Source organism: Papaver somniferum, unplaced genomic scaffold (genome assembly GCF_003573695.1).
Source record: "Papaver somniferum cultivar HN1 unplaced genomic scaffold, ASM357369v1 unplaced-scaffold_0, whole genome shotgun sequence".
NCBI classification, from domain to species: domain Eukaryota; kingdom Viridiplantae; phylum Streptophyta; class Magnoliopsida; order Ranunculales; family Papaveraceae; genus Papaver; species Papaver somniferum.
The window spans coordinates 365,137-426,084 of NW_020618823.1; the positions used below are offsets into that span (position 1 = coordinate 365,137).

Sequence of the window (60,948 nt, forward strand, 5' to 3'; positions counted from 1 at the left end):
TTTAAATTCTAAATTTGTTTGGAAGATGATTTTTGCAGTATTAATCTTTATGGTTTTATATATTGAAATTTGTTATGGGATATGTGTGTTTGCGTCCGTGAACTATGATTGTCCCATATTTTGTCAAAAGTTAAATCTTTCGAATGTCGATATGGATGTATTGATAAAAGAATGAATGAACTTTTGACATTACAAAAGTTTGAAGCCTATTATGTAATTATGCAAATATTGATGGAAGATAGGATGAAATTTTGTTTACGAGGATTATGTCTATTGCATGTCATTATGCAAATGCTGATGGAAAATAGAATGAATCCTTGTTTATTCTGCAGTATTGATCTTCCCTGATCCATATCTTATGTATATATTGTGCGGCTCCGTAAGTTCTATTATGTTGAGCATTTCCGATTAGATTAATCATGGGTTCTCTTGTGGTTAATCTAATTGAGTATTTTTGGGTTCGAATTCAAATTCGTATGTGATTTTTTATGTCCAAAGAAATCCTTCTTTTCTTAAGAAATTAAGGTCGCTCTTGTTGTTCTTTCGGGATGACATTTTATGGGGGAGAGTTCTTAATTAAACTTGTATTTTATTGCCAAATCTTTGTGGGGAGTGCGGTTATATAATATTATAGGAGTTATCTTGTATCTTTATAAACTCCTTGATGAAAGCATTTAGCTTCGGCTATATGATTCCATCTAAATAAGTTTATATGTGCTTACTTTTGGTCATGAAATGTTTCTATGGAAATTTTCATTAGGATCTCGTTTTCGTACCTTTGCCAATTTTATTGACAAAAAGGGGGAGAATTAATGTGTAGTTCACACTACAAATACATATGGTTTTAGGATCATTATGTAAGGGGGAGTGGTTTCCATGTGAGATGGAGTATTGACTAAGGGAGGAGTGATACATATCACCATAGTATTGTTGTCGAAGTTGTGATACAATTTAACTTTGATGTTGTATAATAATACTATGACACTGTATAAGAATGATTGAGAATTTTTGTTTTCTCATTGTTATAGCTACATATTTTCAACAACGATGTGCTAAACTTACAACCTTTGGAATCATTGGAGTACTTGGAAGTGACGAATTTATCGAGTAACGATGAAGATTAGGCATGTAGAAGAAGAGTTACAAAAGTTTATTTATCTATTTTTGTATTCCATATGTATTGATAGTTTTGTCACTAAAATTGACAAAGGGGGAGATTGTTATAGCACTGCTCGGTCGAACTCGCATGCGTTGTTATCTCAAGCATGTTTGTCAATGTTAGTGATCAAAACTATAAGTCTTGATTTCTAGTCTACTATAGCTAAGTCTCGGACTAGGATAGAAAGTGTAGTTGAGCTCAAGAACTCCATGGCGATCATCATATAAGACGAAGAGCTACTCAAGGAACTGGTGGAACTTCATTGACTAAAAGGTATGTGCAGACTTGAACTTATCTATCACTCAAAATTCTATCTACTCTATCTCCTATATTGAGACAAAAGTCGTTTTGTTATATAGACTTTGATTATACACATTTGCTATTTCGAGCCGAGTTTATCTCGCTTATCTATTTCTCGAAATATGTGTTGGTAAGTTTTCGCTTTGGTCAAGTTCATCTTTACCTAGTGACGAAAGTCATGTTATGTTTCAATCACTTGAAAATGGATTTGACGAAAAATGGTTTGTGAATAACAACTATATAACGTCCTCTAAGAATGTTTCAATGATTGAAATGAGATTTTAGATTATATAACGAATGTTGGATATAAGCATTGTGTGGTAACACATACATGTATAAGTCCTTATTCCTTGAACCAAAGTCTGTGTACTATGCTGCTTAGGAAACCGAAACAGAGTCCGCGACCCAGTCCGCGTACTGTCGGAGGTTCTCTTCCTGAGAAAATCTGCTGGAGTTTTTGAACTATTTACAAACTTATTCAGGGTACTTAAGTCCGCATACCTGGTTCGCGTACTTAGGTTGATTATATTCTAAAAACGATTATTCGTGAACTTATATTAACTAAAGAATGCAAGTTTTCAAACCGTGGCTATAAAGTTCATGAATCGATTCGAGTAAATCAAATCATTTTTGCTTCGATTGTGTCTTGTATACTTCTATAAGATCTAAGCAATTGAACAACTCTCTAACTAGTTCATTTGAGTCATTTGAACTAGTTATGGTGAAGAAGTATATGGTTGATATGAAAGTGCTCATATGGCTAACCATTTGCTTAACTACTGTTGAACCAACAAATGTACATGTTTGGGTACAGTTACACAAACCTAAATCGTGCATTTCATTTGTGTGTAACAAGCTAAGTTTTCGATCTAACGGTTGAAATATATTAGCTTGAATCTAATCAGGTTTTCATCTAATGGTGAATATTGAATGCTTTGTTACTAAGCTAACATTGATTGCAAACCATGATTTGAAAGACTATATAAAGGAGAACTTTAGAAACTGGGAAACCTAATCCCCACACCTCCTGTGTGATACTAGTTGTATAAGCTAGAGTCAATTCTCCTTTAACCTTAGGTTTCTACCGAGACCCTATAGGTTAACGAATTGAATACTTCATTGGGATTATGAAGCCATGCCGATACTACTTTCTTGTAGTTGTGTGATCTGATCTTGTTGTTTCTATCGTATTGAGTATAATCGTAACATTGGCTTGAGAATTTTATCTCCGATAGGCAAGATATAAAAGTAATCACAAACATCTTCGTCTCATCGTTTGTGATTCCACAATATCTTCTTTAGCCGCGCCGATTAAGATTATTGTGAGGTAATACTAGGCTGTTCTTCGGGAATATAAGTCCAGGTTATCGATTGGTTCCTGTTCACCTTGATTTACGAAAAGACGGAACAAAACTCGTAGGTATTTCTGTGGAAGACAGATTTATCTATTACCGCAGACTTTTATGCGTGATGCAGATTTGTTTATTAAAGTCTTCAACTTTGGGTCGTAGAAACTCTTAGTTGTGGGTGAGATCAACTAAGGGAATCAAGTACGTAGTATCCTGCTGGGATCAGAGACGTAGGAGCGTAACTGTAGCTTGGATTAGTGTGAGATTGATTGGGATTCAACTATAATCCAGACCGAAGTTAGTTTGTAGTAGGCTAGTGTCTGTAGCGGCTTAATACTGTGTGTGTTCAATCTGGACTAGGTCCCGGGGTTTTTCTGCATTTGCGGTTTCCTCGTTAACAAAACTTCTGGTGTCTCTGTTATTTTTTTTCCGCATTATATTGTTTATCTTTATAATTGAAATATCACAGGTTGTGCGTTTGAATAAATCAATTGGGAAATCTAATCTTTGGTTATTGATTGAAACTGATTGATACTTGAACATTAGTCTTTGGTACCGTTCAAGTGATTTCTCTTGTATTCAATTAGACTCGCGGATTTCTATTTTCTTGAGTAAGTATTGAATCGAGAAAGAAAGATATAACTCTTTGATATACTATATTAAGATTGAGTCTAGATGATTCTCTTGAAAGTATATTGGAGTTAGTCCATAGAGATTGCTAATCGAAATATTGGGTGTGGTTGTTGTACCCCCGCTTTTTCAATTTAACTCTAGGAAATATAGTTATGCGCCAAAAGAGAAGATAAAGCAGGAGATATTATATCAAAATTAGTTATAATAGATAAACTAAGCAGTGTTTGGTTATTAGCTCCTCCAGCCGATATTCTTGTTCAAATGCAATAGGATACAAACTTTTGTACTCATAGAAATCTAGTCTAATACAATCTCTTAGTTTCAGAAAATGCTTGACTAAAATTATTTCGAGTTTAATGACATTAGCTAGTGTGCGACAGGGAAAACTAAACTACATATGCAATGACAAATTCTTATTGGAAATTATTACCGAACTTTATTTTTCAGTTCCAGAATAACGATATTTTTGTCGTTTACCATATGACTGCTTTATCACTTACTGGTGAGAGGTTAGGCTATTATTTTTAGCCTTTTCGAATCACTACGTATAAATAAACCGAAAACTCCGACTAATTAAGCTCGGGTTTTAGTATTGATCGAATTTTATATAGTGGAAAGTAGAGTTGTCGTTCACTCGGACTTGATGAGAATGATTTTTAGATTTAAATTATAAAACTAGCAAATATATACAAAATAATAACGCTGTTTTGAGAGCTACTAGGACTATGATTCCACCAAATATTCAAATTCATGCGATTCACCTATTTATTCTAAACCATTATAGCTCATATAATAAGAATTTTGACTATATTTCTTTGTCGGTAGATTCTTAAAATATTAATTGTAAATATTAAGCATGGCATATTAAAACAAATAATCCTAGGCTAATTAACCATCAAACGAAATGACAACTAATTAAGAAAAATCTTTTTACAATTTTAATTTAATGCAAATAGTCATATAAAGAATTAAATGAATTTACCACATGATGAATTTTGGTTTTCTTCGTCATCCCAGAAAAAGGTTTAGCTCCACATAGTGAAAAACACGCTCAAAATATATTTTTATATCTCAAATGGTGTTTACAAAGAAGAAATTATATAACAGGGAATTTGTAACACTGTTTAGGAGTTACAGAATCCACTGTTACAAATAGATGTCACAAGCTGAAGATAAATGTTACCAACAGACCGTTACAATAATGTTTAATATAAGACACTGGAAACAACAGTTTTTGACGGCATTATGTTCTTCAGGTTCTTCTTCTCTGCAGCAGCAGAAAAATCTGCTCTGCAGCTTCCTATTCTTCTATGTAGCTTCCCCAATCACTCGATCTCTTCTACCCCCTAACTCTCCATCCCCTCTGTTGCTCCTCAACTGCTTTTATATGCACCACAGGACTAAGAATCTCTCGTAATTAAACCCCAATATCTCCCTAATCAATCAAGTATATTCAGTTTTATTACCATGCAGATACGACAATTATCTTTCCTTGTTTCTCTTCTTCGCGCGCCTGTTGCTGTCAACGCTCTCCCAACTCATTGAGAACACGTTCTAGATCACGCCTAACTCCCTGAGTACGCAGATTTTCCAAAACCAACCCAACAGAACTCCTTGTATTGCTCCAACCATTGTTTCATCAGATGTCCACGATGTAGCCCAAGTTTGTCGAAACAAAAGACTATACCAAACCTGTTTTGTAGAAACAAACTGGTTCCAATCCAAATCCGAGATTTAATCTCTCTCAAAACTCCCCATATTCCTTCACAGAAATCTCTGGTTTTTGTGACTTCCCTGTTTTCTTTGAATCCGAGTATTGAGCCCAACTGGATTGAATCCAACACCCATATAACTCAAATAGAGTAAACCCAAAGAGTTTCAGCGATTGAATCTCCTGAAAACACGTTCAATTCTCAATCCCTAATTTCTGCAGAAGAAAGCCAAGTTTCCCGTCAAAAACAGAATTTGAAATGAAGAAGAAGGTCACCCCTTATCCAGAGTGCTTGGGTGCCGATAGTAATTAGTGTACCCCTTATCAAATGAGGTACCCCTTACCCAAAATTGGGAGTCCGAATAACACGTGTACTCCGGGTGCGAAAATCAACTTTTCGAGCCGAATTTCCAAAAATGTTTATTTCCCAAAAATGCCTAAAAACACCTAAAATACCAAAATTAGTACAAAATCGAGTGCCAGCAATATATAGTATTGAGATCAAATTAGACACAAAAATGTGTCTATCAAATACCCCCAAACTTATTATTTGCTAGTCCTCGAGCAAAACTAATCTAGAAAATAAAATCCAAACTCACTAGGTGGCCCTAGTGACCGGGTTATAATATCGGGAGGGTTTACCAGAGGTGTACCCACAAAACCTTTTACTCCAAACCCTAGATATCTACGCAAAACCTTGGAAGGCACTAAAGAATCTCCTTGGTTGGTATACTCTCATTGATTACAAGAGGAAGTACCCTGATGAGAAATTCCAATTACTGTACTCGAGTTTGCACTCAAACATACTAAAATTCATATATGAGTGACAGAGCTCTACTCAGATAGTTTCTGGACATCATAACCGGAGTCAACCAATTACATGGAAAGATTAAGAAGATGGATGTAGAGAAAAACATAGATGGTTTTGATGTTGACTAAGGTGACCGGTGTTTCTCATATCTTTCTGAAGGCCACTACTAGGATGAACCTATCCTAATGGACTGAGATACCGGTCTGAATAATATCAACACAGCTGGCATATACCAGGGGACCAGCGGGTGATAATCCTAACTCTGGGTCAACACAACTGGCATATACAAGGGCACCAGTGGTCGACTTTATTGAATTTATTCAGGTTGGTCTGATGGTCTGGTCTCAATTTCTTTTCTTTATTTTTTTTTTTTGTATCTCAATCACTCTACTTCACCATAGAAATGGTAATAACTTGAATCGTCTGCCCCACCAAATCACTTAGAAACATATTTAAAAGAAAAGAAAATAAAAACAGAAGTGAAAAGGATTCAACGAGATATGGCGAAACTACCATGTTTTTTTTTCTAACACCTGAGCTCTGTGATTTTATGAATACACTCTATTTAGATGTTTCCATCCAACTCAGATTGGTTCATCAACTCCTACAACTAAGATGCTTCCATCCACTTAGATTGGTTAGTGCCATCCTTAATAAACATAAATTTCTAGGCTTTGGAGTTTATTTATTGCAACTAAAAAGTTTCTCCCATACCCCCAAACTTAAATCTAATATTGTCCTCAATGTTCTAAAGATAAAATTAAAAGCATGAACAAGGAGAAACTTTTACCACTTGAAGCAAAAGAGTTAAGGAAATATATTACCGTGTTGCATGAGCATGGGTTACCTCCTAAGAAGTGCTAAGTTTAAAGACTTCAGCCAGACTAAGAAAGGCTTAGTCACCTCGTAGAATCATAAAGAAGTAAATTGAACAATTGCGGGTCATCTGAATCAAAAAAAGTTACCCAAAAAAAGAGGAAATTGCAACAGACCATGGAGATATAGAACACACCCTTATTTAATTTTTTAATTAAGACAACTACATCTAGTTGTGGTTCAGGTTCAGGTTCAAGTTCTATAAAAGGGTCTTGATAAAATGTTTTCCTGGAATGGATTTCCTCAAAGGTAAGATCCTGAAGACAAAGTTGTGGAGTCTGAAAATACTCAACTAAGAACTTAGAAGCACATAACAATAACCTGAATAGTTGGGGATCCTCTAAGTCAATCAGATTTAACTCACACAGTTCACCACAGTGGTGGTTATTCTTAAGAAAATGTGTCGACCCTAATCTCCTAAAGTAATTAAGTTTAGTCTCAAAACTTAATAACTGACACCATATGTAACTCATATGTTCCCACAATTAAAAGAAAAGTTTTTGGTGGGAAAACAAAGTCATTTGGTATCATAGCCTGGGTTAACCATACAACCAGAGGATGGGTTTCTAACAACTGAGATTCATTCTGGATATCATGAGGTTCGGGAAAACGTGCATGAAGATAATATTGTAAGATGGTTGTGGCACATATGTCAAGTCCCAAGTGAGGCACCTTTGTAAGAGTTAAAGCACATAGAGAATGATAATCACCCCTAAAGTTAGAGTTTTCAGTGTCTCTAGAAAGGCTAGTCACAACTTCCATAATTTCAAGGTCATCAGATTCCTGAAAATGGTTAATTGATTCTTCTAAGTCAGGTTCATCCTCACTCATCTCTACTAGTTCATTTTCTTTGTCTAAGACTATTCTTTCTAAATCGGTAGACTCAAAATAAACCCGTTCATCTAAACCATCATTGGCTTCGTAAAAAGGAAATACTACATCGTCTAAAACAGGGGTATTTCTAGTCAAATCCTCGTCCTTTTGAATAGGTGAATAATTATTAAAATTATTTGGATTTGTACTAGAAATAACAATATCAGTATAAAGCTCAATCGGAGTAACAAATTCCTGATCACTATGCCTACATATTTTAGATTCTTCATCAATACAATCCTCATCATAATCATCATTATAATAACATGGAAATGATCGAACCTCATCTAAACAAGTAGTGTTACCAATTCTAACCTCGTTATCTTGATTATGTGAATAACTATCTTCATTCTCAAGGGTGTTATTGGATACACTATATTGGCAATTCAAGTTATTTCGAGCAATATTGTTGTTCGTCTCTAACTCAAGTCTACGTGTCGACACATCTATCCTATTAAGGGTCTCTTACAAAGAAAGTTCCCTTAGTGTTGGATCTAAATTTTGAGTTAATCTATTGAGGATATTTTCTAAAGAAGATTCATTCGTTGTTGCAGTCCTTTCGTCCATAACTACGTTATTCACCTCAGCTAACTTATATGTCGATTCAGCTAAATTCCTGAGGTTATCTTCTAATGAAGGAGTAGGAACATGAGGATCATAAAAAGGACTACTTTTCAAAATTTTCATTGTATCCTCTAAATACGAAGAACTAGTATTATAATCTTCTTGATCATATGACTGATGCGCGTGTGGATAGTAATTGGGATCACCGTGGTATGAACCATAACCTTCAAAAGTTTGGCATTCCCAACCACTATTCACACTATGGTCATAATGTTGATGGTGGTTTTTAGCTCAGGGTTAAATCTGTAAAACCTTGCATCTGACGTGACGTCACTCTGCGAGGAAACAAAGCCATGAGTGTCAATCTCTCCACTAGCACATTTATTGAGCCGTTCAATATATTTACATTAAATTTATCCAGACTGGTGATGAGTGCCAAATATTGTATATATTTTCACCTTTTTATTGGCATTTAACTCATCATTTGTGCAATAACGCTCCATTTTATCCCATATTCTGTGTTTTCGTTGTTTTCAATAATAAATACTTTTCTCAATTAATTTTGCATTTTTAGGTACTAAATAAAGCCTGGTTAACTCACGGAGCGAAAAGAGCAAATAAACGGCAAAGACTCCCGCAGAAAGGCAGCGAAGATTGATGTTTGCAAGAGCCGGATCAATTAAAAGTGGGCTTGAAGAGGAAGAATTGTTCTTAAAGAAGATATGGGCTTGGAATACCCAAGGCCCAAAACCCTTACCCAAATCCATTTCCATTATCCATACCCATTTCCATGAGAGCCGTCAGATTGGATCCATCTCATCATCATTGTGCATCAAAATCCGAAGCTCCTGTCAAACACCATAGTACCTAACTCCATCTAAAGCCGTCAGTTTTGTTGTATCTCATAATCCAACAGTCGCTACATACCTCTCCATCGTAGCCGTTCGATTCAATCTATATGGGATCATCCAACGCTCTTTACTTGTTGTTCACCAAAGTTTGCTACTCCCGCTCAAAACCCAAACGCCAAACACCTACACCACAAACCAAACAGACCCTAACCCATTCTTCATCGACCTCTTCTCCCCAAATTCCTCTCTTCCATCACCTGCAACTTCCGCCACCACCATCTCCTGCCATAACTGCCACCACCAGACCTCGAACCACACCACCACCACAACCACCCGAAAACTCCACCATCTCTCTACCTAACTTAGTTGTTTCATAAAATTCACATCCCACTAACCTAGGGTGTGGAGTTGATGAAACGACTCGGGATAGGGTTCACAGTTCACAAAGAAGAGCAGCAAAAGCAGCAGAACAAGTGGGAAGAACAGAAGAAGGTATGGGTCGAGGTGAAATCGCAAGTGGGTACGTCAAATTGAAAATCCCCAAATCAAATTTTAGGTTTTCAAAAATTAGGGTTTAGAAATTTGGGGATTCTGCACTATAAATAGAACATGGTGTTTGTAATGTGTGGGTATGCCTGGGCTAGCCAGAGCACCAATAGTGTTAGTTTTAGGTTTTTACTTTTTTTGTTTCAATTCTAATTTTAATTCACAGTTCATGTTCTAAGTTGTTCTGCTAGGGTTAGATGAAACCCTAATTTGCTATTTGATGTTCATGTTCATGATAATAACCTTGTTATGCTTAATTGTTTAGGATGAAATTTAGTCTTAGGACTTCAACACTTAACTTTCACAGTGTATGTCATGCATCCATTGTAGTTAGATTTATTCTGTGTTGTAGAACTGCAACTCATACTTAACAGTATATATGAACCTTTTGATTAGTTGTACCTTGAAAAGACAGTTAATGCTTAGGAGGATTATCTTAGTTGTGATTGAATCATCCATATCAGAATGACCTTAGATATGTAGAGGATTGACATCCCTTTCATTATCAGTTATAAGGACAAGGTTAGTGTTAGGATCAGAACAAGTAATGTAAATTAGTGGTGGACTCAAAGGCCCTAGTATACTTCCCATTGTTTAGCTCTTGTCACTGAAGGTTAGAAATTAGTTAGGAAAATATTAGAAAAACAACATCAGTTCCCTCCTTGTCCCTGAGGACAAACCCATTCTTACCTCACTCACTACAACTGACCCTGTATACTTGCAGGTCTAAGTTGTAGGTTCTTTTAAAACCACACCAAGTTTTTGGCGCCGCTGCCGGGGACTCGGTGGCGGCGCTGTTGTTATATTACTTTGTTTTTCTTTCACTGCTCTTTGATGTTTGTTCATTCTCATGTTAGCTTGTTGTTACTTTTATCTCTCATTAACTATCCCTGCATTCTTGTATATATTGCACAGCATAGCATATCTTCTTAGCTTGCATCATCTTAGCTGTTCTTGCATACTTAGTTCTCTGTTCTGCATACTAACTTGTCTGCATATTGTTTTGCATTAACATGTTCATCTTAGCTTGTTCATCTTCATTGCTTTTCTGAGCTAGTTCTTGCTGTGTAACTTAGTTTAGATGTGTAACTTAGCTTGTATCTTAGTTTTTCTTAGTTGTTCTTGCACTTTCATCTTTGCATACATATTCTTTGCATAAATCTCTTAGCATTTAGTTCTTCCATAACTTACATAACTTGCATTCATCTTGCATCTTGCATATCTTAGTTTACATCTTAGCTTTTCTCACTTGCTTACTGTTAGTTGCATTCTCATTGCATTGCATTCTCTTTGCTGTTACTTGCATTTTCTTGGCATTCTCACTTGCAGGTGCAGCTGCAGCTGTTGCTGCTGTTGGAGGTGAAACTGCTAGGCTTGCAGCCTGCCTGGTGTTGTTGCCCTGGTACTATTGCTGCCAGGTCCTGTTGAACCAAGTTGTTGGTGTTGAACCTGCTGAGCCTGATGATCTGCTCCTGCTGCTGACCCTTGATTGTTGTTGTTGTAAAGCCCAAGTGGAGAAACAACTTAGCCTTGATGCTGCAAAGTTCAAGTACAACGCAGTTCACTGGGCTAGTGTGGTATTCTTCTGCCACTTAACTTTCTGGGCTTGTGCCCAAGCTTTCTTTTCAAAAATTTCTGTAAGCCCAGGCAAACATTGAAACTGAACTGTGGGCCTGACCCAACAAAAGTTGTAAAACGTTTTCAAAGCCCAGTTGGGCCTTATCTTTTGGCTAAAACTGATATCCCAAGACCCAACTGAACTCTGTGCTTGTTTCTAAACTCTGGGCTTAGACCCATACCAAAATTTGAAAACGTCTTCAAGCCCAAGTGGGCCTCGCCTGGTTACAAAATCAGCATTCCCAGAAACCCAGCTAAACCCAGCTGGGCCTCGTTCATTTCTGGGCTCGGCTAACTGAAATCGTTAGTTGGGCCGTATACTTGCAAATTCTAGGCTGTAAGAACAACAAGTAGGCTGTGTTTTCAGAATTCCAACTCACTAGTTGGGCTCTGTTTCACCAAAGTTATTCCAAAACCCAAAGAAACCAAAGTTTTCCTTCCCATTAAAACCAAAGGTTTTCAAAACCCAATAAACCAAAAGTTTTTCTTTCTCCCATTAAGAAACCAAATTTTCTCAAGCCCATCAAAAAAAAAACAAATTTCTTTTTCCCTAAAAACCAAAGTTTGCTCCCAATTAAACCAAAATTTTTGCTCCCATTTTAAAACCAAAAGGTTTGTTTTCAAAACCCATTAAAAACCAAATTTCTTTTTCAAACCTAATAAAACCAAATGTACCCCACCAAAACCAAATTTTTCCCAAAAATCCAAACCCATTAAAACCAAAGAGTGGGCTTTGTAATATTTCTACTTAGATCATGTCAGGCTTTTGGTCTGCAACTGGGGATTCGAACAAATCCCTTAGAGAACTTGCGTATGGACATACTTCACGTTATGAACCTCCCATAGACCATGATGTCAATAATCATAGGAATTATTATGGACATTTTCAAAGTCCTGAGCCTCAATACATGAACCCTAATGACTATTCGCACATGCATCATTCACCACAACGTGAAAATGAACATTTTTCTAATGCCTCACTCACACAATCATCTCTTGTGGATCAATTAGAAGCTTGAATCGCAGCTTTAGAAATGCAATCACATGAGGAATCTGTCACATCTAATTTTCTTAGACAACCTGAAATCTATGCATGTCCCGCATGTGGTAGTTTAGACCACCCTGTTGAGAATTGTCATATTTTGCATAATTTTAGGCAATCTAGAGAAAATCCAAGGTATGAAATGCCTATAGATTTTGATGCTAGTAGTCATTGGGACCATAATCAATCCTTTGAGGGTTGCGATCAATCTTTTATAAACCCTAATGATCATGCACACATGTACCATTCACCACAATTTGAACATGAAGAATTTTGTACTCCCATGAATTTAGACTCCACCACAGAAGCTTTCAGACCCAGTGAGAAAAACTTTTCTAGATCTACATCACGAATTCAGGCATATTTAGATCAGATTTTGCTTCACCTACAAAAGGAGGAAATTCATGAGGAAATGTATGTTGACCCTAATGAAGTGTCTAGTCTCATTCATGTAAATGATGTTGAATATGAACCTAATTTAGAGGAACATGAATCGACTAATGACACCACCACTGTTAATGAGGACCAATATGCATGTTACCATGATGATGATTATGAAGATTATGATGATAATGATGTTATGTTAGAAGAACATGAAAATATTGTGGAACCTTTTGGTTCAATAACATATGGCTTCTCGCCCTCGACCTTCATGAATGTTGTTTCTTCTAATACTCATAGCAAATCATATGATTTTGATATTGATATGGTACTTGTACAATTGTTCTTCGAAGATGAGCATGACATAGGAATAGTTGAATCTTCTGTAGACACTAATGTTAATATGCATGAAAAAAAAATTGATGTGTCTGATTCCTTGCCTAAGTCACAAAATTTTATTTCTTCCGATGTTGATTTGAGTACTACGGACAATCATGATACCGATTTAGGTCTTGATGTTTTGTTCGATGAATGTGAGCATGATTTACCAATTTCTGATTTAGGGGAAGTTTGCGTCGGTACTATTGATCTTATCCATGAAAATAACTTATAAGTACCAACTTTCTTACCTAAATCGCATATTGAGATTATTCCACCCAACCTAGATTTGGTTTGTAACAAAACTTTTAAACCAACCTTTCTGAAAATTCCCAACCTAGGATTGGAACTGTGTGCCTCCCAAGTCCTTTTGGACTATTTTGCATCAAAATACAACATTTTTAAAGAGCCACAGTTGGATTTAATTTCTCTGACCATCCCGAAAAAAGTCAATTTTGAATTAGACCTTTTGAATCCTGCACCCCTAAAATTGAAAGATTTTGTGCTAAAAAATAAACCTGTTGAAAAATATAGGTTTGGGGGTGATTCATCTGGTTTTTCACTCTCACTCGCATTTCAGTCCAACTATAGTTGTTTGAAACTGTCTATGTTTCAACACTTTGTCTTTTGGGTTGATCCTCAACTCTTTAGACTGTATGTATATAGTGAATTGTTTGTATATAATCTGGTAGGTAATGTTTAGTGGAATCATATTTTTCTTGTATATATTGTGCTAACCCAATGTGAATTCAGTTGAGTAACTGTTGGGTTTTGCCTTGAATAATGGAGTTCAAAACTTGCTTTCGCCAATATCCGGTAATCTCTTTCCTTTTTCTACACTTAGCATCGTTCTCATGGTATGTGTTATAATCATGTTTATCTTTTGAAACATTGAGGACAATGTTTAGTTTAGGTTTGGGGGTGAAAAGTAGATACTTTGATAACATGCTATAATCGAAAAATATAACTTTTTCTTTTTGGAAATTTTTTTTGAAAAGATCAAAATTAAAAATTAAAAAATTGAAAAAACATAAAAATAGAGCTCATTTACCTTGAAATGTTGACTCTTGTGCAAATATGTAATTTTTAGGATTCTTAGTCTAGATATTGAGGCACCCATTCTAGCACAATTCACATAGTGATAAGAAACTTTCACGCGCACGATCTACCAATACATGTATAGCCTCATCCTTGAGGTGTTCTATCGGAAGTCACGATTTCCAATCACTTTAGAATACTGAACGAAACTTGACTAGCTTGTTCTTTGGTTGGTTGGGATAGAAGGTGGAGGTTACATTAAGAAAGACAACCATCGAATTTAACTGGGTGCATCAAAAAGAGCTACCTTTTGCAAAGTGTCATGTAATTTTTTGTTTCTTTTTGCTTATGTATCAAAAGAGTTACCATGTTGTAAATAATTTTTTCAAAAAAAAAAAAATCAAGTATTTATCAATTTCATCCTCTCTTGTTCCAAAAATAAAAGAGAATAGTCAATGTAAATAAGAGTCATGTAAAGAGTCATCTTTTGTGTTTTTGTGTTATAAGCAAGGAAGGGTTTATGCCATTGATGTACAACGCGAGTAATTGTGAAATACCTCCAACTCATTCACAATTCTCGTAAAGTCCGGACAGCTAGCTAGATTTCGACCTCGGTTCTTAGCCTGAGAAACTATCTCTTGGTGATTAGTAGTCATAACATCTGATCTTTCTTTACACATGTGTAGATACACTTTACACTCTTATCACATGTCTTTATTTGTTATCAGTGCTAGGATTGTGCCTTTGATAGCTAGATTGACATCTCCATTTTGCTGTGAGCTTCTACTGTCTTGCACATGTCACATTTCATGGAATCTGAGCTTATATTTTGTCCTAGAACTTTGTAGGTACGTTCTAATAAAACCTTCACGAGACTTCAACTCGTCCACTAGGGACACTTAGTGGTTTAAAAGGCTTATTGCATTCGCTAAATGCAATCGAGAGACCAGCGACAGTGGTATAGGTAGGATTTCCTTAGTTTTGTTTTACTTGAGTACAAGTAAAATTCAGGTTTGGGGGTATTTGATGAGTGCCAAATATTGTGTATATTTGCACCTTTTTATTGGCATTTAACTCATCATTTGTGCACTAACGCTCCATTTTATCCCATATTCTGTGTTTTCGTTGTTTTCAAGAATAAATACTTTTCTCAATTAATTTTGCATTTTTAGGTACTAAATAAAGCCTGGTTAACTCACGGGGCGAAAAGAGCAAAGAAACGGCAAAGACTCCCGCAGAAAGGCAGCGAAGATTGATGTTTGCAAGAGACGGATCAATTAAAAGTGGGCTTGAAGAGGAAGAATTGTTCTTAAAGAAGATATGGGCTTAGAATACCCAAGGCCCAAAACCCTTACCAAATCCATTTCCATTATCCATACCCATTTCCATGAGAGCCGTCAGATTGGATCCATCTCATCATCATTGTGCATCAAAATCCGAAGCTCCTGTCAAACACCATAGTACCTAACTCCATCTAAAGCCGTCAGTTTTGTTGTATCTCATAATCCAACAGTTGCTACATACCTCTCCATCGTATCCATTCGATTCAATCTGTATGGGATCATCCAACGCTCTTTACTCGTTGTTCATCAAAGTTCGCTACTCCAGCTCAACACCCAAACGCCAAACACCTACACCACAAACCAAAGAGACCCTAACCCATTCTTCATCGACCTCTTCTCCTCTTTTCCCCAAATTCCTCTCTTCCATCACCTGCAACTTCCGCCACCACCATCTCCCGCCATCACTTCCACCACCAGACCTCGAACCACACCACCACCACAACCACCCGACAACTCCACCATCTCTCTACCTAGCTTAGATGTTTCATCAAATTCACATCCCACTGACCTAGGGTGTGGAGTTGATGAGACGACTCGAGCTAGGGTTCACAGTTCACAAAGAAGAGCAACAAAAGCAGCAGAACAAGTGGGAAGAACAGAAGAATGTATGGGTCGAGGTGAAATCGCAAGTGGGTACGTCAAATTGAAAATCCCCAAATCAAATTTTAGGTTTTCAAAAATTAGGGTTTAGAAATTTGGGGATTCTGCACTATAAATAGAACATGGTGTTTGTAATGTGTGGGTATGCCTGGGCTAGCCAGAGCACCAATAGTGTTAGTTTTAGGTTTTTACTTTTTTTGTTTCAATTCTAATTTTAATTCACAATTCATGTTCTAAGTTGTTCTGCTAGGGTTAGATGAAACCCTAATTTGCTATTTGCTGTTCATGTTCATGATAATAACCTTGTTATGCTTAATTGTTTAGGATGGAATTTAGTCTTAGGACTTCAACACTTAACTTTCACAGTGTATGTCATGCATCCATTGTTGTTAGATTTATTCTGTGTTGTAGAACTGCAACTCATACTTAACAGTATATATGAACCTTTTGATTAGTTATACCTTGAAAAGACAGTTAATGCTTAGGAGGATTATCTTAGTTGTAATTGAATCATCCATATCAGATTGACCTTAGATCTGTAGAGGATTGACATCCCTTTCATTATCAGTTATAAGGACAAGGTTAGTGTTAGGATCAGGAAAAGTAATGTAAATTAGTGGTGGACTCAAAGGCCCTAGTATACTTCCCATTGTTTAGATCTTGTCACTGAAGGTTAGAAATTAGTTAGGAAAATATTAGAAAAACAACATCAGTTCCCTCCTTGTCCCTGAGGACAAACCCATTCTTACCTCACTCACTACAACTGACCCTGTATACTTGCAGGTCTAAGTTGTAGGTTCTTTTAAAACCACACCAACTGGCGCATGTAACAACAATCCCAGATGCTCTGTAAATTTCGGCGCCTTGCCTACATTCAATTAATATGAGTTTCTTTGAATGCTTTATGTGCTTTGTTCCCCGGCTGAACCCTTAATGTTGATATGGCATGATGATTTGTGTTCACTCGCAGCAGAGTAGAACGAATTTCCAAGTATCAAGGATAAGGTCTTTGCATAACGTATTCAATCAGAAAGCATGCTTCTCTCTGGAAATGAACTTAAAAGAACTCTCTATCAACACATAGAATTCAATCAATTATCCGGACTAATTTGCAAAATTTAGGGTTCTGCGCCTTGCGCAGTATATCAGACCTTGCTTGTTGAAATTAAGCCTAGAAAAACTAGGTAATTAATCCGCCATGGATTAGTAGGTGCAAAATCTTTCCCAGAATCAGAAAACAAGGAGTCGTAGGATAGGAAAAGAAACAAAGGGACGCGTGGCCATGCCTTAAGCCAGCCAGCGCCATTTTCCATTGGTCACGCCCCATCCTAAATCGGCTCTATTTCCCTCGACCAATCAGGTCGACTTAAACTCTCCACACACACACATAAGTTGTGGATGGGCCCATACTTGCTGGCCCCATTTCCCATAGACCAATCAGGTCGCTCTAAATCCGCAACACTCACACCAGAAGTGTATCCACGCCCATGCTTGGCCGGACCTCTTTTCTAACCAATCAGGTCGCCTTAAACTCGCCACACGCACATAAGTTGTGGCTGGGACCATACTTGCCGGCCTTATTTCCCATTGACCAATCAGGTCGCTTTAAAGCCGCCACACTCACACCAGAAGTGTAGCCACTCCCATGCTTGGCCGACCCTCTTTTCTGACCAATCAGGTCTCCTTAAACTCGCCACAAGCACATAAGTTGTGGTTGGGCCCATACTTACCGACCCTATTTCCCATCGACCAATCAGGTCGCTTTAAACTTGCCACACTTACACCAGAAGTGTGTCCACGCCCGTGTTTTGGTCGGCCCTCTCTTTCGAATAATCAGGTTGCTCAAAATCTGTCACAGTATTAAAAAAGAGATGTAAAAATTGGCTTACCAAAAGTTGCGCCAACGCGCTAACTAACGTGCCAAACCTGCATTCCCAACATGCCAGACGTGCCACTTTTCCACAAAAGCATGCCAAACGTGGAAACATACCATAAATAGTGCGCTTATGTGCCAACCCATCTTCTATCCGTGGCCAACGCCATAACACACTTCAATGTGGTTATCCTAACCAGAAACACGACCCCGCATGGTCGAAAGCCTAATTTCCAGTCGTGGTGCAAATTATGCCACTTCGGGCCCACAACATGCCACGAGCCGTGTGAGACCCAGGAAACCCTAAAAAAGATGCCATATCATAGCCGCCCGTGGTAATCCTTATTCCTGTGGCCGTTTCCACATGATGGCCTGGCTATGGTTCCTTTGGCGTGGCTATGACACCATTTGCACAAAACGCAGATACGCCACGGCCATATGCCACATGCGGCATGCACTAATTAGGACTTAATTTGGCACGCCAAACCCTAATTTAGGAAAAGTTGCTACGCTAACCAATCCAAGTAACTTTTTCCAGAGCATTGGGATTTATGTGGCAACTGGGCCAAGGTTGTAAGCCATATTTGGGTCTAACACCAATATGCCAAAACAGTTACCACGGCTACGCCACTGGCATGCCACTATGCCATGGCTACGCCAGGCACCACTATGCCAATGGCGCCACTTTGCTATACAACAAGATATGGCCATAATCAATGGCCATCCTTCCTCATGAGATGCAATCTCGCCATCCAAGTTCTCCACTGAACTGACAGACTTGTGTAAAGTTTCAGGAAACCATCCGCTTAAATCTCGTGGCCATGGCTACGCCAGGCGCCACTTATAGTACCGTGCCACTGGCATGCACGGGTTATACCAATCATGCCGCAGTGCCACTGGCATACACTAAAAACGCAATTGTGCCATTACCAGGCGCTAACATAAGGTAGCCATGATCAAAGGCTACCCTTCCTCACGAGATGCAATCTCAGCCATCCAAGTTTGCCATCGAACTGAAAAACTTGTGGCAAGTTTTAGGCGACCAGCCAAGACGTGCCTAATAGCATCACATGTTATTTTCCTATGGCAAGACTCTTGACTTGCCGCACATAGCAACCTACAACACGTTTTCCACGAAAACAATCGAGACATCAAACATGTCACAAATCGTGAGATACTCATCAGGGTATTGGTCTGGCGGTTTACAGCGTGCGGCGTGCAATACACCCGTTATAAGAAAGTGTCATGAAGCGGGACAATTAGTGGCGGTAAGAAGTAACGGATGTAAACGGATCCACTTCCTTCATCATGGAAGCATGGTTTTCTGACGGTTATGCGTTAATCCTCTCTTCCATCACCCAATCGTTCCCACTTCCTACGAGACCAGGGTACGTTTCAATATGACTTGTATAAATAGGCTTCACCTATTTCCACCAAAGAACAAGTTCTGGGTCGGCAACGATATAGTATCTAGAAATCACCTGGTAGATTTCCATTCTGCTAGCCAGTTCTACTTTCAGATACAAGTCATAAACAACCACACCTTCAGAATCAACGATTCTGGTCTCAACACTCTTCTCGCTTCCCTCCCTAAGACCAACAATTCTCCTTCACTTTGTGACCGAAGCAAGCTTGGAATGGACATTTCTTGGTTTAGGCCAAGATTGTACAAATTGATCTCTCGAATCAAGAGTACTCCCGTGCAGTGCATTGTTTAAGGTTTATATTCGTTTCTAATCCACACACCCAAAATTACCAAAACCAGCAGAAATAGTTTTCACCCACAAACAATTGGCAACCACAGTTGGAGATTAATCTCTCGGTTGAAATATCAATTTTCAATTTCCAATTTCATTTTTCAATCCCGATCTCAAGATGGTAGAACTCATGTCCGGATCAGAAACAAACCCTGAAAACACCAGTGCTGAAATCATCCTCGGTATTAACGTTCCTTCCAGTGGCATCAATACGCCACCTGTCAACACCAGCGGCGCAGAAAATGTTTCTTCAGGCGTTACACCTACGGTCACCAGAGCCAGAGCCGATGCCGCCACCCCCAATGTTTCTTCAAGTATGACACCTCCAACCTTCACCAGAGCTGCTGCTACTCCACCGTCTGGATGAGAAACCGGAGGAGCCAGAGCAAGCCGATTCCCTATTACCATTGCTGATTTGATGGAAAGACAGGAAGTTCTTGCTAGAGATAATATTGTGACTCACCTGGAAAGTCTCCTCCTCAAGTCCACATGCCAAACCGAACAATGGCGCTGCTTTTGATAGTTTCTGATACAAGCGACCTGAAGGTAATTTGCTCATACAATAAAGGACGACTGGGGACTTCTCGCGGCCAACATTACGTCACATAATAAACTTGGATTTGCAACCTGAAATTTCAGTTTTGTGGAGAGACCCCTAAGAGAATAGAGTATGTGGTCGTGTCGGACGAGAGCAAAAAGGGAATTACCAACACCATGCCGTTACATCCTCTACCACCGACACCAGCAATACCAGAAGCATCCCCTCTGACATTACACCTCTTATTACCAGAGCTAGAAGCCGCTACGCTTCAATGTTTCGCTCCATAATCCGCTTCAACATTCTCTCCAGAAGCCGCTCCGCTTCAATTTTTCGCTCCTCAAGACGCTTCAATATTCTCTCGAGAAGTCGCTCCGCTTCTAGAGACAAAAGTCGCTCTGCTTCAACGTTTCTCTCCAGAAGTCTCTTCAACATTCTCTCTAGAAGCCGCTCCGCTTCAATGTTTCGCTCCATAAGCCGCTTCAACATTCTCTCGAGAAGCCGCTCCACTTCCAGAGCCATAAGTCGCTCTGCTTCAATGTTTCGCTCCAGAAGCCGCTTCAACAATCTCTCGAGAAGCCGCTCTGCTTCTAGAGCCATAATCCGCTCCGCTTCAACGTTTCGCTCCAGAAGCCGCTTCAACATTATCTCGAGAAGCCGCTCCGCTTCTAGAGCCAGAAGCCGCTCCGCTTCAATGTTTCGCTCCATAAGCCGCTTCAACATTATCTCGAGAATTCGCTCCGCTTCAATGTTTCGCTCCAGAAACCTCTTCAACATTCTCTCCAGAAGTCGTCTCTCCTCCCTGTCAGGGATCGTGATCACAACCAGCCAAGGTTCGTATTTGTGGCCACTTTTTGATCCATCTCTTGAAAGCTCGTGGTCGTGGACAGTTTACTCGCTTATGCATCCAGCCAATCCCTTTGCTTCCATGGACGTCCATGCAATTCCTGCCAACCTATTTTGTTTCCACGAAAATGTAGTCTCCTCGGATCATGTCTACTGCCAAGAATTGTTGTTGCTCGTTTGTTGATACCAGCCAGAGGCTTACCATAACAACAACCACTACAAAGGTAATCCATACTTCTCCATATTTTAGTTTCACGTGGAAGAAGTAATAGAGTCACCAGTACAGATGCAAGATGATGTCTTTATCTTGGTCAACTCATCGATCATACAAGATAGAAACATGTAAACCATACTTGGGGACTGAGGCTCTACACGGGATCCCTTCACTGTCAAATCTCAGAAGACACGGTCAACCAAAAAGTCATATCCACGACAAGGTCATCCACCCTTTAAAAGTATAGAGTAATAATATCATCACCTCTCTGTCTAGAAGGCGCCTGCAACACTTTACGAGGCCGCGACGGATCCCAAGCCTACTCAGAGAAAAAAACTTCAGTAACCAAAGAGAAGTGTGAATGGGGACCGCTCATCACGGACCATCCCCGACAACAATCAAGCACTCGTGAGATAACTCCAGAGACGCGGCTGAAACATTTTCTTGAAGAGATATAGGGAGCCAAGATTAACGACATAACTCTCTCACTTCTACCTCTTCGTTATCCAGAATGTTTCGTCCACGTGATATTCCAAGCATCCAAGCATCACATCCAGGAGAGTATGATAAGATTGTATCAAATCCCATATGCGTGGATTCAAGACGATGCAATTAAAGTAGGCTACACTTGGGGACTGAAGCCTCCTTCATTTTTAGAAGCTTAAACGCATTCACCACCTTACTAGTGAATGCAGCAGAAGCACATCTTCCACGAGAAAATTGGCTCAGGATAATTACACATGGGGACTACCAGAATGGGATTCCTTCACTTCCCTCAACCAGGTTATTTCCGATTTCAACATCATCACTGTCGAAGTTTTACGAGCCTCAAAAATTTCTCAACATGAAGCCGTACACGTGCATCAAAGACCCCAACAACACGCCACAGAGATACATTCACATATCCGGCCACACCATCGGATCTAACAAAAGTATGACTGGGGACTTCTCACCACATCCCATTCCATACAATAGTCCAAGATTCAGAAGATGGTTCAAAGGATGTTACTTGGAATGAAGTCCTGGTAGCAGCACATCGGCAACGGAGCGCCTCTAAACTCATCTATTTCTCCCAATGGTCCCAGAAGATTTCGACCATACGAGCATCCACGGCATATCATCGTCGCAATCAGAAAGTCGAAGCACCAAATAACCTAAAGTCAAGGATGGACCAACAACGCAACCACAATCTCCAAGATTAGCCCTGACATGATCATTGTCGAGCATATATTTCATCCATCCATCCCAGAGTGTAATGGAGTTTGGTAAATTTTAAAATCCATTGGAGAGGTTAGATACTCATTCTTCTGGAGTTAGAACCTTATCACACATTCTGGAGAAGATCGATGGTACTTTTGGGTGGCTACATGCGAGAGAACCTACTTTGAGTTCTCCTGGCTCGCCTTGCTGCTGATTATAACTATTGGAGATTGTTTTTTTTGCCGTTAATGCTCGCTCTACCACCGCTAACGAATGGCGAAGAGAAGCCAGAAGCTGCAGACGAAAGCATAGAGCTGGACGAACAACAAAACAGAAGAGAGTCGATACCCTTTTTCATACGAACGCAGTTTCTAGAGTTTGAACAGAATAAGGATTCCTTATTGCTCCATGAATGGGAATAGATTACTAGGCGCGCCACACTCATGCTCCATATCCGAACAAGTAGTGTGCCAATATCTCTGCTTCATAACCGAACCAGCAGCGCGCCAGCACGAGGAACACTAGTCGCTCAACCTACAACTCTCCATGGCTCGAGCACTCTGTGGTCAATCCAACTCTCCATGGATCCAACACTCTATGGTTAAGTTAGTGCCAACGCTCCAGCATTCCGTGATTCATCCAACAAGCCTTCCAAGTGCCATTTCCACTGTTTCACGGACTGAAGCCATCAGCGTCGTTTGGTAGCCAAAGTTCCAGCGCCATATTTTCATCATTTCACGGACTGAATCCAGTTTCACCATTCCATGGACTGAAGCCATTTTCCACCATTCCACTGACTGAAGCCAGTTTCGACCATTCCACGGACTAAAGCCAGTTTCCACCATTTCGCGGACTGAAGCCAGTTTCCATCATTCCAAGCTGGCAGTGCCATCCACCATTCCGAGCAATCAGCGTCATTCCGAGGTCAGCAGCGCCATCTCCGCACAACCAAGATTGAATCGCCATCTCTGCCAGGGTTGCAACGCCTTCCACTGTTCCACGAACCAAAGCCACTGGCGCCCTCTTTCCCATTCTGTGTTTGGGCCAGCCAACAACGTTATCATTACCGCTCCATGACTAAGATAGCAATGTCAGCATCAGCGGTTCATGGAAGAAGTTGCAGCGCCAAGATCGGCACTATGGGGCCAAGCCAGAAGTATGTCAAGCCAAAAATGCAAAGATTATGGATTCCTCATGCCTCCTGCCAAAGATTAGCCAAATTTTCCTGGAAATCTCTTCATGACTTTCTATTTTGATTTTATCCTTGTCTGTCACCATCTCATGCTTACCCCGCAACAATGCCAGTGGTACGACCAAGCAGGGGACTTAATGTTGATGGTGGTTTTTAGCTCAGGGTTAAATCTGTAAAACCTTTCATCTGATGTGACGTCACTCTGCGAGGAAACGAGGCCATGAATGACAACCTCTCCACTGGCACATTTATTGAGTCGTTCAATATATTTACATGAAATTTATCCAGACTAGCGCATGTAGCAACAATCCCAGATACTTTGTAAATTTCGGCGCTTGCTTAATATGAGTTTGTTTGAATGCTTTATGTGTTATGTTCCCCGCCTGAACTCTTAATATTGATATGGCATGACGATTTGTGTTCACTCGCAGCAGAGTAGCACGAATTTCCAAGTATCAAGGATAAGGTCTTTGCATAAGGTATTCAATCAGAAAGCATGCTCTTCTCAGGCAATGAACTTAAAAGAACTCTGTGTCAACACATAGAATCCAATCAATTATCCTGACTAAGTTGCAAAAGTTAGGGTTTTGCGCCTTGCGCAGTATATCAAACCTTGTTTGTCGAAATTAATCCTGGGAAAACTAGGTAATTAATCCTCCATGGATTAGTAGGTGCAAAATCTTTCCCAGAATCAGAAAATAAGGAGCCGCAGGATAGGAACAACAACAAAGGTAGACGTGGCCATGCCTTAAGCCAGCCAACGCCATTTTCCATTGGCGAGGCCCCATCCTAAACCGGCCTTATTTCCCTCGACCAATCAGGTCACTTTAAACTCGCCACACGCACATAAGTTGTGGATGGGCCCATACTTGCTGGCCTCATTTCCCATCGACGAATCAAGTCGCTCTAAAGCCGCCACACTCACACCAGAAGTTTATCCACGCCCATGCTTGAACGACCCTCTTTTCTGACCAATCAGGTCGCCTTGAACTCGCCACACGCACATAAGTTGTGTCTGGGCCCATACTTGCCGGCCCCATTTCCCATCGACCAATCAGGTCGCTTTAAACTTGCCACACTTACACCAGAAGTGTGGCCACGCCCGTGTTTTGGTCGTCCCTCTCTTTCGACCAATCAGGTTGCTCAAAACCTGCTACAGTATTAAAAAAGAGATGTAAAAATTGAGCACATTGAGCACACGTTCCAGATCACGCCTAACTCGCTGAGTACGCAGGTTTTCCAAAACCAACCCAACAGAACTCTGTGTATTGCTCCAACCACTGTTTCATCAGATGTCCACGATGCAACCCAAGTTTGTCGAAACAGACGACTATATCAACCCTGTTTTGTAGAAACAAACTGGTTCCAATCCAAATACGAGATTTAATCTCTCTCAAAACTCCCCATAATCCTTCACAGAAATCTCTGGTTTTTGTGACTTCCCTGTTTTCCTTGAATCCGAGTATTGAGCCCAACTGGATTGAATCCAACACCCATATAACTCCTGTTCTGTCAAATAGAGTAAGCCCAAAGAGTTTCAGCGATTGAATCTCCTGAAAACACGTTCAATTCTCAATCCCTAATTTCTGCAGAAAAAAGCCAAGTTTCCCGCCAAAAACATAATTTGAAATGAAGAAGAAGGTCACCGCTTATCCAGAGTGCTTGGGTGCCGATAATAATTAGTGTACCCCTTATCAAATGAGGTACCCCTTATCCAAAATTGGGAGTACTCCGAATAACACGTGTCCTCCGGGTGCCAAAATCAACTTCTCGAGCCGAATTTTTCAAAAATGTTTACTTCCCAAAAATGCCTAAAAACACATAAAATACCAAAATTAGTACAAAATCGAGTGCCAACAATATATAGTATTGAGATCAAATTAGACACAAAAATGTGTCTATCAAGTATGTACCTTTTTCTAGTTCTCACATGTTAATCTCATTTATGTGGAAAGTCGCATTAAACCTTTAACATGTAAGCAATGTCATAAACCTGGGTTGTGAGAAAGGGGTAGTTAAGGAAGTTTATTATTATTGTAAGGGTAAACTAGGAACTTGTGTTATGAGTAGTGTTTCTGCTATTTAGGCCGAGTGAATGTTATAATACATGCAATTAAGTAATGAAATGAATTAATATTCTTCTTTCCCAATTACCGTCTGCTCTCTCTTTCCCTCCTCTAATTCGTCTAATTCTTCTTCTAACCCTCTAATTCCTCTCCCCCTTTTCCAATTATCTTTATCATTAGAGATCTATCCTGTTTCTGAGCACCAATTGTGCTTGGTCGGCGAAATTAGATTTCAATATTATTAGTCATAGTCATGTACTTAGATATGTAGCTCCTTCACTCAAAAAAAAAATCTCTCGATTTACCAACACATTTCTTTCTGCATACACATATCAAATTGTATAAACAAGTTCACCATCAATGAAGCATGCTACAATTTTCTTCAAATCATCACATTTTAGTCTCTCCAAATATTCTTCAAATATGTTATAAATAAATATTTATGGGGAAAATTTCATCAAACAACATATAAAAAATCTGTAAGAAAATAAGTTCTTAGTATAATAGAAAGTATATCACCAAACAAAATACTCATACTTAGGAAAATACTATAAATTACGTTTTTTCCCTCAAGTTAAAAGCAAATCCAGAAAAAGGACATAGAAGAAAAATGGTGATCTCAATATTAACAAACTCAGTATCTAAACCTAATTTTGTACTTAATCAAGGTCTAAAACCAAAACCCATTTCTTCAATAAATTTAAAACCCACTATTTCATGCTCTTCTGATTCTAATGGAGGTTCGTCACAAGCGATTACTGTTTCAAAAATTGAGATTTGAAATTTGGGTTTGGAGATTTTAACATTAGTTATGGTGATTGGTGCTCCTTTAGAAGCAAATACTACTAGAATTGAGTATTATGCTACTGTTGGTGAACCATCATGTGAATTGAGGTATGTTATATCAGGGTTGGGTTATTGGGATGTTTCTCCTGGGTTTGGTGATAATGCTCCACTTGGTGAACTTATTAATGTAAGTTCTTTGATGAATTTCTTGGTTTGAACTTATTTCTTTATGGATTTAGCTTACTGGGTTTAGTTTTATTTTATGGATTGCTTATTACAATAACTTTATGAATCTTGATGGTGCAAGTAGTCTAAAAATGTTTGATTAACATTAGACATGAAATCTTTGGGGCTAATTAAACATTAGATTGTATTAGAGCATATCATTTCGCTAAAATCACATTATGTTTCTTTCTAAGATGTACTTTGGATTTTTTTACAGACATGAACCTGAGCTTGTTAAAAATGTTTAAATCTTTTGAAGTGGCGTACAAAATAACTACGACAGAGCTGAGAAATGTGCCCACCTAAGAATGACTTGGCTTTGCTTAAAGACATGAGAATTATGATTCAAATAATATTATTATAGGTGTAAAACATCCGAATTTTATTTTTTTAGTTCTATAACTCAATCTGCTGGTCATGTTTTATTCCCCTCGTCGTCTCCAGCCTTTCTTTTTTCTGCAGATAAAAAGAAAATAAAAAAAATCAGTACCCAAATAATTTATTGGTAACTCCTTATTACAAATACTTGGTAATACAAATTCACAGATTTTAAAATAGACATTTGAAAAAGTAAAGAAAATATAGAATCAGACTTACTCGAAGGCTTTTTTAAGTTTAACAGCCTCAAATGCGGGTTGACATGTAAACCTAAACTCTCGTATTTGGGGTCATAAACCCCGATCTTTATAGAGTTATTCCTGTGCATTTAAGAAACAAAATCTTAATCGAATACTAAATTAATAGTATGTTGCTAAAATGAAGCTAAAATAATCATACTAAATCGTACACAGTGTTCTCCTTCGAGTTCGGAATGCCATGACCATTGCTCTTTAACGACTTGCCTCTCGATTCCTTAATTATAATCAAGTTTGCCAAAAATAAAATTTACTTTTTTCTATATAATTTCAACAGGAAAAGAAATGCTTAATTGAGATTAAGGTATCGAGAGTTACCTTAGAGTAAGCATTTGCATTGTCAGGATAAATAGGTTTTGGAATGTGAGTATGCTCGGGTGTATTATTTTTAAGAATTTCCTGTTTTTCATTTACTTAATTAATTAGTTAACTCCAAAAAAGACTAGAAAAGAATGGAATTTTTTCATGACATTTAAATAAATTTTGTAATAATAATAATAATCTTTTTTTTTCATATTGGTTTCAAAAGAATTTAGGTCAGTACCTGGTTCAATCGAAGCGAGTCTTTGACTTCTTGGGTCGACTGGCTACTGTTTAATGGTATGGTTGTGGGTTGAAAACGCAATCGCCTGTACTTATCTTTTCTTAACCACGGATCTTGCAAACGCAAATTATTTGCTTCCGCGCTATACACATATATTGGAAAAGAGAAAAAAGAAGCAAGATAAATACAAATACTCCTCCCGTCTAACATATGTAGGCGAAGAACTTTGCATTTGGTTGTCCATTTAGAAAGGTCAAATTAACTCTTTAAAGATAAAAAAAAAATTGTCCATACATATCCACATTGATGATTCATGATTATGTGTTAGTGTTAATTTTACTAGTCATATAGGTTAAATTTGTATACCTCATATGTTTGGGTAAGCCCTTTAGATCTTTTATTCTCGGCACAAATGTATATTTTCTGTTTTCGCTTATCTTTGTCGAAGGTTGAAACCTATATTAGAAATTAAATAAAAAGAATATCTTTAAGTAACATTCATTTAAAATTAAGAAAATACTAAATAACACAAAATATTATTCACCTTGGAAGATTAGAGGATTGTTGTTGTGGTTGGTGTTGGTTGTGATTGTCATAATAATTTGGATGAATAGACCGCTCAGAGTTATCAGGTTGGTTGAAACATCGCTCATGAATTGATACTTCATCATTTGGATTATCCCGTGGATAAGCTTGTTTATCCACGTCAATTACATTTGATGATGATGTTCTATTACTATTTGCAGTTAGATCAATAACTTTTGGCGCATTTGTTAATTCAATAACTTCTGGCTGCTGAAAGTAGTTAATCAAAACTAATTGACATTATGATTCATTAAACATATTTAAACTAAAACGGCTAGATAAACTTCAATTAGTATAAACACGGTTGATCAAAGAACATACAGTTGAAGAAGTTTCAAGGCATAGAGTTTTCGTCGCCGGATATTGAGAAATCGGCGGCACTAGCGACGCTGATGAAGAGGAACCATGGTAGTTACTTCGATTGAATCCAATTATCCTTTCAACTTCTTCTAGTTCAAATGTTATATTTTTAATTTCATCATCCGTCATATTTATAAAAAATTCGTCATCATTACTGATGATAAGCAAAAGAATATAATCAATTAGCTCATGCTCACAAATAAAGAAAAACACTATTATTTAAATGAATAAAAAATATAATTATATAACGCTACACATAAAAGAGAAACACGCCTATCTTTTTTATTAAACAGAAAATACTAAACATGTCATCTTTTTTACTGAAGGGAATATATTTTACCTATATGGACCCAATAGTTCTAAATCAGGAATTTGTTCCCCTTGACCCTGATGGTTAACGGAGGGTGCTTGATCTCTTTCCATATGACGAAATGATAACTCTTGGTCGTCATTAAGGTTGAGTTGAGGCTAATTTTCAAGGTAAAAATAATTCAACATTGTTAGTCATAGTTCCTTGAGTGCAAACACAAACGTATGACATATAAATGTTACCTAATTATGACAAAGCTCAGTCTATTATACGCACATACCATGGAAACTAATGGAAATTCAGGGTTGATAGTTGGACTCAGCAACGTTATCGGCCCCTGCTTACTTGTTGATTCTGATGTTGGTAATGATGTGTTTATCAATCTTTGTTCGGACATTGAATAATCCAAATGCTCGTAACTTTAGATACTGAAATCGACATTATCGAACTCAAAGCTGGTAAATTTATCCACAAGAATTAAACAATTAGTATAAATTTAAATAAATTTTTGAACTTCATGACCATATATTTCCTGAAGGTGTTTAACCCACTTTTTGGTTGAACAATTATAATCACTTGCAGACTCCAGCAATTTAAAATCGGAGATGTCTGTATTATCATATGTATTAATAAGAAAATCTTTTTTGTCCTGAAAAATCATAATAAATACTTTATATTTCATTAGATATTATGGTATATAATTTCTTAACATGTTATATCGAATTAATGAATATAAAAATATAAATTGTATTTGATCGTGATCTAACTTTTAGCTAATTTTATTTACCTCCATAATATAGCGTTATTTAATTCTATCAGATATCCAAGTAACTCCAAATGCAGAACCTAATAGAAAAACAATAAGCAACAAACAATAAGACAATTAGATTTTATAGTGATTTTAGAATGTTTTTTCTTAATTAAGTAAAATAATAATAATATACAAATCCTTGAGATCTACCTAATTAAAATGAAAGCATATATTAGTCAAATTATTCGGTTGATCAAAATCACCCTCGAGTGAGTCGGATCGCCCAATCCGAGATATCTAGTAAATAATTATAATTACATTGGTTGCTTTAATTAATAGAAATCATAACCCCTTTTTAGGTAATAATAATTTTCTATTATTAAATAAGACTCACATGAAAATAATTAATACTCCCTCTGTTTCTGAAAGACCGTCCTCTATTCCATTTTGGTCTGTTTCAAAATTGTGTCCAGCTTCTGTTTATAGTCATATTTTTCCAATAAACTCTCTAATATACTCTTAATGTTTTATATTCATAAATTCTTTCTTAATGGCTCAATCTAAAATATTAATGAGATTTGTATAATTAAGGAAACAAATATATCCTTCATTCCTTTTAGCTTTCTTTTTTTATTTTCTATTTATAATCACATAACAATTTTTGGTAGTTTTATTACTAACATTTTTATTCAAATATATTAGGCAAGTAACTAAGGGTATGCATGTAAACTACTACGGTCTCCTTAATATTTTGACAAAGTCAAAGCGGACTGTCTTTTGGAAACGGAGGGAGTAGAAGCTATTATAATGTTCCTAATCCTAAAAGAATTGTGAATTTATCGAATAGGGGAGTTTAGGAAACAAAAATACTTACATATAGGTTTTAAAAAATCATGCATGACTATTTGAATTTATGTTGTTAATTCTTAAAGCTCGAGTAAAATTATTTCGATTTTAACGACATTAGCTAGTGTACAACAAGAAATTCTAGACTATATAAGAAAAGATAGATTGGTATTCGAGAGAATTACCGAACTTTATTTTTTCAATCTCAGAATAACGGGTTCCTTGTCGTTTACCGTATAATTGCTTTATCAATTATTATCGAGGTTAGGGGATCATTTTTAGCCCTTTCGAATCACACCTCATTTATGAAGACCAAAAACTCTACCCAATTAATTTTAGATTTGAGTTGTTGTTTCAGTACTCACACGTTTATCCGGTTTATGTGGAAGTTACGTTAAACCTTTAACACGTAAACAAACATATACATTTACCTGGTCGTCAGAATCAAATTTCCCGTGATGGTCTACTTAAGATATCTAATTCCTTCAATCAAAAGAAAGATCTCTCAATTTACTAACACATTTCTTCAAAATTATATTGAAAAAGTATCATCAATCGAACACAAACAACATATAAAACACTTATGAAAAATCATTTGCTAGTACAATAATAATTAAAAAAAAAACATATTACCAAATAAAATACTCAAACTTACTTGGATTCTATGATTTTCCTGGCCCAAGCAATTTATAAAACCAAATGAGCAACATAACAGTAAGCAGTAAACTACTATTAACCAAGGTAGTCAATTTCGGCCATCTCGGCCGAAATTCCGCCGAAATTTCCCTTTTCGGCTCGTAACATAGCGGAATACGAAATTCCGGTGATATGAAAAGTTACCGGAAAACTCGGTTATATCGGCCGAAATTCCATCGATTTTACCCCCGAGATAGGGTGTTTTAGTAATTTAACCTAACTAATCCTAATATCTATTCCACCGATTCACTCTTCTTCACTTCGTTTCTTCTTCAGTCTCTGACTCTCTCTCACATAATCGAAGCAAGGTATGTTAATCGAAGCAAGATTAGGGTTTGTGGTGTTAATCGAAGCTAGATTTATATATTTTGACTTTTGAGAACTTTTCTATCATATTGTGAGTTCTTTTGATAATCTGAGATTAGGGTTTTGAATTTCAATTGAAGCTTTCTTTGTTTAATTACTGAATTTGTTTTTCATGTGTTCTTTTTGATTTGTCATGGGTTCTTGTTGATTTGCTGGTGAGGTCATTAAATATTGAGTTCACTTCATAGTTGTGACAGTGTTTGATGCATGTTAGGGTTCTTGTTGATTTGCTTTAGTAATGAAGAATTGGGTGTTCGGTTTCCTCAGGTAGCAGTATTAACTGTTGGTTAAGCTCAAGAAGTATTTAATTTTGCTTTGTGTGGCTCAAGTAATAGTCTTCTTTCAGCTGGATGCAAATCTGAGGTAGGCATCCATTCTATGCTTCTCTCAGGTAGGAATGTGGTTGAGGTGATGTTTGTGTCATTATCTGATATCAATTTATAGACTATACATCGATGTTCATAAGTATAGTTTTATTAGGCAGTGGTAATAATTTTGTGCTAATAATTGGTTGTATTAGCCAGTGGTGTACCAAGTTCAGTTGGCTCCCAATTGTAAGAAAGTTCAGTTGGGTAATAGAGTTTGCTTATTGTTCTCATAATTTCAATTTGACATGAATTTCAGGTTGTGATTATGGATTCTTCTAATGCATCCAATTCTAACAAATCAAACACTACATGTGGGTCAATACTCCCTCAATCTTCTAGTCTGACTCAAACAAGAGATCCAGCATGGAAATGGGCTACATGCAAAGATCCTGCATTTCCGAAGAAACTAAGTTGTACGCTTTGTAACAAATAAATGCGTGGTGGTGGAATTACTAGGCTTAACCATCATATCACACAAGTCAAAGGGAATGTTTCATCATGTATAAAAGCAACAGTTGAAACTATAAATGAAATTAGACAAAATGACAGTATAAAGAAGTTAAAGAAAGATCACAGGGATAACGTTGATGCTATGTATCGTCGCACACATTTTGATGAGAAGTCTGATGCTGATATTGATGATGAGGACCATGAGGTACAAGAAGTTGAAAAGGATATTAATGTGGGCAGTAGTAGTCAAGTAGTTGTTCAGAGTCAGAGTAAAAGAAAATTCAAGAGCCAAAGTAGTTCTAGGGGTCCAATGGATTTACTCATGCAGACAGACCACCAGAAAACTCAGCAAGCCACTCTTGACAGAAACAGTTCAGCTAAAGAGAAGTTAAAGAAAGATGCATGGAAAAGCATTTCAGCTTGGATGACTGAGAACTCTATATCTTTTAATACTGTTCGATGTCCAAGTTTCCAACAAATGATCTATGCAATTGGTGAATATGGTAAAGCTATGCCCGCGCCATCTTACCATCAGATTCACACAAATCTTTTAAAGGACCAGTTAGCAGAAACAAAGAAGTTTGTTGATACATTTAGGATAAATTGGAAGAGGTATGGATGTTCTATTATGTCCGATGGTTGGACAGATGGGAAAAAGCGACATCTTATTAACTTTTTGGTGAATTGTCCGAAAGGGTCAGTTTTCTTGAAGTCTGTAGATGCGTCAAACATAACCAATGATGCTGATTTCATACGTGAGATTGTAAAGGAGGTAATTGAAGATGTCGGGAAAGAAAATGTGGTTCAATTCATTACTGACAATGGTTCAAATTTTAAAAAGGTTGGGAAAGATTTAATGATTGAATACCCGAATCTATTTTGGACTCCTTGTGGTGCTCATTGTGTCCAGTTGATGCTAGAAGAACTTGGTGACAAGCTTATGCGAATCAAGACATCCGTCATTCTAGGTAAAAGACTTGTTACTTACATTTATGCTCATTTTCAAGTATTGTGCTTGATGAGGGAGTTGACACGTGCAGACTTACATAGGTCTACAAAGACTAGATTTGCACTCAGTATTACACACTAAAAAGACTTCAAAAGTATAAAAATCCTTTACAAATGGTGTTTGTGAATGATAGGTGGGCAAAAACTAGATTTTCAAAAGAAACTTCTGGAATTAATGCACTTAAAATTGTTACAAGTAGCACATTTTGGGAAGATGTTGATTATGCTTGTAGTGTGTTGAAGCCTTTAGTTAAGGTTGTAAGGTTGGTGGACATCGAGCGCAAACCTACAATGCCTTCTTTTTATGATGCAATGAGGATAGCAAGGAATCAACTAGAGGAGAAATTCAGTGAAGATAATGATACGTGGGGTGTAATTAAGGCTTGCTTTGAGAAAAGATGGAAGAATAACTTTAATCATGCTCTACATTGTGCGGCATACTATTTGAATCCTTACATATTCTACACTATTGAAGCTTATGAAATGGATAGTGATCCAAAGTACATAGAAATCAAAAGAGGACTTCATACAGCAATTGAAAGGCTTATACCCAATGAAGATGAACTTGATGCTGCTACGGGTGAATTGAGAAAGTATGCTGATGCTGTTGGGATCTTGGGAACTCCGCCTTGCAAAAGAAGAAGAAATAAGGATCAACCTCATAAGCTTGTTTGTTCTTTAAGTTTAAAGTTTGACTACATTTGTGTTAGATAGATTTTATAACTACTTTGTTTATATTTATAATAGATGAATGGTGGATTACATTTGGAGGAATCGATGCACCAAACCTACAAAAATTTGTAATCAGAGTATTGAGTCTTACTTGTTCTGCTTCCCCATGTGAGAAAAACTGGAGCACATTTCAAAATTTAAGTATTCTAATCTTTTACACTGATTAGTAATATTTTGAATATGCACGAACCATGCAATTCCAGTACCTATATTTTGAATTAATTGATTGTGGAGTGTTGTATTACTGTTAAGACTTGACCGTAACTCATTTCCCTTAAGTGCTCTGTATAGTAGGTCGATTGAACTAGGAACATAACATGCCTGTATAGTGTATACCCCTATGTTCTTATGACAACAAGCAACAAAAAAATTAGCATGTGCTTACTATTAAGTATTTTAGTTGAATTACTTACTTATCTTATGTATTTCAGTTGCACTCGAAAAACGAAATCGCATAACGCAACAGAAATTGAATGATAGTGTTTTTATCCAGTATAATAAGAAATTGCAGCGTCGTTACCTAGAAATCCAACAATATAATGATAATGATAATGATAAAGCTAATGATCCTATTTTTCTGGAGGAGCGTGATGAAAATGATGAATGGTTGGAGTTACGAAATTTGAATGACTTGGAGGTTCATGGTGATTATGTAACTTTTGATGATTTACAAGAGATAGTTAGTGAAGAACGTGGGACTGTTGGTAGTAAAGGTGCCAGTAGTTCTCGAAGTAAGTCTACGTATCCAACTAACTCGGAGTATGATGGATATGATACTGATGACTTGATGTTGGACACTCAAAATGGGCTACTCGGTGGTGTCGGGAATGATGGAGTTACTTTAGATGATGATATCTATGATGAATCAAATTATATTGATTAGAATTGTAATATCCTTGTTGTTCCTTTACTTTGTACACATTTTGTAACGTTTACTTAGAGTGTGAGACTATTTTTCTTGGTTGTGCAATCATGATACATTCTTGATAACCTCTGGAACTGGATGTGGATGTGAAATGCTTCCAATTTTATTTGTGAATGGAATTAATTGTTACTAATAGTCTTTCAGAACTCTGGCCTCAGCACAATTTCTCATCAATCCATATGAGAGTTAGTGTTTACGCCTGGTAATTGAACCTGGCAACAAACACTTCTTATTATAAAAGTTGGAACCGAAATTACACCGAAAGTTGAAAACGGAATCTCCCCGAGACAACGTTGTACCAGTGTCTCGCTCGGAACCGAGATAAACCGGAATCCGAAATTAACTACCTTGCTATTAACAGTAAACAAAAATGCGAATATTCGACGGTGATGTAAGAAAATCTTTTCAGTATTCGGTGCTTGGAAGAATATTCAAAAGCCCTTGAATAAAAAACGTTACACATAGAAATTATCGGCATTTCTCATTTGTTCCTCGGGCAATCCGACAAATATCTCCCTAAACATGCCTGAGGCCCGGAGATGTACTTAGCCCAGTTAAGCCCATAGGAAAATTCGGTAAACTACATTTTTGCCCCCATGTTAATGCCGTTAGAAATTCAGTTTTGAGAACCACAAACAGAAGATAGGAAGAGAAAATCCAGAGAAAGGACAGAGAAGAAAAATGGTGATCTCAACATTAACAAACTCAGTATCTAAACCTAATTTTGTGCTTAATCAAGGTCTTAAATCAAAACCCATTTCTTCATTAACCTTAAAACCCACTATTTCCTGTTCTTCTGATTCAAACGGAGGTTTGTCACAAGCAATTACAGTTGCAAAAAGAGAGATTTTCAGTTTGGGTTTGGGGATTTTAACATCAGCTATGGTGATTGGTGCTCCTTTAGAAGCAAATGCTACTAGAATTGAGTATTATGCTACTGTTGGTGAACCTCCTTGTGAACTCAATTATGCTAAGTCAGGGTTGGGTTATTGCGATGTTTCTCCTGGGTTTGGTGATAATGCTCCACTCGGGGAGCTAATTAACGTAAGTGTTGATGAATTTTTTGGTTTGAACTTGTTTCTGCATGGATTAAGTTTAATGGGTCTAGTTTTAATTTATGAATTGCTTATCACAATCACTTTCTGAATCTTCATGGGGCAAGTAGTCTAAAAATGTCTGATTAACATAGACATGAAATTTTTGGGGCTAATGGTATTAGAGCACATCATTTCATCGAGAAGCGTCATTGTCGATTTCGCCAAAATCACATTGTGTTTGTTGCTAATTGAAGATGACCTTTGGATTGTCTTACAGATGTGGACAATGTTATGAATGTGAGGATGAAGTTATTGAGTTTGCAAATGAATAGCCTTTGAAATCTGCTCATTTTTTGTGCTTCATTTTGGATTTGCAGATTCACTACACTGCAAGGTTTGCTGATGGGACAGTATTTGATAGCAGCTATAAACGTGGAAGATATCTCACAATGCGCATTGGTGTTGGCAAGGTATTTGCTGATTTGAATTTAAGGTTTTATTGCCAGCTTGAGTCGACATTCTTATTTATAAAATGGTGGTTACTAAAGCAGATAAAGTGGAAACATCATAACAAGAAATGTATGTTAAACTGAAATTTTTGTAACTTCGTGATCGTGCAAACGAGTACTTTATCTTTATCCTGTCTACAGGTGATTAAGGGGCTGGACCAAGGGATTGGGGGAGGTGAAGGGGTGCCTCCAATGGCTGTTGGTACGCTTACAAACAACAAACGCTGTTAAATCTGTGAACTTTTTAATTCTATCTTGTTATGTCGCTGTACTTATGGGATAAGTAAATTCTAAGTTATCCTTTACTTACATGCAGGAGGAAGGCGTAAACTTCAGATTCCCCCAGCATTAGCATATGGACCTGAACCTGCAGGATGCTTTGGAGGTGAGACTTTTTTATTGTTCATAATTTGTCGTATATATGTGTGCCGTTCTAATGGTTGTTTGTTACCAAAAACATCTAGATAAAAAAATCGATGAATACTTTGAGATTTACAGATTGTTAACACCTCCCATTTATCTTCTTTACACAGGTGAATGCAACATACCTGCGAACGCGACTCTTACCTACGACATTAATTTTGTAGGAGTTTACAAGTGAAAATTCAAAACTGCAAAAGTTTCAGTTTACATAATAGCAAGTAGAATGACTATAATTGGCAATAGTCCATCCCGGTGAGCTTCTTCCAATCTTACTCTGCTTATCCTTAATTTGTTCTTCCATATGTTACAATGCCTGAGGTTTAAGGGCCAACTCTAGTGCAATCTATATGGCACCTTCAACTTTGCTGTAACTGGGCAGCTGTGAGATCCTAAAAACCCAACACCAAACAGTCATTTAATCACAAATCCCTCAAGGAACCTTGCTTACATACATATGATGGCTCTATGCTATGCCCAAATGAGTTCCACGTATTCATTTCTTTCTTGTCTAATAGATCCTCTGGCAAACTTGGTTTGATGCTTTTTTGTAAGTAGGTATTATCTATTTCACTTAAATAGTTTTGGTATTAACTGTGGGATTGGGCTGCCTGTTATTTGAATTTCAGAATCTTAAAAGTGTAATGGAGTCCAGTGCTATACTGGTTGCAGTTTATCAAGCATAGGAGGATTATGGTTGCTGTCCAACTCAACCACGGATTAGTGATTCTCGGAGATCATTATGTTATATATCACTAGTGAAGCATCCCGCATCTGTAAGTGTAGATATGGTACAACATAAAGTTGATACCTTGTTGTTAATATTAATTTACTTTTGTCCATTTATATGTGAAATTCCCTCTGTTTAGCAACTAATCGAGGTTTCTTCCCTCTGAGTTATCTGTATCGTACACACATTGTTCATTTAATCTAGTTTCCTTTTGCTTTTGAAGCTTCCAATGTCCGATTTTCGTGTCTTGGCTAATCTACTACTTGTACGAACAATTTTTAATCTCGAAACAGTGAAAAATATTAACACAGAAAGTCATAAGAAATCACAAATTATTAGATTTGGTCGAGGCATATGCTTGAACATATCTTTTTGCTCCATTCCTTTTTTGTGTAATGAAAATTATTCACTTCTTTAAGATGTGCACAAATCAAATTTGATCGATTAAGAAACTAATAATCTTTACTTTTAGTCACCTTTTAGTCATGTGATTTCCGTCTTTACTTTGTGGGATTTGCTTCTACTTTGATGCTTTCATTGTTTAAGTATTATCTTTTCGTCTCTTCACCTGTTTATGTGTTTACTTTAATCTTTGCCTACGGATTCTAGGCCTAACTCACGAAACCTTATCTGTTGAATGATTAGATAGAAAATTTCAGCTTCTACTGCAACCGTTAAACCCCAAAACCTCATTTACTTTCATGTAGTTTTCTTCAAATTATTGAGCTTGAGTCATCTTCATGTGATCAGATGTAGACATGTTAAAGGCACCTAGATATGTATGCATGACTATTGCAGAATCTCTAGTTTTCAAACAAAAAAACAAAAGCAATTCCCAAGTCCCAACATTGAGAAAAATGGAAAGATTTAGATGATAATGAGAGGTGCCCAATGAAAACAATACACAAGCTGGTTTTCTTTTCCTCTTCTTGTATCAGCTAATATAACTTGGCATCTGAATTTGAATGTTGTGTTACTCAGATTTCAGTGTGTATTTTATTGAAATGTCTGACTGGGGTGTACGCGTAAATGTTCAAGCCAATTAGACAAAGGTCATCGAGTCAGATGAAGTTTTGACTTGTGGATCTGAACAGTGTGTGAATCAGATTTCAGGGTGTATTTTTTTGGAATGTCTGACTGGGGGCACGCATAAATGTTCAAGCAGAAGGTCACCACGTCAGATAAAACATGTTTGACTTGACCAAATGTTACACAGAGTGATTGATATGAGACTACTCAGGAAACTAACTGCATGATGCGTGTCTTGTCATGTCCATCACAACAACATACCTGCAAAGTCTCTCTGATTACCACTATAACCCCAATTTTAATCATTATTTACTTGTACTACATCAGAGAAACTGACTGGAGTTTTACATATTAATAAGAAGTGATAATAGCCCATAAGCTGATTGGACTTTTACATAATTAGTTAAGCTAGCCTGAACCTAGACTGCTAAATCAAGAAAATCCCATAAACTTTTCTTGTCTGAAGCAGTTTACATGATAGAGCAAGAATTGGGGTTATCATCACTAAACATGGCAATATAGTGATCATCTTGGTAATTCATGGTTGCAGTCGCAGTAGTGTTATCAATTTTTCTAACATAACCAGGTGGTGCTTTTTTGTCATAAACTTGAGCAGTATAAGGATTCATAACCAAGTTGTAAGGAACATAAGGCCATATTTCAGACTTATTTCCTGTTGATTGAGCTCTCTTTAATACCTTGTTTGCTTCTACATATCCACTTACTGTCACCTTTTGTTCTTTCCTGTTAATCTCCACTGATTTTACTCCTGCTCAAACAAACAAGCAATAATATCGTGTTAGCATCATCATTTCTACAGACCGGTGGGGGAAAAAACAACACAAACTTAGAGAGGAAGGATTTTACCTCTCATTGAAGAAAGAGCATTCTTTACTTTGAGTTCACATCCTTCACAATCCATTCTAACTTTGAGTTCAACTGTCTGCATTTGTCTCCTTTTCTTGCTTTTCGTATGTCCATTGCCTCCTAGTAAACCAGATAAATAATCTAAAGTATATCCAACACCCATTATTGTGTTTCTTCTGAATTTTTTTGCAAATAAAGTTAAATTTTTCTTTGAAAGAATGACACTCAAGAAAAGAGTTGAAGAAGTGCAAAAAGAGTGAAATGCTGACAATGGGAGGATTTCTTAGGCTGGTTACATATATTTATAGGGTGGAAAGGCATGAGTAGGTGTGAGAGAAAGAAACAATAAAATACATCTGATATTACTTTGGCTATCGCTGGGGAGTTTTTTTTTTTCTTTTTAACCAATAACTTAGTACGAGTATCCGTGTTAGAAAATATCCGATGCTAACGTTATTTGAACTTAAATGTGTCCAAGTTCTCAAGTATTATTCTGAAATTTTATTAAGTTTTTCTGTAGACGAGTTTGATTTCATTTGTGGGTAAACAATACTACTTCACAACACTATCCACCTACTTGAGGGGCACCTGCAAGAATAGCATTGTTGTTAAGCTGGCTGGGTATCGGCAGCCACAGTGAAAAATCCTTGACAGCTGAGGAATATTGAATTTTTCTTTTCTTTTGAATGTGAGAACAAAAGGTTGACACTTCCTAAAGCCTAAAGGGTTTTGTATTGGTACAGTAATAAAACCTTTGTACTTAGTTTATATTCCTGAATCTCTTTTCTCATAAAAACTTTGGAAAAACCAAAAGAGAAACGTCAAAAGCAATCAAAAGTGATGCCACTACCACCACTTCCCAAAAGAATCAAAGAAAGCAAAAAATTAGGTTAAATCTCTTGGTAAATGAGACAAAATACATTCATCTGATTAATCACAGATTTTCTCAATTCTTAAGTACATTATTGGGTCATACTAGTATTTTACACTGAAAAGTTCAGTACTTTGGGGCTTGATGCTAATAGGGGATATCAATTTGCTTTGGGGTGTACCATTTTTAATGGTGAAGAATGTTTTCTTACATAAAATTTGGTACGCCCCCAAGTTAAGTGATACCCCTATTAGCATTTTTAGTTAAATCAAGCTCAATAACTTTGAGTCCCTGTTTGGTCACCATCAAAATTGTACTATTTCTTAATTAGGATCTAAACCAACCACCATTTAGGTAGACTGATTTGATTTCTTTTAAAATGTAATGGGATTAACACTTTATGCATCAATCATTTCTTTGCAATTGATCCAAATCCAAGCATGGGGAAGCAGCTAATGTGGCATTCAGTGAGAGAAGTGACAGATTTTTCCCTGACTTTTATGTGCTTCTTCAATAATTGAAGGTTACTTGTGTCCAGTATTCAAGCTGGGGGAGCCTATGATTCTTAGATTGTCTACATATAGATAGGTAGTGTCTTGGCAGAGTGGATGTGATGCTTCAAGTTCACATAGATGTTGTTTTAGTGCATCCAATAATTTCATTGCAATTTTTTTTTTTGGAATTCCAAGTACAAAAGAGTGGACCATGAAAACAGTGTTGAAGTTACTTCTGGTACAGGAACTGCCATTAATGAAATGAAAGAAAGAGGATGCTGCTGACTATAGATTCTATGTCTTTTTTCTTTCAAGTTAGTGGATTTCATCATTTTGGTTCCCCCCATGAATTTCAATGAAATAGCAATAAATCTCAATCTTTGTTGCAAATTGAAATGCACTCACTCGTGTAAGAATGGTGTTTGACATTATCCAATCCAATGGCAACTGCTTAGAAATAATTATTCTTAATGTATTTTATTGAGGTCAGATGGAGGATTTGTTTGATTTAGAGCAAGCACAACCGTGCGGAAAGATTCCGGTAGGTAAAATTTTCAGTCACCAACAGTGTTATTATTCGTACGGAAACCATCCATAACCTCTGAAAAATGTACCATAGTGGTTGCCTTCCCCAGCACAGTGCTTGCTCCAGGGAAATATTTTCTAACCCGATACTGGGTTCGATGTTGTTTAACAACTTGTGTCACTTGATTTCTAGCAATGCTCGAAGTTATTTGAGCCGACTCTTAGTATAGTTGATCTTTCCTAGAGGCTAGAAATGCCAGCTTATGTTCTTAAATGTCTAGGTATCTTACTCCACATAGAATGCATTTCAAATTTTAAAGGAAGTGGTCATTTAGGAATTGGATCCGTTCTTAGGCAGAATTTGATCTTTGGTAGATTTTCCATTTTCGGCTGCACTCTAGCCTAGTTGCCTCCTAACTTACGCTTCCTCGAATGGCATAACCAAAGGCACTGAAAAAAGGCAAAATGGAACAACTACAATAGTACAATTACAGAAGCTAACCAAACTGCCTGGTCCAATCAAAAATTAAAAATTACTAATATTCTGAAATTCGACACTAGAGATCAAGACGCAGGAACTCCAACGAGATCATTAAGGTTTTTGTACACGCCCAACCAGGCAGCCAAAAAGAATTTCTTTTCTTTATTCAGGGACAATATCACTGACTGACAAAAAGTCATGGACTGTAACAAAAGTTTCATTTTTTTCATTTTTTTCCACCCGGAAATTGTGAGCAAAATTATGTATCCCACATATCATGGGATAACTACAAAAGTTGCATATAGAAAATAAAGAACCCTAAACTACTTTTTATGTAAGACTGATGGCTGTAGCATATGATTTAAGTACGGATAGAGCTTGCTCTGCGATGGCTCTGTTCCTTGCTTGTATCACCCAATCGCCAACAATTTCCTCTGCTTTGCTACCACTGACACCTTTTTCTAGGCTTTCCGCTGCTTCAGCCAGTTTTCCTTCGGCCAGAAGCCTCTCAACCCTGCTGATGACAGACTCAATCCCGTCCCCAGATGGATCATCTTCCTTAACCTGTAAACAGAATACACCCTCAGATAATCAGAATTTGAGGTTTGGCCCGTTTGGGTAATGAAAAGTGAACTGTGATATTGTGCAGAAAGTGCTGCGATTTACTGCATTATTACCTTCAAAGAAGACGCAACATGTGCGATTGTATGTGTCAAGATGCCTCCTCCACCAGGTGGGATAAGACTATAATGCCGGAGCGTGTCTTTCAATGTAGTAAACTGCATGACGAAACGAACATTAGATATGTACAGTTCATTTTTATTTTATTTTCAAAATATGGTATCTCGCAAAAAAACTTGTTACTGTAATTTCTTGTGGTTGCTAAACTACACAGATTAAAAATTAGAACTAGAAAAACAGATATTCTACAAAAAATGAAGTGCAATACTGCCACTAGTTTTCCATTGTTAAATCCCTCTTTAAGAATTCCTTCCTACTTCAGAAAAGCAGAACTATGTCCACATAGACTAAGTGTAAAGTAAAAAATATGACAAAGAGAAAAGAGAAGGAAGCAGGGCAGTGAAGAATTTGCTCAACAGAATCCATAAAGGCAAAGGGAGGGGTAATATAGTGATTGACATCTGTTAAATGAGAGTAAAATAGTATTTATCTGTAACGAAAAGAAGTTCAAAGCTTCAGCACTTGCCTTCTGGTTCAATTGAAATTGCGTGTCTGTACCATGCTTTAACGTTTCTTCTGGAAGAGTTGACAAGACCAATTCCAAGAGGGAGTCTTTGTCAATGCCATCAAGGTACGTACGTAGTACATTTACCTCTCTCTGAATAGGTAATCCATTAGATAGTGCATCTTCTAATGCAAGTGTTCCCTGTACAACCCCAAACAAACAACTTGATAAATGAACAGAAGATACAACTTAGGTTGTTACAGGAAGGAGCATGGACTCAACATTTATTCATTAACAAAGAAGGAAATAAAAAAGAATTACCAGAGCCAGCTTGTATACAGAGTGACTCTGCCGGGACTCTTCAGATCGCGCCAAGAAAGCCATGCACAAGGCATTAATCTATAACAAAAGAACCAAACACCCTAAACTGATTAACTATTACCCAAAAGGTAGCTGCAGGAGTCCAGTAAAGCACTGAATGAGAATTGCGTGCATGTAACTCAACAGACAACTCACATTAAGATTAGCCTCTGCCATCTTTTCGATCTGAGATGCTTTCTCATTAGCAATAGCAGCGGCAAGTTTTGCTTTCGCCAAGTCTTGGATCTTATTCAACTGTGCCTCTGCTTCATTTTCCTGGCACCACCACATGTTTAGCAAATGGTGTAACGAGTGCACATAAGATGTGACGACATATTTAGTTTTTTAATCTTTTGTAAGTAAACATTAGAATTTAACTGCAGGGGTTATGAATAAACCTTTCTTTCCAGTTCCCGCTTGAGATCTTCTTCTGCTTTTTCTTGAAGCAACTTTATGTTAGCTGCAAACTTGACCCTTTCTTTGTTTAACTCCTGAGAACAGATCAGTATTAGTCTCTCAACACAATCATACACTTAATGCCGTACAGAACTAGTTAGAGATACTATTATACGTCTAGGTCACGCACTGGTAATAGAACATGTGTACTTCCAGCAAATTATAACTAACCAGAAGGACCATAACATAAAATACCAAATAAAAAGAAAGGTGCCCATCAGCTATATCTGAAACTAAATGTTTTCTGAGAAACCTTAAATGCTGCTCAAAGCGGAAACAACAAGACATTCATGAAAAACTGAATGTCAATTTGATAAAGTAAAAGCGTTGTTTATCAATGTCCATGGTGAAGACTACTACAACCTTCTCCAACATCGCAGCTTCTTCTGCATACATGAGTTGCCTGGCTCTGGCATCCTTCAACTCTTTCTCATACTTCTCCTATAGCGCCGCATGAAAAAGAAATATAGGCAGTTAATAGTCACATTGAGATGCAAAACCAGCAAGTCAAATAAATTGTAACGCCTTAGAATTTAAACAGCAAATCTACCTTCAAAATTCTCTTTTCTTCAGAAAATACATGAGCATCTAACTCAAACTGCTTTCGTTCAGCTGCGTGAAGGGCATCCAAGAAATCAAGAACCAACTTTCCATCCTTGGATATGTACGCATCCTTCAACTCATCACTCGTGCTTAGTAACAACTTCAGTTTGTAAAACAGACAACAGAGATATGGACATTATACAACTTGTTAAACTCTTTCGTTAAAAGTTTACACAACATAATTACAATTAAAGAGACCATGGTAAAAGCTAATTGTTTATACCTCTTTTGCTTCAGAAAAAGGCACGGATACATCAGTAACCTTCTCATTGGAAGAAGTTGTTGGACTACCCTCATCTTTCTGGAGAGAATATTCAGCAAGAAGTGCATTGGATGATTCAGAAGCATTAACTACAGGAGCCTGGAAAAAAACAATAAAACAAAATCCTGAATCCAAAGTCAAGTAAATGAACTTGCAGAACAATATGAAAAAGTGAAGCATTCCTAGTATATTGATAAGCTGATATAGTAAATATAAAATCATGGTGGAACCTATGCAGCTAATCGTCTAACAAACCACCAAATTCGAGTTTCATTTTGACTTCAGAACTAGCGACAGGAGAAAGAAGATAATTCTTTGAACATAACTGACAACTATGTTGCACTGGGATGAGAATCACCTACATTGCATTTTTACTGCCATAGCCATCATAAGATTCATAACAATTGAAACAAGCAACGCATTCTGAATTACGTACCTGTCTTAATCTAGTTATTAACTTTTAAAAAGAGTCTCTCTGAGCCTTGCTATTACACGAAATATCACATGAGAGCTTAGTGTTTTGCCATTCCTAGAGTCCATTGAGCTGTATTTTCGCGGCCTAGCAACATTCAAGTTTTTTAGCATAGGTTGGTTCGAGAGTTATCTTTTACATGATTGAATAGTTTTGTTCTTGCCTGGAATATTTGGTGTTTTCATCAGCATCTGACATTCTATATGGCAGGCAGTGAACATTTGATATATAATTATTCTGGTTGGTGGCAAATTCAGATGTGCAACATTAACATTGTCAAAGGAACATACCAGCTACTAACTAAAATGTTAGATGCACCACCAAGCGTCAAGATAGATAAAAAAAAAAGGAAACAAAGAACTCTTACCTCTGTTGTCTCCTCCAAGGTAAGATTATCGGGTGAGGTTGGTATTGACTCAGCCTCTTGAGCTACAATATTTGTCTCAGTTTCTTGAGAAACAGCTGTGGATGCTACAAAGTCTCCAATTTCCCTTTTGCTGAGGTCATCGCTTAATGGTATTTCAGAAGAAGTGGTAGGAGTAGTCTCGCCAAGAATCGGATCTTCTTGAGGTGCCACACTCTCTTTGTCAATTACCTTATCTTCTTGAACAGACACATTTGATTCCCCTTGAACATCAGGAACGCCCAAAGCAACACCATCATCATTTTTCTCAACATTAACAAAATCAGACCCCAATGTACTCGTCTCCACTTGCTTTTCTAACTCTCTTGTTTCCTTCAAACCAACATCCTTCTTAGCATCAATGTTAGATAACTCATTCGAAGATTTCTCCTCTTTAACAAAAGGATAACCTAAATGTCCGCCTTGATAAGCTGCAACTGCACCACCAACTGCAACACTTCCAAAAAAAATCTTCAACCAGGTACCAGTTTTAGGTGCTTCTTTTGGTGGTGTTGGTGGTGGTGGTGAGGTTTTTCCTACTGAAGCAGCTGGTGAGGGTGAACCAGCTGGTTTTTGAAGTGTTGTAGTAGTAGGTTTAGACGAAAATCCTTTTCTCGACAAAAGAAAATATGGCAACTACAATGCAACAATCAAAACAGAAAAAAAGAATCAGAAAATAAGAAATCAAACGAAGAATTCAGTTAATGTAGAGATTATTCTTCATACCTGAGTTGTTTTGCTTTGTCTGTAGACTCTTTGAATGGATCTGCCGGACTCCAGCATTCCCCTATGTCAAATTACCAAATCAAAATCAGTACGCCATTCATAGATGAAATTCTTATACTGAAACTAGTTATGGAAACCCCAATTCAGCAAATGAATGGCTAAGAAATTATACTGGTTTAGATTTATTTTTAGAAAAAACCCTAAATTAAAAGATGGTGAAATTTTTGTTATACCTTTGCAACATCGTGATGAATTTGTGTATCAGAATGTAGAAAACCTAATTCTTATGCTCAGTTTCAGAGGAGTTTCAGAGGAGATGATGGAAATTCTCCCTCTGCTGCTGCTTCCATTGAAGAGACGAAAGAGAGAGGGAGGGAAGAAGTGTTGTAGGCTTGTTGAAGGGGTCGGAGTCGGAATTATGGGTGTAATTTTAGGGCCGTGCCTCTGTTATGCCTGACGTGGGTCGGCTGATCTAGATATGACTCACTATTGGATGGGTGCGGCGAGGGTAGTAAACGGGGTTTCTTTCATGAAACTAATAGCTCTTTTGAAAACGTGGCTCGATCAGTAATGTGAATGTGATGGATTATCATTTTATTTTTTTTGCTAAGAAATGTTAAGATATGGTCAAGATATGATATATCTTGATATTATTGTGTTTGTTATTTGGTTGTAATTGCATGTATATTCTTTCTGTATATATCCTAGATATTGTTAGGTGTATTTTTTATTTGCCTTATCTAGTTGTTAGGTGTATCTTTTATTTGCCTTATCTAGTTGTGTAAACATGTATAAATCAGGCTTTTGCCTATCAATGAAGATACAGAGAATTATTCTCACAACTACATTAGAATCTCTATGCTCATGTTCATCATGGTATCAGAGCCTGACCCCTCTCAACGCACCCATGTCCATCCGTGCGTCCGTGGTTTCCGTACCACCCATCAGTGTAGCCCAGTCAGCGGCTTTCATATCATACCCGTCAGTGTAGCCCAGTCAGCGGCTGTCATAACCATCAGTTCAGTGTATCCCTAGTCGTTGAGGGAGGGTGTTAAATAGTACCACATCGCCTAGGGCAACCTAGGTTCCATGCTTAATAAGCCATGGGCAAACCTAATCTTTCAAGCCGGTTTTCGAGGTTAGTTAGGCCCATGGATTTCTAACAAGAAACACACCTTTAAATTAAGAAAGTAGAGAATTACAGACATCATACAGGTTCTCCTTCCTAACAAGAGAGTTCAAAAAAGAAGGAACAGAGACCCAAAGACTCATAAGACAATGTTTTCTAGCCCGACGTGCAAGCCACCAGCCGGTCTGCTAGGAGATTATTCACACGCTTAATGTACACCATTTTAAAAGAAACTGAATTAGAAATTAAACTCCGACATTGCTCGATGAGATCACTGGTTCTCCAAGTAATGTTTGAACTGACACCATTAACCAAATGCAAAAGCTTAAGACAGTAACTAACAAACACGACTCTGGAGAGATTCATCTCTTCTTCCCAAAAGATGGCCAAATTAGAGCAGCAGCTTCAGCACCTACTGCATCAGAAATCAAACCATAGTCCGAACGAGAACTTCTTACATTTCCTGCAATGTCACACCAAATAACACCCAAACCCATATTAAAACTCTTGAAAGACCCATCAATGAACATAAAATGCTCCACTACAACTCTAGTGAGCTTTACATTACTAAGAGAAACATGTTTTTGTTGCTGAGGAGAAATATAAGTGTTAATCATTCTTTTCGTATCCAAGATGACCTTACTCAGATCAATAGAAGCATTACTGAAGATTACATCACACCTTAACTTCCAGATACACCATAAAACAATGGCACCATTACTAGGCCAAGAGACATTAAAAGGAGAAACACTCATAGCAGGATTATGCCAAGACAGAAAGTAATCATCAATCCAATCCAAATCTAAAGAGATCATGTGTTGTAGAGAAACTCCAAACCATATATGTTCAGCAATTGGACAATTGATAAAAAGATGCATAACAGTTTCTTCATGAATCCGACAAAGAGGGCAAATGACATCAACAACAGGATTATAACTCTGAATCAAAGAAATAACTGGAAGCATATAAGAAAATATTTTCCACAAAAAGAATTTGATTTTAGGCAAACAGTTAATGCCCCAAACTTTCCTCCAAAAGGCAGCATCAGCAGGAGGAGAGACATCATTCTTATAAACACGATATGCAGATTTAATTGTAAACTTACTATTCCTAGTGTGCATCCATATTAAAGCATCATTCAGATTCAGATTTAATCTAATTGTCATAATCCTAGTTACTTCATCAGGCGTGAATAAATCCAATAAAAGTCCGACATTCCAACAACCATTTTGAACATTAATAAGCTTATTAATAAACACATAATTACTACTAGAAGGATGACTGGACACTGGGGGATTCAAATACCCTGGAATCCAATTACTATGCCAAATCCGATAAGAATCCCCATTATTTATTTTCACCACAGAATTAACTTTGATAAATTGTAACCCATTAACTATACCTTTCCAAATCCAGGAGGAAGTATTAGCCGCTTTGTCAATTTCTAGCAAATTCTGATCAGGGAAGTACTTGTCTTTTAAAAAACGAGAAAGTAAGCAATTTGGATTATTCATAATCCTCCATCCAAGCTTACAGACAAAGACTCTATTAGTAGCATGAGTGTTTCTAATACCTAATCCCCCATTTAGTTTAGACTTACCTATATCATCCCAGGATCTAAAGTACGCAACCCTCTTTGGATTCGTTTTAGACCACCAGAAAATTCTCTGAATAGAATCTAATTTAGAAGTGACAGTTTTCGGAAGAGGGAACATGTCATATAATAGACTGCTAACTAGATAAGACATGCTTAGTTACTATTGTTCTCCCAGCGACATTAAGGTTGGATTTTTTTGAAGAACCCAACCTAGCATACAAGTTGTCAATAAGAAATTTAAAGGATGTAGTTTTATTCTTACCTATAAAGAGTGGAGTTCCTAAGTATTTTTCAGAGTTACTAAGAAACTTCATTTTAAGAGTTCCAGCTAAAATTTTAATATGTCTATGATGCATCTTCCCACTAGTTATAAAACCAGATTTTTCTAAATTAATAGCCTGACCTGAAGCCTTAGCAAAAACATTAATAATCTTGAGCAGATTCCTAGCATAAGAGACTGAAGCCTTAGCAAACAACATACAATCATCTGCGAAAAAAAGGTGAGAAATATAAGGACTAGTCTTTTTGAACTTGAAACCTTGTATCAACTTATCATCTTCAGCTTTTATGATCAATTGAGACAAGACTTCCATGCAAAGAATAAATATATAAGGCGACAGGCAATCCCCTTGCCTGATGCCCCGCGAAGGATAGAATGTTTCCCCAGGAGAACCATTCACAAGGACTGAATACGAGACGGTACTAATACACTGCAAAATCATTTGACACCACTCTTCAAAAAATCCAAGTTTTTTAAACACAGCAATAATAAAAGACCACTCCAACCGATCAAAAGCTTTAGAAACATCAAGCTTAATAGCTAGGCGGCCATTTTTTGAGTTCTTCTTTTTCTTTTTAAATGAGTGCAGAATTTCATGAGTGATGACCACATTATCATGAATCTTCCGATTAGCCACAAAAGCGGACTGAAAAGGCGAAACCAAGGTGTCCACAAGAGGCTTCAAGCGATTAGTCAAAATGTTCGAAACTATTTTATACACAGAGTTTGACAAACTAATAGGCCTGAAGTCATGAGGAGAAGAATCATTCTTGATCTTGGGAATTAGAGAAATAAAAAAGAAATTAATTTGCTTCAAAAGGAATCTATTTTTGAAGAAACTTTGCACATGAGTTACCACTTCAGATTGAACTATATCCCAACTATCTTGAAAAAAACCCGCCTGAAACCCATCAGGCCCCGGTGAGCTCCAAGAGGCCAAATAATTAACAGTATCCCTAATTTCCTGAGCAGTGGGAATAGCAATCAAGAAAGAATTATCTACATCAGAGATTTTGGGGCTGACAAACCCTAAGGTTTCCTCGACGTCATTATTACCAGGGTTAGAAGAAGTGTAAATCTTTTTAAAATGCTTAGAGAGCAACTGGACAACTTGTTTCCTGTTTTCTAACCAATTACCTTGCTCATCCCTAATGGTGTGAATGGTATTATACATATTTCTAAGAATAACCATATTATGGAAAAAGCTAGTATTCCTATCATACTGAGTAAAATAATTTATTCTAGACTTTTGTTTATAGAAACTATGTTTTATTTCATACCAGTAGTCAAGTTGCTTAGAATAGTTCAAAATATACTCTCCAATCTGAGGCGAGTAAGGCAACACTTGAAGTTTTTCTAACTCGGTATTAAGCCTACCTATTGTAGTTTTAATATGCCCAAAAGAATTTATGTTCCATTTACTCAGGTAAAATTTCACATTCTTGAGCTTATTTACAACTACAAATGTAGGAGAACCAGTAACCTCTTAGACCAAGAATTACTCAAAATATCTTTGAATTCAGGGTTTTGCTGCCAACATTTGAAGAACTTGTAAGGAATATTGACGTTCCGTTCCCAGTGAAAGCATTTAACCAAAATATGATTGTGATCAGAGAAGATTTTTCCTAAATTAGTGACTCTAGTTTGAGGAAGGACTGTGACCCATTTATCATTCATAAAAGCCCTATCCAACTTTTCAAAAATCAACTCAATCGGATTCTTAAATCTTCTGTTGCACCAAGTAAATGGATTACCATAAGAGAAAACTTCATTCATATTCATCTTTAAAAGGCTCTCTCTAACAAAGTTCGGAGCAAAAGAACTATTAGGGTTACCACCTTGTTTTTCCGAGTTATGCAAAATGAAGTTAAAATCACCTAGTAAAATCCAAGGGTTATTGTTGTTGTCATTCATATCACTAAGAAAGTTCCATTGATTTCTCATGCCAGCCAAATTTAAAGAACCATAAATAAAAGATACCACAGAATTCATGATAACAGGCGAGACATCACACAAGATATGAATCATGTTCAACGAATAACCTAACACTTCAATATTTGATTTTTCAAAATACCCAAAAGCCAAACCCCCAGACTTACCAACAGCAGGAATGATAGTTCATGAGTCAAAAGGTAAATGATGCGTATATTTTCTAACAGTGTCAGCATCAACCATTGTTTCTAATAAGCAGATACTATCTAATTTATACTTCCTAAAAAGGCTAAATAAATGCCTCCACTTTTTATCTGAACAACACCCATTTATGTTCCAACTTAAGAACTTTATGATGTAAATTGAAAGCAGCAAATAATAGGAGCAGTATAAACCAACCAGTAATAACAACAGAGAAAAGAAAGTAAAACAAAGAGCAAGAATAAAATGTCAGGAAACAGCAAAGATAACTTATTGGGTCATGAGCCAAGGAGGTATCCTTAGCCATAGAGTCATCATCCATCATCATAAGATCAACTTCCTTTTCAAAATCCTCATCAGTAATAATCGGTTCCGGTGGAAGAGAGGCTAATCGCATAGGTTCAAGAATAATTGAATCCTTGAATCCTCAGTCTGAGAAGGTACACTCAAAAGTTCATGTTCAAAACTATGTGGCATAAATCCTTCAGAAAAATACTTCATTTATGAAACAGAACTACATGAAAAACTTGAAGACGAAACAACAGTCTGGGAGAAAGTAGAACATGAAGTAGCCCAACAAACATTATTAACCGAAGAACACAAACTGGAAGATAAACCTAAGCTTCCAACATTAAAAGTAGAAGCTTCAGGAGGTGAAAAAGGTGGAGCAGATGAAAGCGGTGGCCAACGAGGAGTCGGCATCATGGAAGAGGATGAAGAAAAAGAGCTAGCCTCCAAGTAGACAGATCCAAAAACAGTTTTTGGCCTTTTACCTTTCATATCATGCACAGTCCCATAATCTCCCAAAATAAAGTTATCAAAGGGCGACAAAAAGAAAGCAGAGTTTCGGGGAGTATTAGGGGGAATGGAAGGTGACGAAGGTACATTCGAAGGTTCCCTAATAGTTAAGGCAGACACAATAGGTAAAGCAGACGAAAAAACAAGTGGAGAGAAAGATGAGCTCCTGTTACCGATGCTACCCAATGGCTGAAGACTGATTGAGAAAGCAGAAGGCTTAGAATGATCCCGAATTAAAGGATCACTTGCAGAGACTTTTGACTTTGAGCTTTCGCCAACTTCAGACTGTGCCTTCACATTAGTAACTGCAACATGAGTAGCATGAGGAGAGGGTGCTGGCAGAGCCCTGCCAAAAATCCTTGACTGAAACTCCTGACATTTTGCCTCATCATGGTACAACACAAAGCATCTCTTGCAAGCACGAAAAGGGATTTTAGGGTAAAAAGAAGTCATATAGTAAGTTCGCTTACTAGTGTTGAAGACAACTTTCCTTGTGGGTGGTGTCTTCAAGGGCACCATCAACCTGGCTTCATACCAGTTCCCGGCTGGAGTGTCGGCTGTAACAAACTTTCGGATCTGATCAAAGACTTCTCTAATCTTTCCTTTGTTGACCAGATCTGAATGAATAGGTATCTGCACTGGCATAAGAGTAACATCCCAAACAAGGTCAAAGATAGACTCCAATGCACCTAAAGGTTATATAGCAAAAAGTTGACCAAACACTAAGGTTGGTCTAGCAAGAAAAGCAATATCCATATCTTGACTCTTCTTAAACATCACTACAAACAAGTTCTGAGTACCCATTCCTTGAATATAAGGCTTGGCAAGCTTAAAATCAGGAGCATCTATAGGCCAAATCCGATTAAGCTGATGTTTGACAGAATTTTTGTGATAACTTTTGCTATCATCACACATCAGAGCAGCAAACCTATGTGGGAACTCTTCCATATCTTCATCCAAGTCTAAAACTCTCACTTGAGCAGCTAGCATTGCCATATTAAAAACACAGACTGAAAGAAACTATCAAAATAAGGATATAATAGAAACTGCAAGAGAACTGAGAAGTAGAGGAGAGAATTGTTGTAGTATAAATAGACTCTCCACAGACAACTTAATGCAAATACAAAGAATAATAAGAATGGAACACTGCAGTAATGATAGAGACATAACTTTAATATTGAGGTGACATTTAATTGCAAGCTGGTGAAATTACTTAAGAGACTAAACACTTCTCTCAGTTAATCAATTGAAAGATAAGAACAATTGAGTAGCAGGCTTGCAGTTAAGAATTGACAACACTTCCTTTAACAAAAGACAATTAATGACAGACAATGAACAGAGCAATAATCTTAATCTCCAGCTTCAGATGATCAAGTGACTGAGACTATTAAAGAATAAATGACAAGTGTAACAAAGCTTCTGAAATAGCCACCCTATGTATAGATTTCATAAACTAAACTTTAATCAAATTCAATCAGCTTTGAAATAATAATTCCAACTAATTAAGATTAAAAAAGAGTAACACAACTTTTTATGCCTTGATACAAGTAATTAACTTCAACAATCAACCATCTAGAGAGATAAGACTTCAAAATCTAATTAATCTTGTTACAAAGGTGAACCAAAAGAGACTCAAAAGCATCGCCCAGAACAGAAATTTCATTCCCAATACAAATAGCTGATATACATTTAGGATTTCTCATATATAATAAAAACATCCAATCCCTACTCTAGGTAGGATCTCAAAACTCCCAGAGGAATCTCCAACTATTTCATCTTATCAAGTGTCTTTAATCATTATAATCAAACCAATCTATGAAGCTGAAACAAAGAACTGAAAGAATACCCAAAACTGAGAACCATACCCATACGCTAAATAAAGCCTGTCAACCCAATAATCACTGTTGATTTACGTATCTCATGATGATGTCCCAAACCCTATGGCTGCACCTCCATTAGCTCATGACATAAAATAAAACGAAAAGAAGAACTAAATTAGAAACAAGCAAGAGATTTCATTTGAGTTGAAACAAATAACTCAGTAAACTAATTCAACTTTCAATCATACTGCAAATCCAAGTTTTATTAAATTGAATTTAGAAAAAACGAAAGACCTAAAAAATTAGGTCATGAAAGAAACTTTTCGATGCTTAAAAATCTTTCACCAAAATGGAAATTAAATATAAGGAAACAGGAAAGAATCAACTGAAGAACATGAAAATTAAATTAAAATCCAAAGGAGAGAGCTAAATCAAACAAAGAATCGAAGAGAAAATTCCATATTGACTTAGTCAGCGTCGCCTGACTTTTTGCCCTCAGCAATAGCTGTTGAATAATTACAAAATTCATGTCATGGATTATTACAGTTTGCATAATAATCACGAGATTCTTCATGAGGCTTTCTACAGTGGGAAGAAAAGAATAGGAAAAAAGATTGACTGGTTTCTTGAATCTCACTCATACAATAGGTAGTTGATTCAAATTTTAAAATGATTCAAAGTCTAGCGGTTTACCTAAAATTTGCCTTGCCACTTAATTTTATGTGACCATAATGAGTCTTGGGCTTTAAATATATTATGTGATAAATAAATTATAGCTTAGACCGATATCTGCTAGATGATTCCTTGTTCGTGCGTTGTAATTTCTTCTTTAACTCAAAATATATAGTGTAGTCCAAAAGTATGATATTGTAGCTTAATATTGCCTCATAACTCCAAATTTACACCGATGCCAAAAAAATTGAAATCTGGTTTAGAATTTTTTTTATGACATGAAATTTGCACTATAACAAAAAACCTCATATAGCTAATATGTCTTTGTGACCCATGATTTGGCAAAAAAAAAAGTATTGCAATACGAAAATCTGAACAAAATCTTGGTCTGTAATCTAAGGGTAATATTATAAAATATGTTATTGTAACTATATTGATTCTATGACATGTAAAGCTAAGGGTAAAGCAGTCATAACGGGTCATATTAGACAGACTCAAGTCAATCAGATTCTAAAGCTTGAACAGTCCAACTTAAATTTAGAGCTCGATTAGTTCAATTCTGCTCTACTAGAGCATAGATTACACTGTCCATGCCTTTTCCTCAACCTCGTACAAACACACGAGATACTCAGAGGCACTGAAAAGCCTCACACTCAGTCACATGGTCATATCCACGACTGACTTCCATAACATGAGTTATGCAAGTTCATTCAAAATATGAAACTAAGCCATGATCATTCCAAGAGCTTGCGTGCTTGTTTGAAATGATCCATAAAAGGGGAATTTGGCCTCTGCAATTTCATAGCCGGTTGTAACATGTTGATACTTAACCTTAGATCATTGTGTGTCTCATACATAATCAACGACATTGTGTTCCACTATTTTGTGATCTCCATATGAAACAGACTAGTCCCAACGCACAAATAAAGAATATTTTATTTTATAGAGTATTGCTACCCTGATAACTCATCATGCTCGAACGTTGACTAAGTCACCCACATGGGAGGTCATTGTATGGTTTTGATCTGGTGGTTTATGCCACGTGTAGGGAATACCCAATTATATTTATCGTCGCAAAGAGAACAGTCAGTCGAGGAAGTTACGAGAATCTAGGGATAAACTCGACTTATCACTAGTTATTCAACTGATCCCAGATAAGATGTTTATCGCGTCCCTCATCCTTATCCCATGAATTTGAGATTAAAGGGTTCAGTTATAAATAGGTCATCAAACGATCTCGCTAAACACATCTCTCAGAGTATTCTTTCTATACCCAAGAATTACTCTTATCTCGCTCTTTCGTTCTACTTCCCACCCTAAGACCAACCCCCGAATCCTTCAGCCATGTGGTCGATGCAGTCTTCGAACAACCATAAGCTTGGACTAAGCGAGGATTGTACATGCTCAAACTTACACAACTCACATAGTCTTTAACTCAAAGCCCTAAAACTCACTTTTACCCCCTTACTTATTTTTAGATACCTGCAGTATCCCAAATACTTCCTTGTGGCCAAAATCTTACTATATATGATGCAATACTTGCACGTCGATCTGCATATACGTCACGTGGTACAAAATCTACCACACTGTATCCCAAATATATTACCAGTGTGATTCAAATATACCTATGTGATCCAAAGTTTGATGATGTAGTACAGATTTGCTTCATAATCCAGAATCAAAATTGTAAATTAATTAATGTATCATTATTATACATCAAACCTAAATCATGTGGGTGGCCTGAAAATTGGTAATGACTAAACCTTTGTGGCACTGAACTAGCCTTTTCGGCCCCGAATATCCCAACATTTGGGAACCTAGCGGATGAAGTTGATAATTACGTTATGATCAAATAAACATTTACACATTTCAGGAAATTTATTGAAATATCTATGATTCACTTTTAAGTTTATTATAAAGTAAAAAAGAATTATATAGAAATATTTCGTTATTCTTTATTATTTTAGGTAAATATTGCTTCATGCAGTCATATTCACTACCGGAAATCGGTTTTTTCTGGTATGGGAAAAATATAAATTAGATTTATTCAAGATTTTTTTTCTTTGATTTTTTTTAAGTTATATAAAACTTTGGTAAATTAGTAAAATTCATTTTTTTGAATAATAATTGTTAATATAATAATTTTTTTGAATAATAATTGATGTGGTTAAGAAGCAAATCCCAAGCCAATTTTCTATGTTTGCAAGAGATTCCATCTTGTGGCAGTGTAATTGTGTTAAGCATGCTCAGGACTATTTATTGGTTGTACCTATCAGTGGGCTCAATCAGTGTATTGGTCCGAGACAGTTTAGAGCCGTGCTTTGCTATCGTCTTGGCATCCCTCGTCTATTGAAAATCGTCAACAATCGGAGTTCTCCCTCACAAACCCTTCTGGGAATCTGACTTCTTGATTAAACTAACTGATATAACTTTTACAATCTCATTTGCTAACTGTAAAAAGTTATCTCTATCTTTATAGCTAAAAGGAGTAATAAACTTTTTGTTGAGAATGGTTTATGTCCAAGTTGTAACAAATCCATGGACATTTTTGGGGATCACGCGCTTCATTGTGCTAAGTATATTGGCCCTAAGTTTTGACATCATGTTGTTCGCGATATAATTGCTGACATTTGTTACAAAGCTGGTGTGCCTGCACGTAAGGAAACTTCTCCTGGTTTTCTGACGAATGAAGACAAAGATTTGAAACCTGCTGATATTCTGGTGCTCAATTGGGAAAACGGACAAGATGTTTGTATGGATGTCTCATGTGTCTCGCCTTTCACTGGAGAAGGAATTCGCTCATTCGTCCCAGGAAAAGCTATAGCTACTGTCGTATCACGCAAACAAACTAAATACTTGGAAAAGTGTGTTTCACATGGCCATGGTTTAGGGGTCCTAGCTTTCTCTACTTTAGGAGAACTTGGTGAGGACACTTTGTGTTTTTTCAAGCGTCTGAAGAACTGTTTAGTTAGTAACGACGCTAGTAGTGGTTTTGGTAGTTTTATTTTTCATAGATTAGGCATAACTATCCAAAAAGGTGTTGGCGCCCAACTTGTTGCTAGGTTGCCAACAAAAAACTTTGTGTAATCGTTTTATGAATTGTTATCATCACATAATTGTAAAAAAAAAATAAAGTTTGTTGTCATATTTTATTACTAATAGTTTTTCTTGTGTCATATCAAGTATTGTTAAAAGTAAATAAATCTATTGTTAAAAGTAAATAAATTTATTGTTAGTTAATTAAAAACAGTGGAAGAAGACATATTAATCAACAAAAAGTCTTTACAGATCGAGCTGAAAAAACCAGGTGAAAACCGCCACACACAAACCCACCTCTTGCACGTCTCCCGAGGGCCCACTGGGACCCACAAATAATAAAAACTGTGAGAGGCGGTTTTTACCTGGCTTTGTGATAATAATTTTTGATTGTGGTTGTAATAATGAGGTTCAAACTCTCGGACTTGTGAAGATTAAATTTAAAGATTTAATAAAATTATATACAAAAATATTAACAAAGTGGGCGAGAGGTATGAGAAAACAACCAAAACATTGATTCCACTATTACACATGAATTAATGATGGTAAATAATCCAAAACTCTAATTATCTTTTAAGTCTTTTATATCTTAACTCACTAATAATCAAGCAAATTCTCAAACATCAATTGTATCCCTTAAGCATAAATTATTTAAACAAAGCATAACCTATCTAATTGAATCACAACTGATTAGGAAAATTAAGAAAACAATTTAAAACTCTGCAAAAGCAGTGATTGAGTGAATTATAATTAAATATTAGAGAAAATAAAATAGTTACCAATTATTCATGCATAAATAGCTTCCTCATTTCCTTGGTTGTGGGAGAATTAGTCGCTCATCATGTTGGAAACACGCTCAAAAATCATTATCATTGCTCAAAGGGTGTTTACAAATGATGAAAAGGAAGAAATAATTCAAAACCGGGTTTGTAACAATTATATTTGTTACAAACCAGAGAACTACGACCCTCGGCAAATAAGACTGTCGAGCGACAGTAACAAATAAGACTTGGGAAAACTCGAATTTCTTCTTCTCTAGCTCTCCTCAGCCCCCCAGACTCTCGACACCCCTTCTATGATACCTTGTGAACATATTTATACGTGATTGCGACGTTCAATCTCCTCCATTAACTCCAAATAATCTTCATTTACTCGGGATATTTTCTTTCTTTTTTTATTAATGATTTTGATTTTTACGCGTCTGCAGCTGGATTAAATTCCTTATAAATCTTCTTCACGTTCCAAAGTGTTGATTAAGGCTTCAAAACACGTGCATTACACGTTTAGATTCACCACAAGTCGTGTAAGCTCATGTTTTTCCTCCAACTCCCTGTTTGAATTAAACCAAGTTATCCAAACAAATTTGATCGAAAAAAACACCCATACTAGCTTTGTTAGGACATATCACAACTACCCATGAAGTTTCAGCGATTGAATCGCACAAAAACTCCTCCAAAATCCGATCGAAAAATATGCCAGTGAAAAGAAATATTTTCCCGCCAATTTTTTTTTTGTATTTGTGAAGAAGGTTACCCCTTATCCAGTAGTCGCCCCTTATCCGTTGCTGGAGTCCGAATAACACATGTCTTTTGGGGTTCCTTAAGTAATTTTTCTGGGGTGTTTCCAGCATTTTTTCTGGGTTCCTCCGGCGCATTTCTGGGGTGTTTTTAGTCTCTCTCCTGGGGTGTAAAACACCACTTTTCGAGCCAATTTCGCCGCAAGAGCTTATTTTTCCAAAAACATCGAGAAAAACATAAAATAACACAATAAGTATTTAATCGAGTCTAATAATACAGAACATTGAGAACAAAATAGACACATAAATGCGTCTATCAAATACTCCCAAACTTATTATTTCCTAGTCCTCGAGCAAAACTAAAAAATAAAACCGAGTTAATCTCGGGAGGGTTTACCAGAGGTGTACCCACAAAACCATTACTTCTAATTGGTCACAAGTATCCAAAGAGCTATGAGGAGATACATATTCTCAACCTATCTCCAAGTAACTAGAATGCCAGAGAAATTAATGGTGTCAGCTCTAAAGTTGACTGAAGAAAAGGGGAGACACATCCGCAACACAACTAGATAAAGAGATATCCGCTACACAGCTAGATAAACATTGTAAGATGTGTCCGCTGCTTTACAGCTGGATAAGATTAGGAGAGAGATAAAGATGAGAGGGACATCTGCTACACAGCTGGACTAATTACGTGTGACGAGTTAAACCAGTGGTAGAAAGATCTTGTGCCAGATTGAAAGCGGACTAACAAAGCAACCAAATGTATCTTTTTTCGACTCTCTCATAGTGCTCAGTAGAAACAACATCTTCTTCGGTCTTCAACTGTTGATGATAAACTATCGAACCTCATAGAACCTTGACAATTAACTCTTCTCTTCGATTTCTTCCTTGACTTAAAAATTTCTACTTCCCTTTGGCCTTATTGAACAAAACGTAACGATGATTTTTTTCATTTTTCATTTTTTTCATTTGTTTTCTTTTTTTTTTCATTTGATTTTTTTTTTGAAACAAAAATTACAAGACAACAATTTACATGGCCATGAGAGAAGGACTTTCAAAACATGGATCTTCGCAACTTGTGATGTCTTGGTATCATGGATTCTAACAACTTATATCATTTGCTCTTATAACTTCAACTTTGATTTTTGAATTATTCTTTTCTATTGTTGCTTCTAAACCTAAAACGTC

General features: G+C 36.9%; 4 protein-coding genes across 4 annotated transcripts; 2 read left to right on the plus strand and 2 right to left on the minus strand.

The window, feature by feature from the left end:
* Positions 1-32,663: 32,663 nt before the first annotated feature.
* Positions 32,664-35,303, plus strand: LOC113325846. Its single transcript, XM_026573714.1, has 4 exons — positions 32,664-33,730; positions 33,823-34,357; positions 34,399-34,528; positions 34,852-35,303. The coding sequence occupies exons 1-4, from the start codon at positions 32,664-32,666 to the stop codon at positions 35,301-35,303; spliced, it is 2,184 nt and encodes a 727-aa protein (XP_026429499.1).
* A 660-nt stretch (positions 35,304-35,963) lies between these two features.
* On the plus strand, positions 35,964-38,271 carry LOC113325827 (photosynthetic NDH subunit of lumenal location 4, chloroplastic-like). The gene is made up of 6 exons (XM_026573695.1): positions 35,964-36,389; positions 36,760-36,852; positions 37,033-37,093; positions 37,208-37,276; positions 37,425-37,566; positions 37,941-38,271. The coding sequence occupies exons 1-5, from the start codon at positions 36,027-36,029 to the stop codon at positions 37,490-37,492; spliced, it is 654 nt and encodes a 217-aa protein (XP_026429480.1). The 5' UTR covers positions 35,964-36,026; the 3' UTR covers positions 37,493-37,566; positions 37,941-38,271.
* Positions 38,272-39,348: 1,077 nt separating this feature from the next.
* On the minus strand, positions 39,349-40,203 carry LOC113325897 (heavy metal-associated isoprenylated plant protein 23-like). The gene is made up of 2 exons (XM_026573762.1): positions 39,938-40,203; positions 39,349-39,839 (listed from the first exon to the last, which is right to left on the minus strand). Exons 1-2 carry the CDS (start codon positions 40,098-40,100, stop codon positions 39,541-39,543), a joined length of 462 nt encoding a protein of 153 aa, XP_026429547.1. The 5' UTR covers positions 40,101-40,203; the 3' UTR covers positions 39,349-39,540.
* A 2,121-nt stretch (positions 40,204-42,324) lies between these two features.
* Positions 42,325-47,192, minus strand: LOC113325880 (MICOS complex subunit mic60-like). The gene is made up of 12 exons (XM_026573746.1): positions 47,010-47,192; positions 46,777-46,837; positions 46,015-46,686; positions 45,137-45,274; positions 44,861-45,013; positions 44,674-44,751; positions 44,253-44,345; positions 44,011-44,130; positions 43,816-43,893; positions 43,516-43,695; positions 42,986-43,087; positions 42,325-42,872 (listed from the first exon to the last, which is right to left on the minus strand). The coding sequence occupies exons 1-12, from the start codon at positions 47,018-47,020 to the stop codon at positions 42,639-42,641; spliced, it is 1,920 nt and encodes a 639-aa protein (XP_026429531.1). The 5' UTR covers positions 47,021-47,192; the 3' UTR covers positions 42,325-42,638.
* Positions 47,193-60,948: the final 13,756 nt, after the last annotated feature.

Bases quoted from the DNA above. Each gene is read 5' to 3' on its own strand.
- LOC113325846 (XM_026573714.1), top strand. From the start codon at position 32,664: ATGCGTGGTGGTGGAATTACTAGGCTTAACCATCATATCACACAAGTC. The intron at 33,731-33,822 runs GTCTACAAAGAC...TGTGAATGATAG, and splicing joins ACACGTGCAGACTTACATAG to GTGGGCAAAAACTAGATTTT. The intron at 34,529-34,851 runs GTGAGAAAAACT...TATGTATTTCAG, and splicing joins TACTTGTTCTGCTTCCCCAT to TTGCACTCGAAAAACGAAAT.
- LOC113325827 (XM_026573695.1), top strand. From the start codon at position 36,027: ATGGTGATCTCAACATTAACAAACTCAGTATCTAAACCTAATTTTGTG. The intron at 36,390-36,759 runs GTAAGTGTTGAT...TTGGATTTGCAG, and splicing joins CACTCGGGGAGCTAATTAAC to ATTCACTACACTGCAAGGTT. The intron at 37,277-37,424 runs GTGAGACTTTTT...TTCTTTACACAG, and splicing joins ACCTGCAGGATGCTTTGGAG to GTGAATGCAACATACCTGCG.
- LOC113325897 (XM_026573762.1), bottom strand. From the start codon at position 40,100: ATGGGTGTTGGATATACTTTAGATTATTTATCTGGTTTACTAGGAGGC. The intron at 39,840-39,937 runs GTAAAATCCTTC...TTGTTTGAGCAG, and splicing joins TGCTCTTTCTTCAATGAGAG to GAGTAAAATCAGTGGAGATT.
- LOC113325880 (XM_026573746.1), bottom strand. The intron at 44,131-44,252 runs GTTTATTCATAA...TGGTGGTGCCAG, and splicing joins AGCGGGAACTGGAAAGAAAG to GAAAATGAAGCAGAGGCACA. The intron at 42,873-42,985 runs GTAATAATGCAG...TTCTGTTTACAG, and splicing joins ATGTTGCGTCTTCTTTGAAG to GTTAAGGAAGATGATCCATC.